Below are 70,743 nucleotides of genomic sequence, written 5' to 3' on the forward strand. Positions count from 1 at the left end.
TTTTAGATTACAACTTAATCTACGCATGTAAATATATATATCATATCTAAGAACCCGCTCTGATACCATTTATGGAAAAAATTTAGTGTAGGGGTAAAATGATAATTTTAAAACTTTTTCAAAATTATTATTTTACAGTAAAAATTATTAATTAATCTAATTAATTAATAAAAATTTATCCTACACTAGGATCTAAATATGATATATAGCATGCATGTATTTAAATTTAAAATTCAAATTTGAACAGTAAATACTTTACTATAATGTGTCAGAATACAATACCTTTGTGCGGATAGTAGATCATCGTAATTTGATCACCATCGAGAGAGTTTGATCATCATGATACAGCCACACAGCATGTTTGGCCTCTGCGGATCGTCCACACGAAGCTCCTGATCTAATCGACTCCTCACGAGTGCTAGCTCGTTGTAGAGCCCTTTCGATGGTCGATGCTGATCGAACTCCTTCGATTAATGTCTGCTGATTTTTTGGATACTCTGGATCATCAGCAGATGTGCTCGAGAGGATGTTGAAGATTTTTCTGAAATTTGATGGGCTCACGACACTCATAGCTTACCTTCTCACTTCCCGAACTCCAGGCTGAAACCCTAAAGAACTCACTGAAACCCTGCGTATATTTTTTCTTTCTTTTCTTTCTTTTTCTCTCGGAAGGATATTGACTTTCACCTTGCTCACAAAGATTCCTCATGCCCAGATTTTCTCTCCAAAATTTTTTTTTCACACACCCCACTCTTCTCCTCCTTTTAAAACAATGTCAAACATCTTATCCACGTGAGAGGATAAAGATGAGTAATTGCACATTTGAATTCAAATCAAATTTTGAATTCAAATGGAAATCAATTTATCTCTGTCTACTAAGGGTGTGAGAAGAGGAGGGCGTGGCTTAATTTGTGCATGAGTGATTTCATGAGAAATATTTTCTCGTGTAATAAATGGGGTGCTAAAAGAGGGTAAGGTCAAGGCGCTAAGATTGGTTGCTCATTCAAATTCAAATTTTGTTTTGAATTTGAATGGCCAACCAATCATCCTTATCTAGTCATTTGATGCATTAAAATAGGGCGTGAGGAGGGCTTTGCATGAGAAAAAATTCATGAGAACTTTCTTCTTGTGAATTCAAATGGGCGCAGTGGAAGTGAGGTGGCGCAGAGAGAATGGGTCAAGGTGGTTTCATTATTTAAACCAACCTAATTGAACCAAATAAGTTAGGCCCAATTAGACTAATTTAAACCTAACTTAATTAGGCTTAATTAGGCTCAATAAAATCTTAATCAAATCAAAAATTGATTAAGCCCAACCCATGATCAAATCAGAAAGCAAACCATCTCGACGATTAGGCCAACTCTTAACCTAATCGGGTCAAACCCAACTGAATCCAATTCAATTAGACTTGATCCAAAAATAATTATTTGATCAAATTAAGTTAATTAATGATTAAATTACTAATTAAATCTCTCATAAATATTGAGTCCAAATCCGATGGGTAATCGGACATCAGAATTCATCGATATGTAATCCTGATCGAAGAGTATTAAATCAGTGGGACTCTTGATCCCGGTATCCAAAATATGTGAAATTCATGATCAGAGAATCCTGATTCTCGATCACAGAATCTCAGACATGTAGGACTCATAGTCTATGAGCATTAGGACTCTTCATCAGCCATCAGATCAGATAGAACCTCTAATGTGTGTGACCTCGCAGGTTCGAACCTAAGTCGGTAGTACAGAAATCAATTCCTGTACTAATCGAAGTGACCATCTAGTAATGATACCCGATGACTGGATAGGTCGAATAGTCACAATCACAACACTCAGAACCTACGTAAATATGGTTACTGTATAATTCATCCTTTTGACCTTTGTGTTTAGGACGACTCAGGGTTAAACTGTCAACCCTGATTAGATCATCCGAATCGTGCTCAACTCAAACAGTCCTGTGACTACTCACAAAGATTATCCTGGTCAAAATTTTGCTAAATTAAAATATGACTGTACACTGCTCCTAAACTGGAGTGGTCAATCCCATCTTGACACACGCACCGACAAGTCAAGTACTTGACTACACCCAGCAGTCTTCCGTCACTGAATTAGAAATTCAGGTAGTCCAGTGTCTAAGTACAGTGAGTTGCTTGCAAGTCACCATGGCAGTCTCAGGTTGGAGGGATATTTATACCCATATTCCATTGGAGCAAATTTTGACAGCAGAAATAGCTATGGAGTCGGTCACGTTCAGTGCAGATGTACCCTTACATCTCACCTGTATGCCATACCAGTGTCTCCACACTCATTGGTTAAGAAGACAACCAATCTATATGACATACAATGACCTAAGCTTGATAAATGTTATCGTCCTTGGTAACAACGTATCATTTGGTCACGAACAGATTTAAGGACTCAACGATAAATCCTCCTTTGTCGAGTCTAAATAGTCCTAAGGACTTCACCACAACATAGGAGTTCATTAGAAGATGAAATATTTTATGATGAAAAATATCAAAATAATTTTTATTAATTCATAATTCATGTACATATACAAAAATGAGTACAACCGTCAACAGGCTGACGATTGGCTTTGGGACACTATTCCCAACAAGATCGTATCCAAGAAGGTAGAAAGCCAAGATCCAATATTCACCCCCCAAGCCTCACCACCAACCATCCCCCAGATCAAACACACATTCGGGTAATAAAATAGAGCATGCTCCATTGACTCATCCTCTAGCTCACAGATCGGACAGTCTATCGAAAGCGCCATACTTCTATCCCTGAGAAGAGTCCGAGTAGGCAGACCATCCCATGCAACTTTTCAGAAAAAAAATCTGACCCTAGGATGGACAGACACTCTCCAGATCATGGCAGCCTCAATCCTCCTCTCAAGTGTCGGCCTGCATATCTCAACAAGGTCTCTAGTAGAAACCTTAGGGCAGCACGATCGTTCCCATACTCTAAAGTCATGGCTCCGGTGGGCAAGGATAGGGATAGCAAGAATCCTTTCAGCAAGCTGACCATCAAAAAGATGAATAACATCCTGAGTCCTCCAACCCTTACCTTCGGCAGCGAACAAGTCACAAATACATCAACCTCTGAGCTGACATAGGTTGGCCAGTGGGAGAGGGGCAAGCTAGAGATGCATGCATCCTGATGCATGTCAACCAACCTCTTATCTCCAATCAGCCAACCAGCCTGGGCCAGTATAGCAGGGGTGTGGGTACAAATCTTCCTCCAAATGAAGGAGCATCCATGACTAGTCTGAATCTAGGATCCCTGACGCCATGTTCTATTGAAAATTGTATCCCAAGTCAATCATCAGTCTGTTGACTATTGTGCTCATGTATATAAATTGTATATGAATTATTAATTAATAAAATTTATTTAATTTTTTCATCACAAAATGTACATCTTTTTTTTGAACTCTTGTGTTATGATGAAGTCCTTAGGACTATTTTTATTGATAAAGGAGGATTAACTGTTTAGTTTTTAAATATATTTACAACCAAACGATATGCTATTACTAGAACGATAGCTATATCAAGTGTAGATCATTGTATGCCATATGGGTTGGTTGTCCTCTTGACCAAAGAGTGTGGAGATACTGGTATGGTATGTCGGTGAGATGTAAGAGTACATCTCACTGAACATGATCCAACTACGGAGCATTCTGCTGTCAAAAGTAGCTCGCGAAGGATATAGATATAAGTATCCTTCCGATCTAAAATTATCATGGTGACATACAAGCAACTAACTGTACTTTGGTGTTAGACTATCTGAATTTCTAGTTCAGTGATGAAAAATTTTTAGACACAAACAAGTACTTACGAAGTTGGTGTGTGAGTCAAGATGAGATTGACAATTCTTAGTTTCAGGAGTTAGTGCTATATTGTATTTCAATTCAGTAAAATCTTGATCAGGATAGTCTTTGTGAGGAGTCACAGGATTAATAAGACCGAGACACATTATGGATGTACTGATTGAGAGTTGACAGTTTAATTCTGAGTCATCCTAAGTACTAAGGGTCAAAGCAATGAATTATACGGTAACTATAGTCCAGGATTTTTGAATGTTGCTTTACAATCATTCGGCCTATCCGGACATCGGATACTATTGCTAGATGGTCACTTCGATTAGTACAGAAAATTATTTCTGTGCTATCAGCTTAGGTTCAAATCTATGAGGTCACACTCAAAAGAAGTTACTGTCTGATCAAATAGCTAATCAACGATTGAGAATCATTCAAGGATATAATTGTTAATTCGATTGATGATTAACCTTATGCAAAAATTATGATAAATTAATTCGCTAATAGTTAGTAAATTATAAAAAAATTAATTAATAATTAGATTAATGATTAACTCAATTTGATTAAGCAATATGATTTGGTTCAAGTCTAATTGAATTAAATTCAATTAGGTTTGATCCGATTAGGTTATTAGATGACCTAATCGCTAAGGATGTTTAATTTCTGATTTAATTAGAACTTGAACTTGATTAATTTTTAATTTGATTATGATTTAATTAAGATAATTTGTTATCTAATTGGATAAGATATTTGGATCTAACCAAATGATTTTGGTTTGAACCTAATTGAAACAATCTAGAGTCCAAAAGGCTTGGACTACTACCCATGCGACACCCTAAACCCACGTCCACTTGTTCTTCACGCAAACTTAGATTTTGCAAGAAGTTTTTGCAAGCAAATTAGAGGCTCCCATGCTTTCTCTCGCCCTTCATAGATAAGGATAAAATATGGTTCAAAGTTGAACTCAAATCTAATTTGAATTCGAGTTTGCAATAGGATGAGGATAAATCAAATTTTGAATTCAAGTGGTTTGAATTTGATTCAAACCAATCTTATCTTATCCACTCCACATGCCACCCTTAAGAAGGGGACATTTTGTACAAAAACCATGATCAGATTACCATAAGAAAATTTTGAGAGTGGGGCATGTGGATTAAGGGGTGGGTGGCCTTGCTTTGGCATGTGTGCTTGGAGAAAAACTGGTTCCTCTTGGGTGAGAGACCTAGATATTGACCTAGGGTTTCGGATGAAGGACAATCAAAGAGAGAAGTGAGTTCTCCTCCCTCTTTCCATCACTACATCCTCCTCCATGTTCCTTCTTTGATTTCAGAAGGGTCTGAGAGATTTAAAAAGAGGTGTAGATCAGCCATCAACAGGATCTTCACGTGAGCTAGCACTCTCAAGGAGATCGATTAGTATAGGACTTCGAGTGGATGATCCATAGAGGTCGGACATACAATGCAGCTGCGAGCAATTAGCAAGACCTCAAATCCATATTGTTCAGTCAAGGAGATCTGCTATCCGCACTCAAATGATGAGTTTTGAGCTCATACTTATCATAGATTAAATCTACGTCATGTTTGATATGATCATGTATGTAGATTTTTATTTTCAGATCTTATATATATATTATATCATGTTATAGATCCTAGGATAGGAATTTTTAGATCTGATCTAAAGCATGTTTATTAGATTAAATTATTTAATCTTGTGTATTCCATTAAATTTTTTTTTAAAAAGCATGCTTGTAATGTCTCCTGATTCCTTTCAGTGGTATCAGAGCCTAGGTTCATTATGACATGACATATATGCATGTATAGATTTGATTTCTTATTATTTAGATTAGATCTAAATAGTTTCTTATATTCAGATCTAATTTTGATTAGTCTCATGTGTGATATGGTTAGATTAGATGATCCAAGTAGTCAAGTACTCGGATTGGATTGATCACCAAGCCGTCCGGTCATAGGAGCAAGTAGGGTTTAAAGATCCTCTCTTCCCATTCGATGGGATACTCTTATAGTGTGTAGGGATACCAAGTGATTATATCCCATGAAGAAGAACACGAAATGAAGAAAACTTATTTTTTTGTAAAATTCTAGATCTGAAAATCTTAAGATTTGTTGTATGTGATACAAATTGTATAAAAAGTAATAACATCTAATCTTAGTGATTAAAATTATTTTAATCATGAAAAATAAAATATAAAATTATAAAAAATTTAAGTTAGATCTAAAAATTTATTTATGATTGATTTTATTTTAGTTTATGCAAAATTTTTCAAAACTTAAATTTTGTAAAAATTACTGGCATGCCTGTTGAGCCGACTCAATTTTGAACTGAGTCGAATTAGTCTTCTGATTTAGTCGACTCAATTTCCAACTAAGCCGATCCAATTACAGCAGGTGCATGAAACAGATTAGGTGAAATTTTTGAATTAGATCGGGCTACTTTGAAATCTGATAGTATTTTTCGTAGCAGTCCAAGGGGTTGGTTCACTTTTGGGCATGCTATGTTTGTTTTGTTTTTCTTTTTTGGACACATTTGGCATAGTGCTAGAACCTTGTTCAGAGATATTTTTGCTGGTATTGATCTAGATTTGGATGCTCAAGTAGAATTTGGAGCATTTCAAATCAAAAGCTCTGCCCTCTCCCTCTATCTATCCAAGGGATGGAAGGACAGAGGCTTTTGGTGTCCCTTCCAGTCAAGAATTGGGGTCTCACAATCACTAGCCAATATGCTTTTCTCTCATGCCTTTCTTCATTTAGGGTTCGATATTCTGGTGTCCTAGGCATAAAAGAACCACACCAATCTATCCCGAACTTGATGGTTAAACTTTACTGCGGTGACGATACTGTAGGGGAGATCCTGCAGAAAAAAGAAAGAGGATCGCCAAATCGCACTGTCAAAAAAAAAGGGAGGGAGAAACACATATATATGGGATATATCTATCCATATTGAATTGCGGATACATCAATGATAGAATCATTTCTAATTGAAACAAGATTTATCCAGTAAAAATAAACTGGTAAAGGATCGCCAAAAAAATCAAATAGTAGCATACCCTTTTTTGATATGGGAATCATTATCTATTTATATATAGTGAGTCGACGAAGTCGCAGACTTAATCGACCTACTATAGTGACCCAACTTAGTCCAGGGATAAGCTGACTAAGTTTCAGAATAAAATTTTTTTGTATAAAATAATATAAAATATTTACAAATTAAAATTGTTTCAAACCTAAACCTTAACCTATGTTGATTATATATTTAATTAAAAATTAAGGATTGAGTCATTTAGATTTAGAATGGTGAATTAAAGATCTAATAACATTTGCATAAAATATGGATCTATGGGTTAGCTTGATCAGGTCCTTTTAATTGAGTTAGACCTAAGGTTACAATCAAATAGACTAAATAACAAATTGATTAAATCTAATCAAAAGTTGAATTAGATTAAATCAGAATTTTTCTAGATCTAATATAATAGTTATAGTTGATCAAGTTCATCTCCTAGATTAGACCAAATGGATCTTGATTGTGACTCGATGGTCGAGCCCGAATCATTAGGCTAATCAAATTGAAACTAATTAATCAGTTAGTGTCTAAGATAAGTCCGACAGTTCTGATCGATGGTTTTTAATTGGTAGCGGCATATCTGATCATTTCGATAGTATTTAAGGCAAGCTTAACAGATTTTTCCATCGATCTCACTTATCTGATCAATATGATAAATTATATTTTGATTAAATCATTAAGTGATTCGAGTTGACCTATGCTAGTTAGAAAATCAGTACGATTGATTTAGGTGCCCCTAGAATGACTTATCTATAGTCCTCTTCATGACTTGATGAAGTTAGTGGGATGATTTATGACTTATCGATTTGACCAGCTTGTCTTTAATCTTCTTTGATCTAATTTGGTGAAGTCAGTGGGAGGATTATGATTAGCTGATCAATCTCTTCTTTTCTCTTAAAATATTAACTAAATTCTTTAAATTATTAGGCTCTTAAAATAAAATAATTATGATGATAACTAGATTATAGCCTCCTATTAAGTTGGATGATAATGGATCCATTAGTCTGATAATCATTGGAAGCCCAAAGGTTTGGTGCTTATCTGCTATTAGAATTATTATTCATAATATGATAACTCAGTCATATCTCTCTGATGGATGGTCAGGTTGGCCAACTAAAGTCGGACCTAATCATTCATTGGTTAGATGTGCTGAGTATGATTATGTTAATGGTTGAACCTAATTAGACCTTTCAGTGGAGGCCAAAGCCTACTGAAAAGGTATCTGGGGCAAAATTATTTACTAGAAGTTGTTTAAAAAAATAATTGATTAAGAACCTACCCATAGATGCACATGGATTGGCTGACCAATGTCGGACCCATGTGCAGTCTGTGTGGATTCTAGTATCTGCTAAAGAATTAAGATAATTTCTCGAATTGAAGGTAGAGGCTATCGATTTATATAAAATAGTGGGATAACTTTTAGGCTTAATAATTCATATACTAATTAGACTTTTGATTTTTCTTTTATGCAGTTATGGCTACCATCTGATCGCTCTAATTGCTATTGGATAGTGATAAGTTGATGGGATTCAATTTTGATAACTGGTATTGAAAATTAAAAATAATTTTGGAGCACGAGCGGATCTTGTATGTACTTACAGATCCGACATCGGAGGATCCTGCTCCAAATGCTCATGGTGCGGTCCGAGACACTTACTTGAAGTAGCTCAACGATTGTACTATGATGCATTGTATTATGCGGGCTACAATGAACGACAAGTTCAGTCGCAAGTTCAAGGATGCTCAGCCAGAAGAAATATTGCAAGTGTTGAACAAATCCTTCAGTACTTTGGACAATATTGAGCCGCACAAGACTAGTTGTGTCATCTTCAATGCTCGGATGAGGAAAGAGATGTCGGTCATCGATCATGTATTGTATATGATCGAACAGATCAAGCATCTGAGCAAGCTTGATTTTTTCTTGCACGAATAGTTTGGAAAAGATACGATTCTGAACTTCTTATCTAAATTCTATCTCCTATTTCTCAATCATTATAGCATGATGAAATCTGCAGTCAATTATGACAGTTTGTTGGGATTACTGCAGACTTTTGAGAAGGATTACCGACTCCATAAAGAGATGATGAATGTAGTGGGAGAATCTTCTTTGACGGGACGTCATCCCTTTAAGAAAGAAAAAAATAAAAATAAAAAGATGCAGCATGCTGGTGATCAGATCAAAAAGTCTAAGTCTGATCAGAGTCAGACAGAGTACTTTTACTATATGAAGTAGGATCACTGGAAGAAAAATTATCCTCAGTACATTATCTCTCTTGATCCAAACAGGTTGAATAACAAGAAAAAGCAAGCGATTATTGGGCAAAGTAATTATATGATAACACCTTACAACTTCTCTATTTGTGATACAATGATCTGGATATTAGATACTGGTAGTCCTATTAATATTTGTAATTCGTTGTAGGGACTTCAGGTCAGTAGGAGATTTAGAGACGGTGAGAAATTCTTGAATATTGGAGATGAAAGATCAGTTCCAGTTCTAGTTTTAGAAATTATCAAGTTCGTATTCAATTCTCGTATCATTGTTCTTTGTGATTATCATTTTTGTTCTAGTTTCTCATTGAATATAATTTCTGTAGGCCTTTTGGCCAAGAACAGCTATGAAATTTTAATAAAGAAAAATTTTTGTGATATCATTTTGAATGATGTTGCTATGATAAATGGATAATTAAACAATGGCATTTACATTGTATCATGGTCTAGTGTAATATACACGTCAAATAAATATTCTAAGATAGATAATATCTCGGTTGCCTATCTTTGGCATTGTAGGCTAGATCATATTAACAAGAATAGGATGAACAGATCGACTCAAGAGAAAATCTTCAAAGTCAATGATTGTGAATTATTACCAACTTGTGAGTCTTGTTTACTTGAAAAACTGATCAAGTCACATTTTACTAAAAAATGTAAATGAGCTAGCGAAGTTCTAAGTCTCGTATATCCTGATGCATGTGGACCCATAAACACTAGTGTCAGAGGTGGGTATTACTACTTCATTACGTTTATTGATGGTTTATTTAGGTATGGGTACATCTACTTGATGAAATACAAATCTCAAACGTTTGAAATTTTCAAATGATTCTGTAATAAGATAGAGAAACAGACTAGAAAGAATATTAAAACTTTTTGATCTGATCGAGAAGGTAAATACCTCTCCAGTAAGTTTCTGATATATCTACAAAAGAATAAAATTCTCTCACAACGGACCTCTCCTGAGACACTACAACATAATGGTGTGTTTGAAAAAAAGAATCGAACCCTGTTGGATATAGTTCGATCCATGATGGACTTTGCTAGTCTGTCGATCTTTTTTTGAGAATACACACTCGAATCGACTTGTTATGTACTTAATAGAGTTTCAAGTAAGTCTGTAAAAAAAATATCATATGAGATATAGATAGAGTATAAGCCAGTACTCTTACACCTTAGGTGCTGTTTGGTCGGGATGATATTTCACATCACCTCAGTGATATAAATTAGGTGATGTGATCACCTTATTTGATATTATAAAATTTCATCCAATGATGAAAGATCCAGTGATAAATTTGGTGATAGCATCACTACACAATGCAGTGATGTTATCACCACACATACCCCAGGTGATAGCACATCACCGAATACTGATGATGTACTGAAATTATTTTGAGGTAAAAATATCCCTAGTCAGTAAATTGAGAAGAAAATAAAAATCCTCCTCATCTTTTTCTATAGATATCTATCTACTAGATGTATTTTTTATTTTTATTGATTGGTTTAGTTAAATGATATGGATACCTTTTATTTATTTATTTATTAAATATTTATTTTATTTCTATACGTAGATATGATTAATTGGCATGGATGGATCATGCAAAATCTTTCATGCTTTTTTTTCTTAATTTATTTTGATGGGCTAAATCATTCCTAATGAGCAGCCTTGATATTGATGGTCAAAATTACTGAGTCTAGTCAAGTCTGATTATATATAATATTATCGTAATATCATTTTAATAGATTCATCTAAATAAATATCTATGATAATAAATAAATATTATTATTATTATTACTACTGCTACATATTTTTGTGAGGAGTTATAAAAGAAGAATGTTTAATCAAGTTATGGAGTAATTATTATGTACTAATATCTAAGATTATTTATGGTATTTTATATATTATCACTATCATTATTTGATGATATACCAAACACAGTGAAGTTTTATTTTCAGTAATATTTTAGTGATATACCAAACACGTTGGTTACATATTATCTCAGTATTTACACATTATCTTAGTATTCATATCATCCCAGTGATCACATCACTTCAGTGATTATATCACTGATGATATACCAAATAGCACCTAAGAGTTTGAGGGTGTCCGACTTATATCAAACGTCTAATAACATACAAGCTCAGACATAGATCTGACAAATATCTTTTCATTGGGTATTCGAAAGAAACTAAGGGGTATTATTTTTACCTTGCTGATGAACACAAGATATTTGTCAGTCTTAAGACAATCTTTTTCGAAAAAGAGTTTTATGAAGATGGAACTAATACCTCAAAGGTTGAACTTGATGAAGTTTGACAGGTAGAAGAACCGACATAATCTAGTGAACCTGCAGAACTAAAGTTGATTAGATCAAACTCTGTCCGTTGCAGATGCACCATTGAGAAGATCTGGTAGAATATCGTATCAGCCGGACAGATACTATGATTTCTTGATTCGAGATGGTGATCCTGTTGAACTTGATGAGAATAATGAGGATCCGATCACCTACATGGATGCAATGCAGAGATCTGACTCTGATAAGTAGCTTGAGGCCATAAAGTTCGAAATGGAGTCCATGAAGGTCAACGATATATGGACATTAGTTGATCCACTTGAAGGGATAAAATCTATAGGGTGTAAGTAGATTTTCAAAAGAAAAAAGATACAGACGAAAAGGTGGAGATCTATAAAGTCCATCTGGTTGCCAAGAGATATCGTCAACGTTATGGCATTGACTATAATAAGGCATTTTCTCTAGTGGTAATGCTCAAATCTATTTGGATTATGCCTGCGATAGCGGTACATCTGGACTATAAAATTTGATAAATAGATGTGAAAATCACTTGAAATCTGACAAATGGACGTAAAAATTATTTTTCTGAATAAAGAGCTGGAAGAAGAGGTGTATATGATATAACCTAAAGAGTTCACATCCATAGATGAGTCTAAAGTGTGCAAGCTCCAGAGATTCATTTATGGATTGAAACAGGCATCTAGGAGTTGGAACATGTATTTTGATAAAGTGATCAGAATGTATGGTTTCATTAGGAATGGAGAAAAATCTTGTATTTATAAGTGAAAAAATAATTTTATAGTTGTATTTCTTATTTTATATGTGAATGACATTCTCTTAATCGAGAAGGACATCTCTGCATTACAGAGAATAAAGATTTGACTGTCATCATAATTTTTCAGGAAAGATTTCGAAGAAGTATCCTACATCTTTGGGATGAAGATCTATAGAGATAAATCTAAAAGATTGCTTGCGTTGTTTCAATCTACATACATAGATACCGTGCTAAAATGGTTCAGTATGGAGAATTCTAAGAAAGGCTATCTTCCGATAGGCTATGAAATTTTTTTTTCGAAAAAAGATTGTCCGACAATCCCTCAAGAAAGAGAGTATATGAGTCGAATTTCATATGCTTCGACAGTGAAATCTATAATGTACATCATGATATGTACAAGATCGGATGTTGCCTACTCACTAGGGATAGTGAATAGGTATCAATTTGATCGGGATGAGAATCACTGAAAGATCATAAAAATCATCCATAAGTATTTGAAAAATACTAAGAATCAGTGGCTCATTTATGGAGAATCTAACTTAAAACTTATGAGATTTACAGATTTCAACTTTCAGTAAGATTATAATAGTAGCAAGAGCATGTCAGGATACATCTTTATCTTGAACGGTGGAGCGATCTGCTAGAAAAATTTCAAGAAGCACGTCATGGCCGACTTTGTTTGCAAGGTAGAGTATATAGCGGCATCTGATGCTGTGAAGAAAACTGTGTGATTGCGAAAATTTATCGACGAACTTGGAGTGGCACCCTCCATTGATGGTTCTGTCATGTTGTATTGCGACAGCACTGGAGCCATTGCTAAAACGAAAGAATCGAAGTTCCATCAGTGCACCAAGCATATTCTGCACCGCTACCATCTTGTCCAAAAGATCATGGATCAAGATGATGTTGAGCTTTAAAAGATTGACAGAAAGAAGAATCTAGCTGATCCATTTACTAAAGTCCTCAGTGTTAAGGAGTTCGATGATCACAAGTCGAAGATGGATATACGATACTATACTGACTGGCTTTAGTCCAAATGGGAGTAATTGAAAATTGTGTTCTGAAAACTATCATCAGTCTGTTGACGGTTGTACTCATGTATATGAATTATTTATTAATACAAATTATTTAACTTTTTTATCACAAAGATTACATCTTCTTTTTGAACTTTTGTGTTGTGATAAAGTCTTTAGGACTAATTTTATCGATAAAGAAAGATTTGTCATTTAGTCTTTAAACGTGTTCGCAACTAAACAATATGCTATTAATAGGACGATAGCTATATCAAGTGTAGGTTATTGTGTGCCATATGGGTTGGTTGTCTTCTTAATCAAAGAATATAGAGACACTGGTATAGCATGCAGGTGAGATGTAGGAGTACATCTCACTGAACGTGATTCAACTGTGGAGCACTCTACTGTCAAGAGTAGCTCATGAAAGATATGGATATGTGTTTCTCTGATCTGAGATCGTTACGGTGACTTGCAAGCAACTCACTATGCTTTGACGTCGAACTATCTGAATTTTTAATTCAGTGATGAAAGATTTCTGAACACAGTCAAGTACTTACGAAGTCGGTGTGTGAGTCAAGATGAGATTGACCGCTTTTGATTTCAGGAGTTTATATTACATTGTGTTTCAATTTAGCAAAACCTTGACAGGATAGTCCTTGTGAGGCATCACAGGATTTATGAGGTTGAGACATATTATGGATGTACTGATTAAGAGTTGACAGTTTAACTCTTAGTCATCCTATGCGCTGAGGGTCAAAGGGATGAATTATACGGTAATCATAGTCCAGGTTTTTTGAATGTTGCTTTACAATCATTCGGCCTATTTGGATGTCGGGTATCATTGCTAGATGATTACTTCGATTGGTACAGAAAATTATTCCTGTGCTATCAGCTTAGATTCAAACCTATGGGGTCATACTCAAAAGAAGTTACTATCTGATCAAGTGACTGATCAATGATTGAGAATCATTCAAGGGTATAATTATCAATTCGATTGATGATTGATCTTATGCAAAAGTTGTGATAAATTAATTCGCTAATGGTTAGTGAATTATAGAAAGATTAATTAGTAATTAGATTATTTATTAGCTCAATTTGATTGAACAATGCAGTTTGGTTCAAGTCTAATTGAATTAGATTCAATTAGATTTGATCCGATTAGGTTATTAGATGACCTAATCGCTAGGGGTGTTTCATTCCTGATTTGATTAGGACTTGAACTCGATTAATTTTTAATTTGATTGAGATTTAATTGAGATAATTTGTTATCTAATTAGATTAGGTATTTAGGTCTAACCAAATGATTTTGGTTTGAACCTAATTGGAACAATCTAGAGTTCAAAAGAATTGGACTACTACCCATGCGTCATCCTAAACCCACACCCACTTGTTCTTCATGCAAACTTGGATTTTGCATGAAGTTTTTGTAGGCAAATCAGAGGCTCTCATCCTCTCTCTTGCCCTCTTTAGATAAGAGATAAAATTTGGTTCAAAGTTGAATTCAAATTTGGTTTGAATTCGAGTTTGAAACAGAATGAAAATAAATCAAATTTTGAATTCAAGTAGTTTGAATTTGAGTCAAACCAATCTCATCCTATCCACTCCACACGCCACCCTTAAGAAGGGAACATTTTGTGCGACAACCATGATCAGGTTACCATGAGAAAAATCTGAGAGTGGGGTATGAGGATTAAGGGGTGGGTGGCCTTTCTTTGGCGTGTGTGCTTAGAAGAAAACCAGTTCCTCTTGGGTGAGAGACGTAAATATTGATCTAGGATTTTGGGTGAAGAGAAATCAAAGAGAGAAGTGAGTTCTCCTCCCTCCTTCAATCACCACATCCTCCTCCGTGTTTCTTCTTCGATTTCGGAAGAACCTGAGAGATCCAAAGAGAGGTATAGATCAGTCATCAACAGGATCTTTGCGTGAGCTAGCACTCTCGAAAAGATCGATCAGTGTAGGATTTCGAGTGGACGATCATAGAGGCCAGACATCCTATGCAGTTGCGAGCAACTAGCAAAACCTCAAACCATGTTGTTCAGTCATGAAGATTTGCTATCCATGCTTAGGTGATTAGTTTTGAACTCATACTTATTGTATATTAGATCTACGGCATCTTTGATATGATCATGCATGTAGATTTTTATTTTCAGATCTTATATATGCATTATATCATGTTATAGATCCTAGGATAGGTGTTTTTAGATCTGATCTAAAGCATGCTTATTAGATTAAATCATTTAATCTTGGGTATTTCGCTACAAAATTTTTTAAAAAGTATACTTGTAACACCTGCTAGTTCCTTTCATGCTCCATACCGTGCCCTCATTACTCTGCTCCACAAACAGTTAGGCTCGAGAATGAATCTGACATCATGTCTGACAATCATAGCCTCCCTCCTCACCAACAAGGACTGGATTCCCAACTCTCCATCATGCACTAGCTGGTAGACCACCTGTCAAGAGAGCAGATGAATTCCAGAACCTCCTTATCAGAGTCCTACAGAAAATTTTTAAATTGCTGCTCCAAACTCCCCTAAGACAAGATATTGGCACAATAGTATTCACTAGGAGGTAGACTGGAATGGAATTCAATACAGATCTCATGAGGGTGGTCCTTTTATCATGGATAGGGCATTAGCTTGTCAGTCTTTGAGACGATCTCGGACTTGCTACTCCAAGGATCTGCAGTCAGCTCTCTGCAATCTCTGCCCTATAATAGGAACCCCTAGGTAAGTCAGGGTCCCGGCCTGCTACAAAATCCCAAGCCTGTCTCGAATTGCCTGCTTCATCTGAACCTTCATTTTGGGGCTAAAGGTGACTGTGGATTTCTGCAGGTTCACTGTCTAGCCAAAGGCATGGCAGTAGGCCTCAATAATAGTCGCAAGACATCTCACATTCCAAACAATTGTCCAACCAATAAGCAAGCAATCATTTGCAAAAAGAAGATGCGAGAGTGATTGGGTCCCAGGGGTAGGCCAGTGGGGTTCCAGCACTGCCCCCTGAACCGCTGTTTGAAGAGTACGAAATAAAGCATCAGCACACCAGATAAATAGATAGAGAGAGAGGATACCCTTGACGAAGTCCGCCCGTTGAGTGAAAGAAGTCTGTCGGGGCACTATTGATCAGGATAGCAAATGACGAGGTCTCCACACAGTCCATAATCTAGTGAATCTATCTGTCCTGAAAGATGAACTCATAGAAAGTCCTATGCAGAAAAAGCCAACTCATCCGATCATAGGCCCGTTCCATGTCCAGCTTGATCGCCATTAGGCTCCGTCGAGCAGGGGCATGCCAAAGATCATGTATAAACTCTTGGATAAGCAAAACATTGTCAGTGATGCTGCGACCACTAACAAAATTTTTTTGCTCTGGATTGATCAGACGAGGAATAATCAACTTTAGACGGCCAACCAAGACTCTCGCACATGCTTTATAGAGTGGTACAAAGACTGATCGGCCTAAAATATCTCGAAATCGATGTATCAAGTCTCTTCAGAATGAGGGTGATCAGCATCCTCTTTCACTCATCAAGAATGCTTTTGGACTCGAGGGCCATCTGTACAGCTTCGATCACCTCTCCACCAATGATGGGCCAGTACTGATGGAAGAAGAAAGGGGAAACCCATCAGCTCTCGGGGTTTTATCTTCTCCGAGAGACCAGAGAACCCCTCACACCTCCTCAGTAGAAAGAGGATATGTCAAAGACTCATTCTCTACATTGGAGATACTACACACTGGCTAGGACCCCTGGAGGGGGGCATCCCCACCCAGAGGGGTAGTTCATCGTGATTTGAAGAACTAGAGTATCTGATCCCTAATCTCACCACTATCCTCCACCACAGTGCCATTGCTCTCCCTTAGCTGCCTAATATGGTTGGTAGATCTCCGAATCATCATAGAATGATGAAAAAAATCTGATGTTCCGGTCATCCTCCTTGATCCACTGCACTCTGAACTTTTACTTCCACAGCGTCTCCTGCTGTCACAACAGAGCATGATGCTCAGAGAGCTTATGTTGTAGCTCTCTCGGATTAGACTTCTGGAGACCTCTCTCCTGATCCTCTCTCCTATGAAACTCCACGATCTCTACCTCTACCTCCTCGAGCCGTCTGAAGATGTTGCCAACGTCAAATCAGTTTCATCGGATGAACCTGCGCCTCGCCAGCTCAAGCCTCCTAGTCATTCGGTACCTTATATCTCCATGGATTGGCATCCTCCAAACATCTCTAATCATGTTCACCAACCAATCCATTGCTCTATTAACTTTATGGAACTGTACTAACTTAGGACATGTTTGAGAAATCTAGTATGAATAGAGTGGATTTTATGTTAGTTTCATAGAGTAAATACTCTTTTCGGGTAAGATGTATATCAATGCGATACCCCAGCCCTCTCCCTCCTGCAAATCCTGCAGACAAGAAGTCCACAAATATGATTTAGGCTAAGCCTAGGATAGATCTTTAGAAAGATATGCATGAGCTACGCAAGCTGACAAGTCTGATCTCCTACTAGATTTTTCAAACAGGACCTTTATGTAATCAGTAGCCAATATCATAAATTTGAAACCTTCTGACAATAAAGTTCTTTCCTTCAAAACCTCAACATTGGTTTTTTCTGCTGCTCTTGATCCCTCCCCTTCTTCTTACCTCTCTTCTCTTCCACTATTTTCCTTGGTCACTTAAAACAATATTGTTTGTTGCCATTGTTATCATCATCCTTAATGAGTGGAGGGGAGTGCAAGGTTGCAATAAGCAACAAAAGGGAAGAAGTCTTTTTTTTTTTTTTTTTTGTTTGCCTCCAAATTTTTTTAATACAATAAGATTAGAAATAAACAATATGTTGGTATTAGGACTATCAAAAGAATTCAAATTGGGTTTTAATTTTGTTATCTTGGAGAAGCATCGGCGAGGGGAGAAGGGAAGGTTTTTGTAAGTGAGACGGAGCAACTTGCAGGAGATGATCGGAGAGAAAGGTGCGCTAGCACCGATAGAGAAATAGATTGATTCACCAACTGGATCAAGTTATTAGTGGACAAATGCCATGCTAAAGAAGTGGCCAAAAAAAATTCTGAAAAAGAACTCTAGACCAAGATCAAACTAGATCAATCTCCAAGGGTCAAGGTTGAACCCATGGTGGATGGCCTAGAGCTGACCCACCGATAGCCCTACACGTGCCTGAGGTGTATACAAACAAGTTAGTTCAAGCTTAGCTTATTTTGCAATCGAACAAAACTTGAGCTAGCTCATTTAGGTATAAGTTAAACTCAAACCGCTTACAAATAGCTCATTTAGGAGATATGGTGACAGCATAATTTTTTTTTAAAGATATTTTTTTATAAAATTCAAACCAATAAGCTAGATCACATTTATCTTATTTGGATTGATAGAATTCAAGACAAAAGAAGAAAAATTGAGTAAGAACTCCATGTTTGATTCGGGAACATGAGAAAATAGAAATCCATCATTAACACTTGTCTCACCTTATTTCTATTTACATGTTAATTAACACTGTATAATTATCCACTAATATTAAAAGGATAATTTTGTCCAATTTTGAAAAAAAAAAAAAAAAAAAAAAAAAAAAAAAAAAAAAAAAAAAAAACAAACAAACAAACAAACCAACCTCTTCTATCCTCACCAGCATCCGAATGATATTTTCTCTGTCCCAATATATCATTCAAACAAAATAATACCATAAGTACGATAGTTATTTGAAATAAGGGCATTTAATCTAGAAAAAGTAATGCTTATCCTATTACTGTTCTCCAATGCAAAACCCTATTTTAACCCCAAAATCTCTATCCTTTCAAATTAGTCCTTAGTCCTCAATTTTTAGTAGGCCGCTTATCCAGAAGTAGAGAATGAGTACAACTGCCACATCAGCAACATATTTGAGAAAGGAATGCAAATTTTAAATTATGGATTGAAGATGCACAATTTCAATATAACAACTCCAAAACTATGTTCCAAATGCACCAAATCCAACTTAGGAATATGATTAAAAAATATATATTTACATAATTTTATAATTGTAAATACATATCATATAATGAAATAAAAAGGATTTTCGAAATTAACAGTGAAATATCGAATAATCCAAATAAAGACCCATTTATACGACTAAAAATATCAAGAAATCAAAAATTATATGATTTACGCTACTAAAAATATCCAAAAGCTTCGTTATACAGGCAGAAATAAAAATAAATATTTAAATTTAAATACTTTATGAATCCATAGATTTTAATACTTCAAATATACTCACACATTACAACCACAATTTGATACACCTATTTAACGTATATATCAAAAACTATCGAAATTCTGATTTCTATATATTTTTAGTGATATAGATCATGTCAATAATCTTCAAGTCAGATGCCCAAGCTTATTGATGTTAAAATTAATTTTGCCAAGAACAAACATAACATCATATATCCTTCACTAAAACCCTCAACTGAAAACATAATAATCTAAACATTGAAGTAACCATTGCAATCGCCTCAACAACCTGAGCCTTTACCAGGTTATCGGCTCCATCACTTCTATTATTCCAATAAAATGAATAATGGTATCAAACATTCGGTTTTAAAGGAAAACAAGCTCTACCAGCAGGCACATCACTCCTTCAATGAGCAAATTACCTTAAATTTTGTCGACAACGAAATCATCTACATACAATACACCTCAAGGGCAACAATCTATACAAATTATAGAACCATAATGACGACCGCATGTCCTCCCAAACATCAGAAGATACATAGTAGGAGATGGAACTGAAAATGTATTCCAAGGTATCACCATGCCAAGAGTCTGACACATCAACACCATGTTTCTTCTCTCAAATGCCGACAGGATGGGATCGAACCTCATAAACACAGCAATTATTTCTTGCATGAATGTTATCACTTGAATTCAACCAAAACAATTGAATTAGCATACTTGGATTATATTGTTGCAAGCAATTGAAACTATAATACCATTATAGTGCCTCAATAAACTACTAATAAACTCGAACATATTCCTCACTAACATACCTTCTCCTATCTTGTTAGAGAATTGAAAAAAAGCAACTCAGAATGCCACAGATCTAAGAAGAAAGATTACTGAAAGGATAAATCGAATTCAAACTAGCTAATTTTCCCATCAAAACAAATTCAAAAATAGCATATAATTTGTCGGTCATTTAGATATACATATTTATATAAAGTGCATCCCTGACAACCTCTAATATAAAAGAATATTTTAAAAAAATTGTGGTGCGGTTGTTTAACTCCAATAGCATTTGATGATAGAAGAAACTGACGACAACACAGTGTCCAAGTTCCTCAGACTAATGTAAACCGGTAATAGTAGAATACCGTAGAAAAGAACAGGACAACAAAAAAGGAAGAAAAAGATGAGGATCCTCCCAGCTCAAGGTTTAGAGAAGTCCAGATCCAAATCTTGCACCATCCTTGTCAACCATCCTGTAATTGAGTAGCTAATCATCCATGGATTTATGAACAGGTGGCCCTTGCTCGATCACAGGCCATTCCACAATATAGTAGAGTTCAACTCCACCTTGGAGAGGATGATCCAGGCTCATAATTTGGGATTGCAAAGAATTCTTTCTTTAATGTCTTTTAGAAAAAATCATTTGCTGGAGGTGACATCCATCATATGCAAACCACACTGAATACTCCTAAAAGCTAAAGAAATTGGTAGAGACTCAAATTCATCATTGGGACCCAAAAAGTCAACTTAGGCATGCCTTCTTCTGTTCAAAGTATATTCATCTTCCATGCCCAAGAGAGACGTAAACCATGATACCTTATACTTAAACAGAGAAAATAAACTCAAATGGTAAAAGACAAGCCTTAGCGCCTCAGAAGTATCTGTTGATGTCACGTAAGGTGCTGCTTCCCCAAGTAGGTTCTCCCTGCAAGCAGGGACTTGGTTCCACAACATATCCATTTTGCAGACAAATCATCATCGGCAGTGGCAAAAGAATTCAATATAAGAATAGTCATCTAAATAAAACGCCAAGAGTGTGCTTGGTATTTTTTTGATCAAGAATTACCATTACTAGCTTGCATTACTGTGTGCCAACAAGGAGATGCGGGATCTGACATGGGAAGGATAAAAATTGTCTTTCACACATAGCTCGGCAATCAAGAACCAGACTTTATGTACAAAATATGTACTTATGTAATACAATGAATGTTAAAACAAACAATAAAACCTTTATAAAGATATATCTTGAACAAATAAAAGAGATATGAACTTAGAAAACAACTAGAATCCATTTGTCAATTGGCTATACCTCATACATATCAGGTAACATCATGATCAATAAAGAGCTAATGCCTCAGAAAAGTCCACTGAAGTCATTTGAATGTAGCAGCTCCAAGCAGGTTCCCCCTGTAAAACAGGGACTTGGAGCTATCCACACCTCATAAACTTGGAGATATCATCACAGGCGGAATGAAAAGAAACAGCCATTTTAGTTATCAGATGCTATCAAAGTTAATTCAAACAAGAGAAAAATCAAAAAGTCATGCATGGAAAACTAGAAAATTCAGTGATAACTTTTAATATAGAAAGGCTCAACTTTCTAAAAGCTTCCTCTATCATGAATTTTCTGAAGCAGAACTGGCATTTTTGAAGCTGTATAGATTCTCATCACAGCCAAGATAACTCACTGAATCCACAATACACAAAACATGAAAACATCTAACTGCCTAAGCATTCAAAAATTAATTTTATAATAGTAAGAAAGTTCTAAAAAAGTATGATATTAATTCTTAATGTCAGCTCATATCAAGAAATTCAACCATTTTATACCATATGCTTCATGTATAATTATCAGAAGCGCGGGTAGGTTATAATCATCGCCAACAAAAGAGTGTTTCAAGGAAAATCAGATCAACCATAAATTAAAACAAAAAACAACCAATCTGATTTTTTTTTAAAAATTTTGCCCTAGTAACCTAAAAGGATAAGGTAATCCCGAAACCAAAGATAACAAAAAGAAAACCACTCAAAAGACCAAATTTTGATTACTTTGTGAGCTAGACTTTAAAAGCAAAACTATGAGGATTAAATCCCACGTTAGCCCCGACGTCTTCGCCATATGCCTCCATGACTACGCTATTTGGGCGGCGAAACCACAAAAAACTTATGGGTGCGGAGAGACAAAAGGAAGAAAATATGATCAAAAGAATCGCAATCTAGTTATTATGTAGACCCAGATCAGTCGTTTGAATGAACTGCAACACAGAACGGCGAATAAATCTAGCATTGAGGCTTTGATGTCACCAAAGGTCTCAGAAAAGCACGGGGTCCAACATGGGATACTTCCACGAAAATTAAAACCCTAAAATCTCTCAAATCCAAACATTACGCATTAGTTCCTGGCAAAATCCAATACCTTCTACGACAAACAAGTTTAAAGATCGAAACTTTTCTTGAATCAACCACGGAACAAAAGGCAACGATCGAAAATTTTCTCAAACCAGAAAGACAAGGAAACTTGGGTATTTTCGACAATGAAGAAGGCCTGAACTTACGCAAAAAACCCAAAACACAACGAACCCTACTACAACTTCACAGCTAGCTGATTAGGGTTTCAGGCTTTCAGGCATTCGAGTGCAAAGAAGCAAGCAACGAAAAGGCAGCGCCTTTCGACGCCTACCATCACCCGATGGCCGCCATGCAAACACCACAATTAGAAGCACAAACCCAAAATCCAAGACAAAGAAAGCCAATAGCCTTCCCACTACTTTATAGAAGAACTGAAGAAACCCTAACCCTACATCACCGTACAATTCCATATCGAACGGCTGAAATTCTGTCCTGAGGAAATCAGGTGTTACACAACCGGTGCGCGCGGGCCGAGCCTTTGACCCAGAGTTCAGGTCGTCTTCACGGCGGTTCTTTGAACCGGCCAAGCCCAGGATCGAGCCGAAGCAAACCGGCGACCCCTTGGAAGTATTGGTGCGGGGAGGAGAGAAAGGGGTGAGTTCCTTATATAGAAGTTCCCGCCACCGTTCCGTGGGATCGAGCTCGAATCGATTCAAAAATCCAATCCACCCTCTTCCCCTTCCTCAGGTAAGGAAAGTTAGTGATCGATTTCTATACGTAGTTCATCGGCTTTTTCTTTCGATTTCTTCTCCAGGTTCGGATCCTTCTTTTGCCGGATTTTATCGTGTTCTTCGAGTTCGGTCCATGTTTCCAAGGTCTGATATTTTGTCCTAAATTTTGTCTTTTAACTTCCTCTCTTTTGCATGAAACCAACTCCATGGTGTAAGAGCTCCGATTAATGTAGTCTTTTGATAGGAATATTTGACTTAGGTTTTATGAGGGTCTGGGAGAGGGTGGAGGAGGGCTGGCAGATGAAATAACAGCGGTATGATGGCATTTGGTGTAGATAATTTGATCGTTTACTTTTTGGTTTTTGATCGCATTATGGTTGATATTAGAAGAAGCAGAGAAGGGTTTTAAAATTGTTACAAAACTGAGAGTTTTATTTACTCTGAGGGATGCTATGGTGTGGCAACAAGAACTTAATGGCAAGGTTTCAACAACATACATAGATGAAACATCATGTACTATGTTTATTGCTTGTATTTTCAAGGTACTTGTTATGTCAGTGAGGCCTTGAGATGGCTGCATTTTATAAAATATCGCATTGTATTCAGCAACCCTTTAAACTGTATTTATATGTGCCCCCCTTTTATTTTTTTATTTATTTTTGGTATATGTATCCCTCCTTTATTGAAAGTTAAAGTATTCACAGATAGCTGATCCTGGAACTGGTGTTCATACAGGATATGATGAAGGTGTAAGTGCTGCCCAGACATGGGAGATTCATCAATGTAAGACTTGCTTTTCCAATATCTTCCAATAGAGTAAACAAAAGGGACATGGATTCTTCTTCCATTTGCAAGATATGCCATATATGTACTTATGCATGAAATTGGTACTAGAATTATCATTTTTGTATATTTGATGAAACTGAGCTATTTGTTTGCATTGTAATGTTTGTTCTATTTTGATTTTTTTTTTTTTTAATTGGCTGCTCTATATAATAGTTATTTAACAAACATTTCAGGGAGGACACCAGCAGTACACTCCGAGTGCTCATAGCAACTGACTGTCATTTGGGTTATATGGAGAAAGATGAGATTCGCAGGTTTGATTCATTTCAGGCATTTGAGGAGATTTGCTCAATAGCTGAGCAAAAGCAGGTAAATTAACTTCTCATTTTTAAGTTCTATAATATTAGCTATGAGCTTCAGCATAGGAATACTCCATAAAGTTACTGATGCTATGTATTCTTGTTCCACTAACCTTGTTATTCTATTTTGTGTATGTATGTGTTCCTTATATTTTGCATCTTCTATTTGTTTTTTTCCTCCTGCTCTACATTTGCTTCCTTGTTTTTTGTGCTTCAGCTAATGCCACTATTTATTATTGTATGTAGCTAATGTAACCTGCTTAATTTCTTCATGCTAGACTTGATTAGGTGTCATAGGATTTGATGATATTGCCCTCTTGACTCAAGAGAAAGACCTTAAAGGAATTATTTTGACTGCAGGTAGATTTCTTGCTTCTTGGTGGTGACCTGTTCCATGAGAATAAGCCTTCAAGATCGACCTTAGTGAAGACTATTGAGATCCTAAGGCGCTATTGCCTCAATGACAATCCGGTGCAGTTCCAAGTTGTCAGTGATCAGACAATGAACTTCCAAAACATGTATGATGAACTTGTTTTCTCTGTATTATATTCATGGCATTAAAGATGCTTGCTGTGTACATTGGGTTTTTAAACTTGAGATTCTGGTCTCCAAATGACCTAGTTGCTTCCTAATTGGGCTTGACATAATATGGTTAATTTAGGATTCTTTTGAGTTGTGTGCTTGGTCATGGTTGTGAAGGCTTGATGGTGGCAATTGGTAAAATAACTCAATGCCTCTAACAAGTCAATTTTGATGTTCACCTTTCTTATGTTCTGTCAAATTTTTACCTTCCTCCCATGCAATGCTTTAAAATTTGACCATAAAACTGGACTTGTAACTTAATTTTATAATATATCTTATTTGTTACAAGGCTATTGACAAGATAAAGTTGCATTGATCCGAGGAATAACACTTGGAAAACAAAAGAAAACTTTTCATGGGCTTCTAATGTTGAATGCAATGCTCTATCTTGGTTGAAAATTGCTTTACTGATGATACCAATATAATGGCAAGCTAGAACTTATAAAAAGACAACACATTAGTGCATGTGACTGAATCTGAGCTTTTATTGTGTTTTGTTTCTCAGATTTGGTCATGTAAACTATGAAGACCCACACTTCAATGTTGGCTTACCTGTTTTCACTATTCACGGGAATCATGATGATCCTGCTGGAGTGGTATGATGGGAAATACCAACTGTAGTTTCAATTTTTTTATCATTCATTGCAGTTCCATTGCTTCATGCTTTTGTTTTGCTAAAGCTTTAATAATTTTAATTCTTACTTGAAGGGAGATACACAGGAAAGTTTACATCCCAAAAGTTTGATGGTATTTTAGGAGTTATATAAGCAATACATAATGCCTTTTATTGGATGAGAAATTATAGCAATCCACACTAATTTTCAGATGTGCTGCATGTGCCAAATGCTAGTCCTTGTTAATCTGTTTAAACTCCATCTACTCCAAACAACACATGCAACCTCTTTCTTACAGCTATTATAAGCTTTAGCTTGCTTGCAACTCTAACTATTATGCCGCTGATCTACAAATATGAAATATTGACTTGACTAATTATATAGTGTCCTTGGCATACATATGTAAAACCTTATATGCCTTAAATGATTATTATTGTTATTATAACTTTTGCATACAATCAGAAGTTCAGAACCATCATAAATTGTCCCAATTACTGGAAATTGGCTTGATATATCCTGCCTCATTATTCATTATTTAAATTTACTAATAAGTAATAACTATTCTATATAATATCTAGATTTATTTTTTTTAAAGAATGTATTATTTTTTTGTATTCTTGTATTATCATGTGAAAATTAAATTTAGGCAGTTAGTGTGGATACTGTGCATCTAAGCTGTCAAGTGGTAACCTAGATTGTTATTGAAAGTTAAGGCAGTCACCTAAACATTCACTAGCTTAGGTGGCTACTGACTAGGTGTTGGACAGTTCCAGAACACCAAGGCTGATGCCTGTGACAGCATTCCTTCTACAAAATCTTAAAAAAGCTGATAAAAAAAGCTCAATCATGGGTATTTTTCAAACTTTTATTTGTGTACTTCTTGACTCAGATTGTTGTTTAGAACAGTAATTGAACAGATATTTTTCAAATTTACTTGTTAATTCTTTATCTACTAGGTGCCATGATCACCAAAACTTTGTTAGGATCTATACTCTGTAATAGTGTAATTGCTGTTAAACATCTCTAAAGTAATTTAAGAATCACTATTTGGTATTTCCTTTTGCTAAATATCCATTTTTGATCCTTCTCAATTCCTGTACTTTATATATCATCTGCCAGTTAAATGCCTCATGCCCTGTCATTGATTATGTTGTACAGGATAATCTTTCTGCCATTGACATTCTCTCTACATGTAACCTTGTGAACTATTTTGGTAAAATGGTGCTTGGCGGTTCTGGTGTTGGTCAAATAACACTGTATCCTATACTTATTAGAAAGGTGAGTTTATTTGGGTAGAGACAGTACTTTCACCATATTGAAAAACTAATAATATTGCATTTCAGGGTACAACTTCGTTGGCTTTATATGGTCTTGGAAACATTAGAGATGAACGGCTTAACAGAATGTTTCAGGTGCATCATAAACTTGTTTCCATTGGATGTCTTGATAATGTTTTGGAGGATTCTGTTTCTATCATTGGACTTAACCATTTGATTCCTCAGACACCACATGCAGTACAGTGGATGCGACCTCAGGCCCAAGAAGGATGTCCAGTATCAGATTGGTTCAACATTCTGGTTCTTCATCAGAACAGGTTATGTATTTTGTGTTGGAAAAGTTAATTGATTCTTTTGGCTCGGTGGATTTTCCTTATATCTCAATAACATGTCTGTTTGGATCATGACGTGTTCTATGCTTGTGTAATTGATAGAATCAAGACAAATCCCAAAAATGCAATAAATGAACATTTCTTACCACGGTTCCTAGACTTCATAGTTTGGGGGCACGAACATGAATGCCTTATTGATCCACAGGTATTACTTTAGATATGTCTCTGTTTACAGTATGTCTCTCTCTTTTTGTTTTCCTTTTTTCCATATTTTCCGGGTATGCATGTGTCTGTGTGTGGCTTCCTGCTGAAATTGGTACTTACAGGAGGTTCCTGGGATGGGCTTTCATATTACTCAGCCAGGCTCTTCCGTTGCAACATCACTGATTGATGGAGAAGCAAAGCCTAAGCATGTACTGCTTTTGGAAATTAAGGTTGCTTCTTTTTCTTGTTTTTATTTATTTCTTTTCATCATCTTTATGTAGACATTCTTAAATCACATTGCTTATGTGTTTTGTATATAGGGCAGTCAGTACAGACCTACAAAAATACCTTTAAAGTCGGTGAGGCCTTTCGAGTATGCTGAGGTAAGGAACTAAACTTGAAATTTGTTTCTCCATATTCCTCATTGTATGCATCTCTTTTTCTGTAGGTTGTGTTAAAGGATGAACCTGATATTGATCCTAATGATCAAGCATCTGTTCTTGAACATTTGGACAAAATTGTAAGGAGATATCTTGTTTTGAAGAAGTTATTTTTAACTTCACATGCCTGATACTTGGTAGCCACACTTTATTATGTGTATTCTCTTAATCTCAATTGGCTCAATTACTTTAGGTTAGAAATCTGATCGAGAAAAGTAGGAAAGCATCTGTCAGCAGGTCAGAGCTTAAACTCCCATTAGTCAGAATAAAGGTAAAGCTTCTTAAGTAGTCCTGTCAGTGATGAACTTTTGTATGCTTTATGGTGAACATGCAGTATTTTACCCGAGGACATGTTCAAAGTTGTTTCCATGTGATTAGGTTGATTCTTTTTTCTTCCTCGGTACTTATATTGAATTTCTCACTTACACTCATCTCTTTCCCCCCTGTCTGTGCTTGCACGAGTGCAAGGCTGCTGTCCATCTGTCTTCCTGTTGCAGATTAATTTTCCATTTTGTTGTCACTACTTAGTCGTTGGAAATTTTGGTCTGATTATGTTTCATGTTTTGATTGTCAACAATTAACCTGTAGGTTGATTATTCTGGGTTTTCAACAATCAACCCTCAGAGGTTTGGCCAGAAGTATGTGGGGAAGGTAGTGTGACTGGAATATAATGTTTTCTACTAACCTTGATATATATTCAGCTACTACCTTGCTCCAATCTGCAGGTTGCTAATCCACAAGACATTCTCATTTTCACAAAGGCTGCAAAGAAACGCCAATCTGTTGAAGGTACTAAAGGTTTATGCATGGTGTTAGTGTCTGTCTATGAGAGTGTGCTTGTGTGTGTTTGGAGTCTGTAGCATTTTCTTGAGTCTCGTGTACATTTCCTTGAAAATACTGATTTATTGAGTTGATAATTCTTGTTATATTGTAGACAAGATTGATGATTCTGAAAGGCTTCGTCCAGAGGAACTGAATCAACAAAACATTGAGGCTCTGGTCGCTGAAAATAACTTGGTATTCCACTTTACTGTCTCCAATTTTTAGGGTGTGACTGTGAAGTAGTTTTTTCTTTTCTTATACTTGAGATGCAATGGTTTAGCAAAAAAAATGGTAAAGCATAATGGTAAAGCATAAACAACGCCAACCATATGCTTAAAAAAGATCCTAGCTTTTCAGGTTGTGTTTACTTTATGATGCCAAGTCCTTCGAGATGGAACTTGGCTTTAATCCAATGTTTTTTAGATGCTAGATATGAGCAACAAGAGAGCAGATGTTCAGTATAGTCCAACTTGATTGCCTCTTGCTTGACTGCTATCAAGAAAATTGATGTGGCCATCCATGTACTTTATGATTCAAGGATTGAATGATGTGCTGGCCATGCTGGCTGGCATGGGCTGTAGCATGCATGGCATGCTGATCTGTACTGGCCATGCCATGCTGTGCCTTGCCAAGTGCATGCCGAATTGCCGGCATATACCATGTGTCACCATGTGCACATGATGAGGCATGTACCATGCCACTAGGTGACTGTTATGGGCATCGGCACTGGATCAGTAATCTTTGATATGAATGTACATATCCAGAAACATCTACACAGTTAATGGTCAATTTAAGAAAAATATATACATTGCATCGAGTGAGGTATGAACATTCAGATCCTCTCTTTGTTTCAGCCGGGCCAAATGAATTTTTGTTTCAGCAATTACAGTGTGGTTATTTTGGCTGGAATGTAAGAGTCCAAATATATAAATGAGTTGGATATATAAAAAAAAAACATAAAAGAAGTCAGAGAAATAATTTGACACCAACTATGATAGGGACCTTTTAGTGAATTTGGTCTGATGCAATTAGAATTTTTAAATTTTTAAACGATGTAAACTTAAAAGAAATCATGTTTTGCATTATTTTAGAATTTAATTTATTATTTTGTTGTTTGATGACAATATAAAACATGAGATTTTATGTTTCTTTGAGATATGAGCTTCATCCCTTTTTTTTAAAAAAAAATAGTTTTTGGGGCACTGTTGAAAGCTCATCAAGTTTGAGTTTAATCTTGAAAATGAATAATAAATGATAAAAATAAGCACAAATATCTCATATAAAATATGCTCGATCACATAAGTCCTTTTATTTGTTACTCTGAAACTGGCCATTTTCTACTTAAATTGGTTTTTGAATTGGTTCTGTTTTAAAATTTAATTAGATACGGAGGACTTCAAAGCAGTGTCCCCACCTTCCCTGGAAGTGCTAAGGGCTGACTTAGAACATGATCTAATTGTGACTATGGCAACTTCCAAGAATATCTCATTTATTTGATGTGGAATGCCCAGGTGATCTGCCATTGTGCCGCAGATACCCTAGGTTCTTTGGACATGTTCATGATGAATTTTGTTCCTCCTATGTATTTTTTCAAGCTAATTTTGATGTTTCTTCACATTGTTTGTTAACATCTTATAAAATCATTGTCCCTAAGGACTGAACTGTTGTAATGACAAATAGAAACAATGAAACTAGGAAGCACAGATATGATACGGGATATGGGTACGGTATGTTATGGATATGGAGATATGATAAATTCTTAAAAATATAGGATACAATATGGCTGGGATACGATATATTAAAAAATATAAAATTAATATAATATTAATGTAAAAGCATAAATACTCAAGATAAATTTAACATATAAATACAAATTATAACTCAAGAGCACCTATGTTTGAAAAGTAAGCATCACTAATGCATAGTCATTACAAGCAAAAATCCTAAAAGATTAACATAAAAGCACCAATATTTCAGTATCCAGCAATATCACGGCCGTACCCAGCCATATCCTAGCAGTATCCAACCGTATCCGACGTCGGAAAAATCAGAAAAGAGAGGAAAAATAGAGGGACATGTGGTGGGTACGTATCGCACCGTGTCCCCAGTGTTTCCATATTGGAAACGTGTTTGACACTGGTACAGCAGCCATTTTGCCGTATCCGTGCTTCCTAGCAATGAACTATCCATTAGTTCTTTGCTTCTACAAATGTAACAGAAATTCCTAAGCCTTGTGTTATTACCAGAATTTATTCCAAAACATGAGGATCATCGAAACAAGATCAGCTAAGATTACAAAAAATAAAAAAAATAAAAAAGTGATGCCCAGCTACATGCCTTGGATGTACTCGAGGTTATGCCTCTGAAAAGGCAGCTGACTTGGTTTATCAGAAAATTGAAGACTAGACCAGATCTACTTGTCTAAATTACTTCTAGCAGAAAGAACAGTGGAATATGATTTATATTGTATAATCATGCTGTTTTTTTTTTTTTTGAAGGACCCTAAACCCTGCACATGATGTCTAATACACTAGTTTGAATCCATCATTGAACAGGAGAACGATGCAGTTGGGTTCATTTAACTTGGACGTTTGATGATGACTCTATGAGACAACCCAAGCTTCCTTAAATAATGTTTGATGGTATCAGAGTGGTGCACTTTGCTTTCTAAGAATATAATAGTATTAAGGATTGGGAAGCTGTATGAATGTGAAAAATCTTGTTGGATAAATTTCATAGTTTTTGAATTGTTTTATGATGCCTAGGAAAATATAATATTACTTCATAGCATGATTTATAACCTTTCTTAAACAAATTAGACATTTGCTCTTCTAGCTATCTTTTGCTTATGATCAATGAGGGTTTTGCCAAATAAGCAATGTCCAGGTTTGTAAACCTTTCTGCTTGGCTTACAGAAAATGGAGATCCTTCCGGTTAATGATTTGGATATTGCCTTACACGACTTTGTGAACAAAGATGACAAAATGGCTTTCTACTCTTGCTTGCAGTACAATCTTGATGAAACACGAGTAAGTCTCTCTTACTTAAAGTTTCTCATTAAGAACTTCCTTTGTTTATGCACTGTCAACATGAGCAAACTCTGTGTACAAAAGAATATGGTGGCACTCTCTTGTACAAACGAATATGGTGACTCTTTCGTACAAAAGAATATTGTGACACTCTCTTGTACAGTATCATTTAACCTGACCCTTGATTTCTTTTATGACCCACAGAATAAATTGAGCAGTGAAGCAGATAAACTGAAGATTGAAGAAGAAGATATAATACTTAAAGTAGGCAAGTGCATTGAGGTATGGAGCTAATTATATCGACTCATAGATGCCAGATCAAAATCAAGGGCAGTAATGGATATCATGCATGTGTGACACTTTGTCTTCTGCAGGAACGTGTAAAAGAAAGGTCATTACGTTCTAAGGAAAACATGAGAATAACCTCCAGCTCACAAAACTTACAGGTTTATATATTTATTTAATGAAAGCATGAAAGATCCTAAAGCATGTACCAAGGATTCAGGTGCCGGTGCAAGGATGTGCAGATTTGTGCCGTGTTGAAACAAATAAAAGACTAAAGGAAAAAAGTTTTGCCTGGTACTTAGTGGTACCAAAAGCTGCATTAAACTGTGCCGGTTCTGCATGAATCAATGTGGGCTAAAATGGCCTGCCATACACTGGGTATCTTAGCACATATGCATGCCGAATGTCAGCACCCTGTGAGCACGGAATGGCAGTGTTGGCACTTGAATCATTTGTGTGGTGGAATTCCATTTTATTCGCATTGACCTTGGGTCCTTGACCATTCCTTTAAGCAGGATAATAGAGGCAGAATTACAAGTGGTTCTACTAGCGTGAATTCGTTCAGTGATGAAGAGGATACAAGGCAGATGCTTTCAATTTCAAAAGCTGCTGGCCGAGGAAGGAAAGTATTATCTGGAGCTTCTAGGGCCTCCCATGATGCTTCTGACCCTGGCAAAAGTGGATCTTCAAGGAGAGGCAGGGGAAGAGACTCTAGCAGTCTAAAGCAGATGACGCTTGATGCAACAATGAAAATCCGCCAGTCAGAGAGGTTATTATGCAGTGCATTACTTGTACCATATCCCTGTTGAAGGATTGTCAAACACTTGACAGCTGGAATTTTCTTTAATTGTTTGGGTCTTGTACCATATCTAAGAATATAGATGTGCATGCATCCACAAAATTTTTGGTCTAGTAACAACTCACCTAGGATGGCCTCAAGGAATGTGAAATTGGGATTATTGTGTCATATACTTTGTAATTCTTGGTGATACTTTAACTTTGATACTGATATTGAGAATCTTTGTTTTATTATTTTATTTTATTTTTAAAGTTCTGTTGCAGATCAGCATCAGCCTCTGCATCAGCTGCAGTTCGAAGTATTGTGGCGGAAGAGGTGGAATTTCCTTCAAGTGAAGAGACAGAAAGATATGAAATAAATGAAGTTGCTGATAGTTCTGTAAGTTCAACATTTTCCAATTTTTATATGCATCATTATTTTTCAGCTTATTCATCTCAATCGAGGATTAATCCCTCTGCTGTATTGTGCTGTAAAAATCTGATTTTCTTTGCACTTTTTTCCCCTTCTATTGTCAAGGAGCCTGAGGCAACTTTTAAAGATAAGGGGCGAAAAAGAGCTGCACCTAGGGGTAGGGGAAGAGGTTCTACATCATCTGCAAAGAGGGGACGGAAGTCAGATGTTTCTTCCATCCATAGCATGCTTATGAATAGGGATGACGACGATGATGATGATGACATGCCGAACAGATTAAAGAAAGCTCAACCTCGGGTACATGAAGTGCCTTGGAGATTTAGTATTTTTTTCTCTTTTCAATCATCTGCACATCAGATTATGCCTCAACTATCATGAAACAAGTTGTTTAGGAGGAATTTTTTTGTGGACTTGAATATACATAACCCGTGCATTCTCTTTTAGACTTTGCTTCTTTATCCTGGTTTTTGGGTATTATTAAATAATTCAAGACTTAATTATACTAATATATAGAAGATAATTTCACATAGCGCACATTATGCAGTTTAGCTATTGCCATATCCAGAGTTCTTGACTTCTTATTGACATTTGCTCCTGCCACCTTTTCCCTGTTATATTTTGAAAGTGGGGAACTTTAGTGCAATATATGGATATAAAAGCTTTTTCATGTGCATTCCATTTGGTTAAAACTGGCCAGCTTGTAGAATATTGTTTCCCAGGTTAGCAGTGTTTGTGAGCATTTTTTGTTTTGCTTAACTGATAAACAATTGTTTGTCATGGTGTTATGGCTTTGAACTTCTATCTATTTCGATGCCTGTATTATAGTTTTGCATTGCTAACCTGGTCTTTATATTCACAGGTAACTAGAAATTATGGAGCCATCCGAAAGCGGCCATAAGGGTGATCTTCTAAAGTACAGTGATAGCTCATGTTTTTTGAAGAACATCATTATACTAAAATCAACCCTTGTATATGGCATGTAAACGTTGTTTCAGTATTACTGGCTTTTGTTGGAAGTCATAATGAGTTCTATATATTATCTTGTAATTTGTAATACTAGCAGTGGCTTTGTTTGTTGTCTTTGAAATCTGGCTTCATCTGCTCTTTTGAGGTTTCCCATTTCCCTGTTGAGCAAGAATGTTTTCTTCACTGTGGGTAAAGTTGTCTTGTGACGAACAACCTCTTCATCTTTATAAGCATCTGAACATTCCTTTCTTTGGGAGGCTGCTTAAACTGTTGGTGAAAATGTGGTTGGTACAAACTTACTGAAACCCTCTGATACCTCTGATTTTCAATTATGCAATTGGCATGTCTGCGGCTGCGATCACAGGAAGCTTTGGTTTGCAATACATAGGTTGGCATTGCTGGACATACTGTGACCTCAGAATGCATTCAAAAAAGGGTTGAAATCTTGGTTTTTTTGGTGCTTTGCAGGGATTTGGAGTCATTTTTTGAGCCTAGATGCGTATTTCCCAAAAACCTGTGTAACTTTGCCAGATGCTTTTGGGGTACTCGATATTTTCTAACATGACTTTTGAAATATTATTATTACATGGAAAGAAAGTTTCTGTTACGGCTGAAAATTGATTATTAACATATCCATGTTCGCTTCGAATCTTATTTTGGCCAGCATATCATTACAGATTAATTGGAGCTAAACTTTGTATCATCATTGTTTTCTAAATAAATATGGATACAAACCGGATATTAACAATATAAATATAAGTACAGATATGAGTCTAATAACATATATTAGGCGGATAGATTATTATTACGCTTTATATTTTACTAATTCAAACTAAGCATGCAATCCCTCTCACTTTCTTTTATTTGTAAAACTAAAAAAATATAAAAGATAACACTGAAATAATTGCATTCACTCGATCATGATTTTTTTAATAGTTGATCTGTATAGCTAAGATTATGGATGTTGGTTGATTTTTATAAATCGAAACAATTAGGACTGGACATTTGCTGATCCATTTTCACCCCATTTTCCACTTACTATTTTTTATATTGATATGGTACTTATCTAGATGCAATAACCAACCTATCTTTACCTATCTTGCAATTGCCTTCTAAGGCAATTTATTCTTCTCTGGTGTCCCTTTCTTCAACTCTTGTGTGAGAGCACATGAGAGGGACTAATTTGTTGAACTGAATTTGCCCCCTTAGAAACAAATTCTAATGACTCGTTTGGTTCATGGAAAGTGAAGGAGAGATAGACAAGATAATTCCTGAAAAGTAAAGAAAAATCTTCTTGTTTGGTTGAAATTTTAAGAGGAAAGATAATAAAAAAAACTCTTCGAATGAAAAAAGATTTCTCATATTTTATAAAAAATAAAAATTTATAGAAAAGATAGGTACTGGGACTTCCTATAGAATGAAAACCAATGATTTTTTTTCCTTCTAAAAATATCCTTTCAAGATCTATGACTGATTCTATAAAATATTAATATAGTATTTATATTAATATAATATTATGTATATATATTAGTATTATATTAATATAATAAATTATTATGATCTAATTTTATATTATAATATATTAATATTTATATAAATATAATATTATTATTTATATAAAGTTTAGGAGCAACAAGTTAAGATTTTATATTTATTAATGGTATAATAAGAATTTTATATAATTTTTTTTAAAAAATAAATATTTAACTAAACATAAATCATTCTGAAAAAAATTATTTTTTCATAATCAATCAAATATATTAAAAACATATTCTCAAAAATAAATTTTTCAGAAAATTACTTCTTAAGAAGAAAACTTCTTCCGATGAATCAAATGAGTACTAAATCAGATTGAATTACTAATTAGATTTAGTGAAGATAAAATTTATTATATTAATTGATAATAATGTGCACCATACCATATCAGTATCAAACTAGTATACGATGTGATGCACCGATACTCCATGCATCAAATCGATTTCCATACTAGCTTTAAGATGAGGTAATTTTTGGAAGATATATTTTTATAATATCAAGGAAATGGAGAATGGGAAGCTACTTAGTGTTTATACGGTTTAACCACGATCCAAAGAGGCAAGCATCAGCTTGAGACTTGGCTAACTTTTTTTAGTTGAAAGGAAAAAGATAAAAATGGAAAAAAAGAAAGAGTGGCGGAAAAATTGGAGTCTTGGAGAGAATATAATAATGTATAAATCTTTCATTATTTTTTGAGACGATTATTAACGTTCCAACATTACTTGCTTGTACAGACAATAATATAGTTACTCAATAGTCATATTTGACAACTGTCATCTCGTTGGATGCAACTGTGATCTTGAAAGAAATTAAATAATTAAAAAATAAAATGATCGAGACCTTTTTTTTTAATATTTTTTCATATATATATTTTTTTGACATGGAGCTAGAACATGTGGTCCTAAGCTCTCAGGTCACGGGTGTTTTTTCTTTTTTTTGACGAAGCCGTTTCCCGTTTCCCTCTAGAAAACAAGGAGGAGAACTGGCAACGTTGGACTCCGTTGTAATGTCATTTAGAAATAATTAAAAATAATTAAAAAAAAGTGAGAGACACGGCATCACCGCCGACTTCAGTAGAAACCAGGGATCGTCGCGAGCGTGCTTCCATGGAGGTCCGAGCCTTCTCTTAACAACAATAAGAAGAAGAAGAGACGCCGATCGGATCCCAAAACCCTAACCGTCGCGGAGATTCGATCTAGAAATACCTCTTTCTCCCCAAATCTCCCGGGGGTTTCCATCCCATTGCTGTCGGTGCTTAATTCCGTCTTCCTTCCGTGGTCTTGTTGGCCAGCGGGTGGCGGGATTTAGGGTTCTTCTCGGGACTGGAGATGCGCTCCGGTGGAGCAGGCGTTGCCTCTGATCGGATCGGCTGTCGGTGGCTCTGAGGGATGAGGAGGAGGCCCTTTGATCTCCGGCGGCCGGCGCGAAGGCGGTGGTCCTCGAAGGGGTGGGCATGGATGGTGGTGGCCGGACTGGGAGTTCTCTTGTTCCTTATTGTGCTCAGCCGCGAGAAGCAGCCGAGATCCGTGCCCTCGATCCTCCAGGTCAGATCTTTTACCTCTGATCTTGATCTCAACGCGTCATCCACCGAAAAGTAGATTCCTTTTGAGTTCTTCTAATGTTTTGATCAGTCTGATGTTGGAATTCTGAGGAAATTTGCACTTCTTCTGATCTGTTTTTAGTTATTTCTGTGTGGAATATTCAAAGTTTTCGATTTTTCGAGCATGCAACGTGGGTGCTTTGTTTTCTTTTAAATAAATGTTGCCTGAAACTGATTAGGATCCAGTTTGATTTAGGTTCTTGGGAATGCTTTTATTTTCCTGATCTTTCTGGAATCTTAGATGCACTACATATATGATGCAGTGAGAAAGATGAAGGGCGAGTTGCTCGCCAAGAACAAACTTCGTAGATCAACATACAAATTGAAGCAAACTGGATAGAACCCCTCTTTTGGTGAAGGAAATTCTCTCCGAAAAGATTTATTAGTATATCTAAAGGCTGCCTTATTAGAAGTATATAGGACCTGACCCCTAAGCCTAATAGGCATCAAACCAGGTACAAAATCATATAAGGAAACGTGCTGGAATTGTTCAATACAAATATAGAAACATCAATTGCTGGCTGCACCTTGTGCTGATCAATGTATTCATGATATTTAGACTAACAAGTCATGTCTTTGCCAAAATCAATATCTAGATGCTTTATAAGTATGTCGATGGTCTTCCCTTGATTGTCTTTACTTGGGTTAACAGCGAGCATATTGAGATAATTTATTTTATTTTCAGTATGAACTCCAAGGATTCATAAAAATGCAGTCTTGTAGTCTTAGGGATAATTTATGACCTTGTATTATTGTCCAATACCAATACCAATACCTCTATCTAGCTAGCATAGCTTCTTCCCTGTCTTAAGTTGTGCAAATAAAAAGAATTTTTTGTTATTTAAAATGTTAAATGAATAGAATTTTTTTGAGGTTAAGTAGAAATATCCATATTTCATGGCTGCTTCCTTGGATCCTTTTGAGTTGTGAAATGTGATGGTAAACTTCAGTTTTCTTATTTATATCTTGATAAGCTATTCAAAAGACCACAAAATTTATCTTTTTTGCGGGATAGAAAGAAGCTTACAAAGTTTGAGTTCTTTATTATCCTTCATTTACTGTTGCAGAAGCTTGAAACATGGGAATGGGCGATATTAGGTAGTAAGATTAAGCTATTGAAGCACTCAGGATAGTAGTATCACCTCATGCTTTAAGGTGGAGTAATAATATGGAAGATTTACATCTATGTTCTTTTCTTTTTCCTCTCCTTCGTTGGTAATTAGGGATGCCAGACCTCATCAATAACCCCTGAAGAAACAACAAAGCAGCTATCAATTTTCACATGATCAATGAACGGGGTTGCATGAACATTACCCAGCTAGCATGGTTAGATCTGGAGGCCTCCTGGCCAGCTAACCAGACCGGTTAGTTGCCTCATGGGAAGCTTGGGTAGTTTCAATAGCATTGATGAGTTCTCAAATGTCTAACTGCATGCTGAATGCTTGATGAGCACCACTATTCCATGTTGTGATAGTTAGCTAATTACCCTACAGTCTTGGAATTAGTTCCAAGAAACTAACACTTCCTCCCATGCAACTTGAACTCTGATTTAGAGATGGAGGAGTTAAGCTCCTGATGCAGAGAATTCTGCTGTGGAAATCTTGAAGATAAAATAGGTAACACATACCCATTGGCACGTATAGCACCATCAAAGTTTAAAACAGGGACGGGCATTAGGTGGGGGAAAAACTTCCAGGAGGTTAGAGAGAGACCAGCTGTGGCTTCCCAATTGTAATGGAAATTGAGTCTAACCCTCCTTTATTATGGTGCAAAGAGAATCTGAAGCTGGTGAATTCTCACAATGGGTCAGTTGAGCTGCTATAGTGGTCTGATGTTGAAAAACCCATTGATTTTTTTGACTATCCATGCTATCCACCCTATGTAATGTGGAACACCGTGAAGGTGATTGGTAAGACCGGTTTGCTAGCAGCTCAAGAAGGTTGTCAGGGGAGTTTGAAGTTCCATGCGGATTTGGTCTGATGAGCAATAATGGTCCAAGATACCTTTGCTGGGCTGTGTTTAAATAACATGTGGTCAATGTTGCATTTAGTATGCTAAGGGGGGATGTCTCAACTTGGCCAAGAAGGATTTCCATGGAAGTTGGCACTGTTGTAGCTTCCACAAAAATATCTAACTTGTGGGGTGGCTGTGTTCTTTTGGATCAACTTAAATTGCCTGCCTTCATTGGATCTTGGAGTCGTGGTAGCAGGTGGACATCCTTGATAATAGCCTTGGAATGTATCCTAGTTTCAAAAACATAAATTAAGCTAATGAAGCAATAACCTTGAAGAATTTCAATGTCTTCTATCATCTTTGCCTTTTACTGATGTTCATTTCTTGCATGCCATAGTGGCACCTTTTGTAAGCATTATGAATGTTATAGAACATTGATACTAGTGGACCATATCAAGCTTGATTCAGATAGAGTTTTGTATCAAGTCTGCTCAATGGCAAGAGTTAGTAAGGGAACTAGAAAAGATTCAAGAAAGGGATAATTTTAAAATCTGAGGTGAAGGATGTAACCCTATATCAATTATTCATGCTGCTAGATTGTAGATTGATAATTTTCTGCTAATAGGGAAGAGATGTCAGGTATGCCTATAGTAACCTATATTCTTGAAAAGGGTACGAAAGTGTTTGAGCTTTTTAATTTTCATTTTTTTTGATTGGGTATTTAATTGGAAACTGCAAAATGATGGTCTGTCCATATTGCTAGTGAGAAAGATGGCTATGTGTGCTATAGTGTCTCAACCAAGATTCGTAATCTAGGTGCTGAACCCCATGCAGGTACCATGTTGGTACAGTTTCAGTATGTTTTGTAGGAGGTTGGTTCAGTATATTGACACTCAATACGCCCTACCAAGTGCTGATTCGACATAAGCATGGTATGATACACTTGAATTAACTTAAACTTCTCTTATGGATCAATTACATTAATGTAAGTGCTTAAATGGTTTCTTGAGCAGCGAAGCAAGCTTAACGTTTAGCAGCTGTTTGGTCAGCTTAGCCATTTAAATAGCTCCTTAGGTTCTTAAGTGGTCATTTAATCTGCTTAGCTTCTTAAATGATCAATAGCACATGTTATGAAAAAAAATTACATTCATGGTGTTTAGCATATTTGTTTTTGGTTTATCATCTAGAATTATAGTCTGTTCATCTCATTTAAGGTTTTTACTTATCTAAAACATGTCTTGTTATCTAGACCTAACTGTGCTAGGATGATAGAAAAGTGATATTTTGCTTCAGTTGCACCCTGCTTTGGTATTTATTCTAATAATAAGGAAGCTGCTTCAGTACCCCATCTGTGAAGGAAGGTAATTTGCCCTTCCTCTCTCTGTTTCTCAATCTCTTTTAATTTTTTCACCTTTTATGCCTCTACAAGCTTTCTCCACTATCACTTTATTTTCTTCCTGGTTTCACTACTGAAACTAAAAGCATGGTTACCCCATTTCGATTAATGAATAGGTTTGAAACTACTTTAGTCACTGTATTTATAGTTTGTTATATTTCACTATAACCCTTTTTGAACAATATGTTGCATTAAAACAATTTATAAAATGTTGAACCACTTATCTCTTTGATAGTCTGTTAAACACATAAAAGTGTTTAAGCACTCTAGGATTGGAGAGGCCTTGAAAGCTGTTAGACCCTTATGACCACCTCATTTATTGACTTAGATTGGATTGGTTATTACAGACCTAGTTGAGCATTCTGATAAAGTATGAAAGAAGGATGATCTACAGCAAAATTATGAAGATACTAAGAATCATTCAAAAAGGCCATATGATATCTGAGTGATTTGCAACAATTTAGGGAACTTATAAGGATCTTTAAAGTAGTTTAAATTTACATTTGCATGGTTTATTTAACTTGTCAATTGGAGATCTCACTTTCTGTTCAGTTGGAGGGTGGGAAGGGGGAAGGGAAGGGGAGATTTCTGGTCAGTTGATGAATGCTTAGCATTTCCTTTAGATGGTTGAGTGGTGAATTAACTTCTTTCTTTTAAGGAACTAATATGGTGATTAGGTCATGTTGATGGATTGTAAGTTCACACTACTTGCGATATGGGTAGGCTTGATAAAATCTATATAATTTAACGTGGATGATAAAATCAAGTTTGATGTCTAATGTAATACTTCAACTTAAAATTTATGTCCGTTCATATGCTTTGGATTTTGGTTCTACATTAATCAAATTTGTGTTCTGTTGAATTCAGAGGCCTTGATTTGCAAGGTTTAAACTTGATTGTGGCTCTAGGGCATGCACCATGGATTGACATCAGGCTATTTTGCTTTGAGAGGGAGAGTTGGGCAGGGGGCATTAGGCTACTTTGTTTTCCATTATCTAAAATAGATTAGCTGCAGATATTCTGGAAGCTTGCTGGTATCCCAATTGCAGTTCTGTTGTTAATCAAACAAGTGAGAACAAGGTAAATGCCAAATCAGAAATTCAGAGGACATTTGATCAGTAGTCTAAAATCTAATATGTGAATGCAAATTTACTCATCTTAGGTGCGAAGGCTTTAGTTAACATTGATGGATATGAAATGAACATGAGAAGCATGGCTCAGATAAACAGAATAACTGGAGTTAGATAAGACTTTTCTAGTAGGAGACATGTGGGATTGATGAAGCTAAAATTTGCATTAGCACATTGCTCAGTCATTGCATTTTATAGTTGAAATTTAAAAGACAACACTGAAAATATGTTGATACATTTTGATAGTTGGAAACCGAAGAGTAATAGACGACATATGTGAGATGATACTAATGTAGACGTGGACACTAAAGTGAACCTGCAATCTTAGTCAGGCTATCTTCTTATGTCCAACACATAAGTCTGAGATTTAGGTATTGCATGTTTACTTTTTTAAAAAAACATTCCAAAACTGACAAAGCATTTAATAGAAAAAGAAATTTAGTGAAACATTAATAGAAGACAAGATGAGAAGGTTATATTTATGTGGAGGGAACCTTTATTCTTCTCAACCTAAAGCATCCTCTATGCAGATATAGCTGAGAGGAATTATTTCATTTCCTTGCCAGTGAAGAATGATATTTTCCTTTCCTTTCAGGCAAGAACATTAATAGAATTGGGAGTGGGAATGCTTGCAAGAATGGTTTACATCATTACAATAGGCATGGGTGGTTGACATGAAAGACAATCCATCTCCACTTGGCTAAAAGCTGAAGCATTTGACATATTGTTGGTCCAGCTGAATTACATAATTAACTCTGTCCCTTTTTAATGGCCAGCTGAAAGGTAAACTAGTTGATGAATTTTCCTAGTTCCCATCATACCTCAGCTAATCATCCCTGTGCATTGGTATGGCCTGTTCTTCCACTTAAATTTGGGTAGCTCTCCAGAGTGGGCATGCTAAAATCTGGTGCAGAGGTTATGCATCAGATGTACTATACAGACATGTATTCTCATGGATAGGGACTTCTGTGGACTGTAAGCTGTGCTGGTAAATAGTTCTCATCATATATGATTCTGGTTGCTGCATATTTCCAAATTGGAATAGTCATGTCAAGGTTGAAATTCTACATCTTCTCTATGGCAATTTCTATAGCATATTATATTCATATACTAATTCATATTCTAAACATTCTATTCTAGCAGATGTATCTGTTCCACTTGATACTCATCGTATCATTTGAGCTTACTCTTGCAACTCCTTGAGTGTCTTGCAGAAATCTTATCGCTCTAGCCTTACTGAAGGTCTTAACATCACTGATGAGATGCTGAGTGCTCATTCGTTCACAAGGCAACTGGTTGACCAAATCTCTCTTGCAAAGGCTTTTGTTGTCATCTCTAAAGAATGCAACAATCTCCAGTTTGCAGCAGAACTTAGTGCCCAGATACGCCTCTCACAAGTTCTCCTATCCAGGGCTGCCACCAGAGGGGCCTTATTAACTGCAGAAGAAGTAGAGATAGCAATACATGACATGGCTCTTCTGCTCTACCAAGCCCAACAATTCCATTATGACAGTGCTACCATGATCATGAAGATGAAAGGTCAAATCCAGGCCCTTGAAGAGAGAATGAAATCTGAGACCGAGAAGAGTACAAAATACGGACAGATAGCTGCTGAAGAACTCCCGAAAAGCCTGTATTGTCTTGGTGTCAGTCTAACCATGGAATGGTTTGAAAACTCAAATCTGCATAGAAAACTCTCAGAAGGAAAGCACACTCTGGAGAAGCTAAGAGATAACAGTCTCTACCACTATTGTATTTTCTCTGACAACATTCTTGCTGCATCGGTTGTCGTCAATTCAACTGCCATGAATTCCAGGCATCCAGATCAAATTGTGTTCCACCTGGTCACCGATGAGGTGAACTATACACCAATGAAGGCTTGGTTCTCAATGAGCAGTTTCCGAGGTGCAACTGTGGAGGTACAGAAGTTTGAGGATTTCAGCTGGCTTAATGCATCATACGTCCCAGTTCTAAAGCAGCTTCAGGACTCTGACACCCAGAACTTCTACTTTTCTGGAGGTGGGGATGGTAAAACACCAATTAAATTCAGGAATCCAAAGTACTTATCGATGCTAAACCACCTTAGGTTCTACATCCCAGAAGTCTTCCCAGCATTACAGAAGGTAGTATTTCTTGATGATGATGTCGTAGTCCAGAAGGATTTGACAGACTTGTTCACAATCAACCTGAATGGGAATGTGATGGGAGCTGTGGAGACTTGCATGGAGACATTCCACAGGTTCCACAAGTATTTGAACTATTCGCACCCACTGATCCGTGCTCATTTTGATCCTGATGCTTGTGGTTGGGCATTTGGAATGAATGTGATTGATCTGAGGGAGTGGCGGAAGAAAAATGTGACCGGCATATATCACTATTGGCAGGAGCGTAATGCTGACCACACCCTTTGGAAGCTCGGGTCACTACCACCTGGGCTGCTGGCCTTTTATGGGCTGATTGAGACATTGGATCCCAAGTGGCATGTGTTGGGGTTGGGTTATACAAGTGTGGACCCTTCAGCAATCAAGAATGGCGCGGTGTTGCACTACAATGGGAACATGAAGCCATGGCTGAAGATTGGGATGGAAAAGTACAAGGGGTTGTGGGATAAATATGTGGACTACTCACACCCTTTGTTGCATCGCTGCTTCATGCATTAGATGATCCTCATGATGATAGGTGACGTTCATGCAGGGTAGAGCCCTTTAATTGCCAAAGCCTGGCAGTTATGAGTAATTTTCTTTCGAGCGGAATGGTAGAGTAAATTATTCTTTTTCTCAAGAAATTCTCCCATTCATCTATCTAGATTCTCTTTCATGTTGCAGCATCACTAATTTTTGATGGTTGAGGCCCGCCTTATGAACTGTGGGGGTGGAGCAGCAAATCCATCTGATTGGAATATCTCAAGCACATATTTGTGCCAGCCATTCTTAGCAGATGAATTAGTAGGGCATATAATTTATACAGGAACAAGTTGAAAGATTAAATATGCTGCAGAATTTGTTTTTGGGGGACATTCTGCAGAAGTCTTTTGAGCAACATATGATCTTTCCTAGAAAGTTTGTGCACATTGGTTGGTTGGTGTCAAACAGAGGACATTCAAATTTCTGAAACCGTTGGCAGTGCAAGTACTCCATAAGGCCCATTAAGGTAATTTTTTCATGGCTTCGATATGACCAAGCTCCTTATGTGTGGTCAATTTTGTTGATGGATAGGCTTGTAATTTGCAAACACGGTGGACCGCTTTTCAATTAGTTATGTTGGACGCTGTCACAGTTCGAGGAATACGGGGTATCCTTCATTTATAAAGCAAACAGTGCTATACATTGGCTTGCTTGGTGAAGGTTAGAAGATAGGTGATTGCAGGATAATCTGCCCTTGAAATTTATGTATTTTATTAACAGAGACCGGACACAGTTGTCTTGTAAGAGACAACTGATATAATCTGTCCTAGTTGTCAATTTTTCCCCAAATTATTATAAAGATGATACCTGCAGAATTTCTCTGACCCAGTGTCTGAATTCTCACTGCTGTTCTTTTAATCATTACTGCAGCAGGATGGTCTTTGTACACTATGGTGGGCTTCCTTCCCTGCTACATAGAGTTAGCACCGCAATATGATTATCCATCATTATTGTTTCCACCTTTGTCAAATGTTCTGAAGTTATGATAACACGTGTGCTGTCAAAAAACATACGTTCATGGAAGTTTACCATGCAAACGGAATACCTGCACATTTGGAGATCATATCTTCATTTTTGTTCATCATTCCCACTGTCCCTCCTTGAATTAGATTACGAGACGTGGATGTATCTCAGCAAGTTGCATCGTCTCAACTCCAGAGCTTCTAACGGTGGGAAGCTGGACAATAGTCTCCTTGCTATACCGTCGGTGAGTTCAACTTGGAGAACTTCAGAGGACTAAAGCTTTGGAAGCTGAACTGTGGACCGCAATCTGCACCATCTCAGGCTTATGACCACCACCACGGGGTCACTGTCATTTTCACGTTGGAAATCATGTTCAAAGAGTGGGAATCTTCTGGTGATCAAAAAGCAGTCATCTTGCCAGAAACAATTGTCCTGGGTACCTTAGCAAGACTCATGCTTGATCCAACTTGTTTTAGACTCTATGGAGGTGGTCTCCTGTGAACAAGGAGGGGTGAAAGGAGTCGACCCTCCTGCTGCAGCCCCGTAGTAAGACTGATTGATCTGTACACCAACTTCATCGGGTTCTAAACAACCAGAATGCTGTTCACTAAAGTATAAAGTGATGGGCCCCCGGGGTGCTGGACCTTATGGAAGATGGTCACGGGAGGGGAAAGGATATGGAGGCAAACAGTATCCGGTAATTTGCGGACCCTCTGTTTGGGGTGCTTCTTCCCTGGTTCTGAATTATCAGGTAAACAGAAACAGAAAGATGGAATTTGCTGCCGAAAAAAAGAGACGCAGTCTTTAAATGTTTCAAAATGGATCCCCTGAAGTCAGGTTTTTTTTGTTTTTGGTAAATCACATGATTTAAATTAAACAAGAATGGATACTCAATGAGAATCAGAAAATAAAATATTATAAAGCATGATAGAAAGTTCAGCCAAAGATGTCAATAAAATAGATCTCATGTAGTTCACTATATTCAATGCCATCCAATTGGTAGCACTGATTGCTTATTTGCTTCTCTACATATATGTCAGATCTCAAAAAATTGCAGTGGTCGCAATAATCTCCATCAATCCTGCAAAAAGGAATGAAGTCTATGCTCTCAATGTGAACCAGAAAGCCATGAGATAATCATCATAGAATCATCCTCTAAATAAATCTATAAAATCCATAATGTATGTACATTATAGCATAATTAAGTCCCTTACATACCATCCGTAATTCAGTCCTCGGATTCGTGGTGTCAGCTCGTAACATTCTCTACGCTATAAAAGTGCCATTGTCACAATTATGCTTTGACATAATTAAAGTCAGATATCTATAACATGGATAAGGCAGCGCAGGTTATGTGCTACATATTGTAATAAGGAATGTAACTACCCGGTCAATCAATATTTAGAACATAAAAGACCTTTCCTACAACTTCCACAATTATATGCTTCTTATTGAAGATCTACAATATTTATATTATCCATGGATTAGAAAAACCTGTGCACCAATTCAAACCATAAATACTTATCTCAAATAGACCTTTTTCAACTTGCTAGCAAAACTAAAAGAACTTTCACATTTTTAACTACATATCAACATACCATCTGAAAGTATTTTTGGAGGCCTAGAACATGCTTCCTAGCTCCATAAAAGATTTTGTTGCCACAAAACTCCGAAGAAGTACGGATGTGGCTGGAATAGAATGACGGTCGAGATCCATGATGTTGGAGGATATCTGCAAGGAAAGTCCACATTCATCGAGAATGTTCCAGTGGAGGATCCTCCGATACTTAAGTTAGGCGAAACTTTGAGAATAGTAAAAAGAAAAAATCATATGAGTCGAGAGAGCAAAGAGAGAGCTCTTAAGTGTTTTTGTACTCTTGCTTGCTTGCTTATCTTGGAGGTCCTCTTCATACCTCTATTATTTGAAGGTTGAATTCGTAGATTGCTAGTCGAAATATATGAGTTTGTTACATTTAGCTCTATAGATCGTAAGGCTATATTTTAGTTTTTTATCGTGAGAAAAATATTTTTCTCTTTCTCTAAATTTAGGTTTGTTAGTCGTGGATATCAGGCACAAAATTCACCCGTGTGGCTGGCTGAATTGGTGGTCCCAAGGTTCACAGTTGGTGTGATCTCGCTACATCATCTTAGGTGCACTTTAATAGAGGATTGGTCTCGGTCAGTGAGTTTCTTCTATAACATATTTACTAAACAAGGCCTTAAACTCATACGAGTGCTTGGAAGTTTCCTTCAACATCCATTTGGGTTGCATTTGGTAGCTGGCAATCTATCCAGATTGCTAGCAATTTAAAATGGACCCACTGTATTGTTGTATTTGCTATGCTTTTTGAATGATAATCCAAATTATCTTGGCAATCTACATAGCCTTTGATAGCGGTGGCTATCCAGATTATCACTTCTTTGACAATATTACAATAAAAATTTTGAACAAAATTATCCCTAAAAAAAATCACACAAAATCCTCCCCCCTTTCCCCCGGCACCACTTGCGGCTCCTCCACTCTTGTCCCCCACCATCCCCCTCGCAGCTTCAGTTCCTGGATCTCAGCAAGAATGTGCTCTCCGATGAGATCTCGACGAGTCTCGGAAAGATCCTGGGCCTGGAGATTGCCCTGAACTTGAGCCGGAACAATCTCTCTGGCAAGATCCCCATTGAGTTCTCCAACCCGAACCGGCTCAGTGTGCTCAATCTCTCCCACAACCGCCTCTCTGACAATCTATAGCCCCTAGTCGAGCTTCAGAACCTTATCGCACTCAACATATCCTTCAACAATTTCTCGGGTTGCCTCCCTAACAACCCATTCTTCTTCAAGCTCCCCATCGGTGATCTCGAAGGCAACCTCATTCTTTGTCTTGCCCGCTTCTCTGGCAGGGAGGGTGACAAAACCCGGTGCGGTGCCCGAATGGCCGCCCCATGTGGCCATCGTGGTACTCCTTTCCATCACGGTGCTGCTCGCGGTAGTGGCAATGCTCTTTTTACTCAATCGGAGGTGGGAGCATAGTGATGGGTGCAAAGACGAGGAGAAGGATGGAGACATGTCATCGACATGGTGAGAAGCTTGACCACAGCGAACGTCATTGAGTGGGAGTGGTCTAGGGTGGTGTATCGGGCCAAGATCCCGTCCATGGAGGTGCTGACCACCGTCAAGAGATTTTGGACATGTGATGAGGCAGCAGTGGCGGTGTTCACATGCGAGATTGTGGCTCTGGACCACATCCGCCATTGGAACATCGTCCAGCTCCTCGGTTGGGCGGCGAATCATCGGACACGACTGCTCTTCTACGACTACCTACCTAATAGGATCTTGGGGGACCTCCTCCATGGAGGCGGAGGGCCGGTGGTGGAGTGGGAAGTGAGGTTAGATATCGCCATTGGGGTGACGGAGGGCCTCACCTATTTGCATTATGACTGCATCCCTCCGATCCTCCATCACGACATCAAGGCTGACAACATCCTCCTCGGGGAGAGGTATGAGGCCTACCTCATGGATTTTGGCCTTGCCAATGTCGTCGATGACAGCACTGCCGTCGGAAGAGGCAACTTTATCCTAAAGAGAAACAGAGCATTTGGATAAAATTATTGAGGATATTTTGAGAATTTGATTTCATATGATCGATAATCTGATTGTTATACCAAATATATCAATCAAGATTTTCAATAATTTTACTATAATATTATCTGTATAAATTAAATATAATAATTAATATTATTAATAATTTAATAATAATAATCTATTTCAAAAAATAATTTATTATTTTTTCAATCATGTAGCCAAGGATAGTTTTGCTTTGTAGCTCAGTCTGAAAGCTTACACTGTTGAGGGGGATGACCGGTCTAAACTACAAGGTATGCGACCGCTAATGATGAGTAAGCATCTCCTGTATTTGTCAATATGGGATTATAACGGAGGATATATTCGTAATATATATAAAATTAAAAAATCAACAGCGATATTATCAAGATGATAGCTGTGCCGGTATTAATTGTGGTTCTATGCCCCTTCAAGTGACACGTCAAAGATTGAAGCCATAATGGGAGTCGATTAAATGAATGGGTGACGTACAAGTACTTGCTCCAACCTCCAAATATCAATAAAAAAAATAGCAGGAGGACTTTGCAAATCCAATTGCCATGCGTTTGTAATAACCGACGTTAGCTTCAGATCTAGCGGTGGACAGGCTTTAGGGTTATTTTCCTATCTCCCATGTGTTTTTAAGGCCTTTCAGGCGCTCGAGCGGCCCAACCCTAGCCACTTCTTCCCCCTCACGGTTCTCCTCGATCTGCCTCCGGGCCGGCGGTCGGCGCTGCTCGGGAAGTCTCCCCGTGGCTCAAACGCGTGGGGACTCAGCGGTATGCTCTCTCTCTCTCTCTCTCTCTTAGAACAGTGAGATCGAGACATTGAGGCTTTGAGCATTTCATATGAAAAAGAGATCGAAAGATTTCGAAGCTAAGATCTCAACATGTTTGTTTTCTCTCAAATCTTTCGGTTCGAAATCCTTTTTTTCTCCAGGTTTTGTATAATTTTCACTTAAACAATTTTGAGACTTCCTTAGTTTAGAATCTAATTTCGTAGTCGATTAGTTTTTCATAAGAATTATACTTAGAAATTGCAATTGAACGACCTAAATTTGTCCTTTTTTGGACCTTTTTTATGGGATGTTGTAAACTAGCGACTATTTCTTAATATATCGACACTTCTGACTGATTCATTGATACTTGGGGTTTTCAGATGGCTTCCGTGGAACCTACCTCTCTGGGTGGTGGGACAGCGAACGAGGTTGCTGATGGATTGAGTGAGAAAGAAAAGCCTATCTTTAGAGACATCAGGCGCTATTATTGTGAATATTGCGGTATTTGCAGGTCGAAGAAATCGCTGATAAGATCTCACATCCTTTCCGACCACGAGGTATAGCTTATACACATCGTTATAATCATAAGTCACCATAAGGTCGTGGATTAAAGTGATAGCATAAGAATAGAGGTAATGGATACATTGTCTGACTTTGACTAGAAAATTAGGTTAAAAAAATTGAATACCTGACTTGAGTTTTACATTGGCTTGTGAATTATTTAAATAAAGCTAAGAAGATTTATGTGAAGCTTTTAGGTTAGAGGCAGAATGTATTTGTACGATGAAGCAAAATGATTACTCTACGAGAAAGAAACTGGGAAAGTTAAAATAATGTTTCTATAGAAGTTACTAGTAGTAGATTACAAGGGAGGAACCAATGAAAGGTAGTGAGGCTTCAAAATGGTCTATTGGTGCTATGCAGCAGAAAAGAGGAATTGATTGTGAAAGGTTGAATCTAATAATCCAGTTGTTGGATTTAGGGATTCTATCATGTTTTTAACCTCTTTAATTTGGGTCTAATGGGAGTATATGATAATTGACCTTATACCTATGAACTCATTGTTTGTTTAAATATTGAAAACTTTGTAGGATGAATTGAAAGATGCACAGACTGATCAAGGCAATGAAGAAACGGAGGTTAACAATCAACTGCGACATACTTGCCAGGAGTGCGGTGCGAGTTTCCGGAAACCAGCTTATCTGAAGCAGCATATGCAAAGCCACTCTCTTGAGGTTGCAGCTTCCCCTGCCATAGATTTAATTTCTTATATACCATTTTTCCTTCTAAATTTTATTGTAGCATTTACAGAAACAACTTGACAGTAGTATTTGCTTGGCTGATAGTCAGCTGGTTCACATTTCTTTGTTAACCATGCCTGTCCTGGATTTGGCACTCACCTAATTTCATCAATAACCGTTGTATGGGAGTATGTTTTAGAAATGATTTACTTTCATGGGTTGGTACAGTGGGGATGCATTCACTGATATGAGAGGGATGATCCCAATTTTATTAATAGATTCAGCTTTAATCTTTTCAGATACTGTGGTTAATTCATTCCCTTAACAGAGAACATGAAAACTATTTTCTAGGGTACAGATATGAATGCATACTTTTGTGAGTTTGTGTATAAGTGTGTCTACTTATTTATGTTTCCTTGTCCTACATTAATAATGGAGAACTTAGGCATTTTCAGATGTTTGTTTTTAGATGACCTAATAAATGCATCAGTTGAGAAGCACATATTATTCTCATCTGTTTTGTGAAAAATACTATTAGTGTTATTTAAAAAGGTATTGTTTATTGTTTGTCATATATAATTTAAGGTGTCTGTATTGTTTGATGTTTATAATTTAAGCAGAATTAAAAACTAATATGGTATCTTCATGGTAACACAGAATTATTAATACAAAATGTAGAAAACTTGATTATCACTTGGAAATTTTTGGGATTCTTGAATTTGGTTAAAAGCTGACAATGGATATATAAGTGTCATTCATTGACAAGTAATAAATATTTGTTAATATTTGCTATACCCATAGCTGAAGGTATTGATTTTGCAGGTTTGAATATCGTATGTTAAAATCCTGGATAAATTGCGTGAAGCATTGGATCCCATGAATTCCAAAATGCAAAGAGGCAGCATTTAATCTTGTATGGACCAGTATCAGGATGGGGGGACCTCCTGTGAAGCTCCATCAAGAAAGCCTCAATCACGCATTTCCCATGAGGTTTGCCCTTAACTGTTCTACTAAGACATCATGTCATGTTATTGCTATGTCAATTTTTAATTTGGAATATTTGAGTTATGAGGTTACCATGGTTTACTTTTTGTTCTTTCATCCTTTCACAATCTGTTCAATGACCATGGTTATGGGGAGCTTGTGATGCCGCTAAATTGTCTCATGTTAAAGATAGGTGGCGTGTGATACTATAGTCTTGCCATGACATTTGATTTATTGGTCATTTGCAGGAAGTGGTTAATCTTCGTGAATTGTTCTTTTGTTCCATTGTTATAAAATGAGTTGTTTCATCTTTTGTGTGTGAACATGCGAAATGTACCTTCACTAATTTCTGAACTCTTGATTCATTCGTACCGTTATTTATGCTTCATAATTGAGTTGATGACTCATCAGGGGCATGTGGTCAATTTGAAGATGAAACAAGGAACTAGCCTTCTTGTATTCTATTTATTACTGAAATAGATTTGCTGTTGTAGCCTGTGCTTGTATTGTTATCAAGGTTGTTATCATTTCAGTTTGATATTTAGTAGCACCCTTGTTTTATACAGTGCATGTTAGTTTCTTACTTTTAATCTTTTTCCTTCTTGCAGAGGCCCTTTTCATGCCCACTGGATGATTGTCATTTGAGCTACAGAAGGAAGGATCATTTGACTCGCCATTTACTTCAGCACCAAGGAAAACTTTTTACTTGTCCAGTGGAGAATTGTGACCGCAGGTTTGCAATTAAGGGTAACATGAGTAGGCATGTGAAAGAATTTCATGAAGATGGGTGCCCTTGTGAAGGTGAAAAGCAGTACATTTGCCAGGAACCAGGGTGTGGGAAGGCATTCAAGTATGCATCAAAGCTGAGAAAGCATGAGGATACACATGGTAGGTTTCTTTACTGAACCATGTCGTTGGTTTTCACTTTTTCTGAGACTCTGTTCATAAGAGTTAAATAGTCAAGGAGCATAGGGATTGTATTTTCCCAATGTATCTTTGGCATCAAAAGTTCTATTCCTATTGTTTTTACAATGTCAGAGGCTGAACTTCTTTGCTACAGCTAAATTGGATTTTGTGGAGGTCATCTGCTGTGAACCTGGATGTATGAAAACTTTTACAAATACCGAATGTCTTAAAGCTCATACCCAATCATGCCACCAATATGTTCAGTGTGAGGTCTGTGGCACTCAACAGCTGAAGAAAAACTTAAAGCGGCACCAACGCATGCATGAAGGGGGTGGTGTGACAGAGAGAATAAAATGTTGCTTCAAAGGTTGCCAATACACATTTTCAAATGTAAGGTTCAGAAATTTATTCTATGGTTTTGTTGTTTCTTTTGATTTTCTAGAAATGCTTAAACCATGTTATAATTCATATGTTTTTGTTTCATATGGTCAGGAGTAGAGATTTGAAACTCATCTTTGGAGACCAAAAAATAGTGAACCAAAATCTAACTTATATGTAGGCAAACATTAAGCAAAATTGAAAAAAAAAAGATCACAAAGCAAACTAGAAAATTCTTTCCTGGTTTTCATATTCATAAATATGATAAACATATACTTAAATAAATGAAGTGTATTTGTGTACAGGAGAAGAGGAGATGCAGATCATAAGTAATCTATTAATTTTTGCATAGTTTTGTAAATAGTAATCAAAGGTGAGATTAATGATGACTTTCACATCTCATGGTAGTTATTTTTAACATGGAACAGAGGTGTGCTACACTAGTGAAAGGGAAAAACAATACTCAGGTCTTTCTTATTAGGGGTGATTGATTTAAAGTTGAAAGAATTTCCCGTTGATTTTGACATCTCTCTTTTTTTTTTTTTTAATATGGCCAACATTTTCAGCTTTAGGGTTGGCTCACAAGATGTATTCTGTAATAACTATCAGATATTTAGGCTGATTTTCTGCTAATGTCACCCTGGCATCATTGTATGGTTCATCAAGCTAGCAGCATGATCAGTTTGCGCTCAGCACTGGATAACTTTGTATTTTCAATTGCTCTATTTCGAGGGCTTGAGTATGCCAGCAAGCCTTCTCAGCATGCTGCACACATGGTTTCTTGAAGTGTTGATGCTGGTTATTTATCAACTGTATCTTTTTAGTAATTTCGTTTGTGTTGTTTTCATTTGCAGAGATCAAATCTTAATCTGCATATAAAGGCTGTGCATCAAGAACTTCGCCCATTTGCATGTCGAATATCTGGATGTGGGAAGAGGTTCCCTTACAAGCATGTGAGGGATAACCATGAGAAATCTGGTGTTCATGTTTATGTTCAAGTAAGTTATCGGGTAACTTTTCCTTTCCCTTTTGTTTTTTTTCTTTCCATTATCTTCATTGCATGCATGGAGGTGAAATATGATGAGGGTACATTATCTCATGGATTGCTTGGCCTTCAAAACCAACAGCAAAGTGGAACCTGTTTGAGCGAGCCTTCTGTGGTATATGAGGATGAGGTTTCTTGTATAATGTTCTTTGAATGGTGAAATCATTATGGATCAGTCTGGATATTTTCAACAACAATTTGCTACTTTTTGACTGTTATGAGTATGATCTGAGTCTATCCTTTCAGTGCCTTGTTACTTCACCTTTTGGTGAAGATAAGTATCTAAAACTTTTGCAAGCCTCTCTTTAACTTTGATCATGATAGTTGTCCAAAGTTTTCCACTCCTTTCACTTCATGCTTCCATGAATAGTTAATTGCAGAATTTGGCAGTTATCAGGCATTTGTAAACCAAAATATGGCTTATTCTTCTAGATATTGACATCATTATTGGAGTTAATCTGATGTGTCTCTGATTGCAGGGTGACTTTCTCGAAACTGATGAGCATCTGCGCTCCCGGCCAAGAGGTGGGCGTAAGAGGAAATATTTGTCTGTCGAGACTTTGCAGCGGAAAAGGGTAGTTCCCCCTGGACAAGTTTCTTCTCTGGATGATGGAACATCTTATATGAGATGGTTACTGTCTGATGATCAGCACTGAGTGGTTTACGGGCAGATATGTATGTATATATTTGACTGCAAACTTGGTTGCATTTTATAAAGTTTCTCGTGGTTCTGAAATATGACCATCATATTCATAGGGGTATCAATATTGTATGATTTTGGTCTATCACACAGTTAAAATTGGAAACTGCTACCATATTATGATTTTGTAGATGAATGATTTTGGTCTTTCACAAGTGAGTTTTTTTTTTTTTGTTCCAACTTTATAAGGAGTAAACAATAAAGTTTCCCGCGTTGTCCAAGTATCATCAAAGATCAGGGAGTCGGGAGAGGAATCATGTTAAAGACTTGTTATTCTGGCCAATTTGGAAGTCCTGATTTTGTCTTGAGACGTGTGAGATCCTTGATTCCTTTCTTAGGGATACGAGTAGCAAATATCGTGTTCGATGTCTTGGCATTCGATAAATTTTATTAGATCACATGATTTCTTCATGTACGCTATGTTCTACATGGTTAAAGGTTTCACGTAAGTGAATAATAAAAAGATCAGTCTAAGGGAACGCACTCAAATGCGCACTGGAAAACTCTGCTTTAGCTCTCTTGTACCGTATGGCAACCGCCGACCGGGCTCCCATTAGCATTTCCCATCCTTTGGCTTAATCGCGCGCGTGTATAAAATAATATTTTGTAAAAAAATATTAAAATATCGTCAATTCAGTTTTTCAGATAAATTTTATTATATTATTTTAAAAAAATATTTTTTCATATTAAATTATATTATTAATATATGATATTATTATATTTTTATAATTAAAACTTATTTATATAGATAGTTGGAAATATAAAGTGTTCTTAAAAAATTGAACGAATATTATTTTATTATTTATATATATATATATTTAATTTAATTAAATTTAAAAAAAAAATATTTTCGTACATCCGATACGCAATGCATGGGTCTCCGACTAATTTATTTAAAATTTGAATTTGCTGGTATATCATCATAATTATCTGGAAGGTCTTTTCATTAAGCAGCTGGAAGAACATGTTTGGGAAAGCACTCTGCAATTTATTTGTCTTTTTTTTTGGGGGGTAACATTAGGATGGAGCATGGGTCGGATTTGATCGGATTAAGATAAGAATTTTATCTGATCAAATTCATTTGGGTTGAAGAAAATTTAATCTGTCGTCGACTGTTTATTATGTATAAACCGTTTGAAACTAAATTGAATGGCTATCGCGGGTTAGGATAAGTTGTGTCTGTTTGGATTTTAATATTGATCCAATATTAATTTTAAATTTAATATTGATTTATTTAAATTTTTTTATTTTTTTATCAATTTAATGCAAAAATATTTTAAATTTTATAAGTTATAAATTTTGAACTTATTTTTGAATCTATACAAAATAAAATAGAAAGATGAAAGATTTACTCATTTGAAAGCAACTACATCTTAAAGCTTTCAATTTACAATTATCTCAAATTAATGTGCTTCTATTAATAATTTAATATTAATATTTTCATGAATCCAAATAGATGATCGGATATTTTTTAGAATGAAGTATTGAAATCTAAATAATGCTATCCTAAAAATAAAAATGAGTTTGTGAAATACTATATCAGTTGGATTTCGTTTCATAAGAGTTAAAAATATATAAATCGAATCCGACCGTAAATAATCAATTTTTTACAAACTCTATCTTGATTCCATCCGATTTATACCTTTCAATTGATCGAAACCGATGTTTATTAGGTCGGATTGGATGGATTTCTTCAGGTTTCAGTTATTTGCTCAGCCCTAGATAATACACTTTGCAGTTTGTTGGTTCGACGTTTGGCAAAGCAGAATGTAAAAATATTTATTTTTTTTATTTGATGTTTGCATAATTGTAACTATTTTTAGTTGATTTGGATTCAACTTAGTCGAGCTTTGAATTGGAATTGTTTTTTTTTTTTTTTTTTTGTGTGATCCCAGCACAAGGGCAGGTGATAATAGGTGGCGTACATTTTCTTTTTTCAAATGAAACAATAATATTTTTGTTTGCTATAAAGTCGCTCCCGTCGTTGTAGTATAGTGGTGAGTATTCCCGCCTGTCACGCGGGTGACCCGGGTTCGATCCCCGGCAACGGCGTTTTTAGTTCTTTTTACCTTTTGTCGTTTCCAGAATTTATTGTTTTAGTTTCACTCCTTTTTCTTCCCTTTGCGTGTTTGGTAGGTCTTTTTACCTTTTGTCGTTTCCAGAGTTTATTGTTTTAGTTTCACTCCTTTTTCTTCCCTTTACGTGTTTGGTAGGTTGCAAGTATTTTACTCATTTTAGTTTCATTCCTTTACTTTTCTTTTTTTCCCCCTTAACTGTTTGGGTCAGTAAATCAGCGAATGCAAATACCTTGTTCATATATGGTTATCTGATGTGATCGAGTGACATAGCAAGCTGTTTAAGAAGCAACCGAACAAGGAAGACAAATAGAAAAATTTAGAGTCTGGCCCCTCAATTTGCAAGGAGTCTTTTTTTCAACCAAGCCTAATCTGAATGACTTTGGTTGGAGGAGCAAATTATTTCAGGTTAGTTTCAGCAGGTCGATTAACCAAACTTTGATCCCCGTAGAGGATCTCAGATAATGGAATTTTTTTTACATATTATTTTTTTAATATTTATTTTTAAATCTACCTCTTTTTCCATCTTATTTTCGAAAATACCGCATTTGGATAGAGTTGGCATGGAGGTGATGAAACCGCATATTGAACATGCGATTTCAGACTTGAAACCACATATTCAACATACAATTTCAAATGACGTGGCCTACCACAATAAAAAATTTTAAATTTAAATTTAATTTTAAATTTAAAATTGAAATCATATGTTGAACATGCGGTTTCAGTTTTTATTCGAAATAAAATCATATCTTCAAGATGTGGTTTTATTCCAGTTTTTCTTCTGTTTTTAGGATGTATCTCTTTTTTTTTTCATTGCCGGCTTCATACCGAGGGATAATTGGAGGGCACGGGTGGAGACTTCGTCGAGTCCAGAGGGCGCAAGAGCCGGGGGAGGACGAAGGGGGTTGGAGGATGGTTTTGTATTTGTGAGGAGCGGCAAGCGACACGGGCTTCACCCGAGCCGGAGGGGGGGTGGGGGTGCCAGGCGACAATCGTGCACCGAAATGGGGCTGAAGAGTTGGTAACCTTAGATCATCCGTGACGAGGAACGTGGGGTGCGGGTGTAGGGGCTGTGGGGGGTGCCGCAAGGGGTGTGGGGGGCCACGGACGAATGACAGGCCGGGGGGGGGGGGCACGGCGGGTGCGGCATCGATGGCAACGGCCCGGGCTTTGCGAGGGGAGAGGGAGGAGGCCATGGCGGCAGATAGAAACGGGCACGGAGCCCAGGAGGGATGGCGCGAAAGAGCTATGACTGAGTAGAAGTGCCACGGGTGGCGTACCGATAGGGTGGGTGCGGGTTGGTCATCGGTAGACGCAGGCGGAGGATCGCCCAGGAGGGTGGAAGGGAAGGTAGAAATGAATATATATATATATATATATATATATATATATATATATATATATATATATATATATATATATATTCGTTTCTACCTTCCCTTCCACCCTCCTGGGCGATCCTCCGACGAATATATATATATATATATATATATATATATATATATATAATTAATAATAAAATATTATTATTTGATTAATAATAAAATATTATATTTGAAGGCAGAGGGAAACGAAGGTAGAGGATGCTGCTCCTCCACGCCATCCGCTCGAGCCCCATGCCTGTTTCTTCCCGCCGCCATGGTCGCCTCTCTCTCTCCTCGTGAGGCCCAAGCCGTTGCTGTCCGTACTGCACTTGCCGCAACCCTCTGCCTGTTGTTCGTTCTCAGCCCCCTATGCCCTCCTGTGGCTCCCCCATGCCGCACCCCCCCTCGGCCCCTACGCCCGCACCCTACGGCCCCCGCCGCCTAATACCCCTACCTCCCGATTCTAGTGAAGACCACGCCCGCGCGCCCTACTGCTCTCCACGAACACAAAACCACCTCCCCAACCCCATTCACCCATCTCTAGCCCCTACACCCGCACCCCATGCCCCCACCCCACACCCTCTCTGCATGCCACTGCCCCCGCCCAACCCCAGCCGCCCGATGACCCCCGCCCCCTGCCTCCTTGGTCTTGGTGAAGTCCCCACCCGCGCCTCCTAGTTGTTGGCATGAAGTCGGGAATGGAAAAAAAAAAAGAAGAAGATCTATTCTAAGAATGGAAAAAAAAAAAAAAGAGAGAATGAAACCGCAACTTGAAGATGCGATTTTATTTCGAATAAAAATTAAAACCGCATATTCAATATGTGATTTTAATTTTAAAATTAAAATTAAAATTTATATTTTATATTATTTTAGGCTACGCCATTTAAAATTGCACGATGAACATGCGGTTTCAAGTTTGAAATCGCATGTTCAACATGCAGTTTCGTCACGTCCGTGCCAACTCAGTCCAAATATCATATTTTCGAAAATAAGATGGAAAGAAGGATAGATTTGAAAATATATATTAAAAAATATTAAATATTTTTTAAAAAAAATCTCTGATAATGAAATGGTGCTGGGGATGCTTGACATGAAAAATAACTGCACATAGAGTACTTGTGCAAAGGTAAACCATTAGGTTGCATTCTAGCTACGGTTGCTAAGCATCAAGAAAATCAATACTACATACTTCGTAGCCTCCAGACATGCACCAAATAGCGCATGCAACATGGTGAATAACCGACAATGAAAGAAACTTAGTAGAGATGGAACAAAAACAACATCGGTTGCTAATCTAGGTAACATTTAAACGATAAGGTTTTTGCTGCAGCTACTAGATGCATCTATCCTCACTGCTGATCTCTGAAGCTTCATAACTACGAGGCATTTGTTCTTTCCAAAGCAAGAGGAACACTCTAAAATGCTTCATATATTTGGAATTACTAGTTACAGAATGTAGTCAAGAAAGAAGAGAAGATTAGGATAAGAAAATCCGGCTAATTGGTGCATAGGATCTAAATCACCCAATTGCATCAAAGACGACATGAGCAGGAGTGCTGGCGGTGGAAATAGTGGATCTAAGCTTGAAAGGAGAGTAGTTAGCCAGTGGCCATGGCCAGTGTCCTGCAGAGGTGAGACAGTTTGGAAGAGCTATGTGAGAATGATTGGACTGGTCACAGGAAATCTACTCCATCCTGCTAACGCCTGTGGTGGAATCATCTCCTAACCTCTAGGGTGAAAACAGGTCTTCTCAACTCACAACGGCAAGGACTTAAATAACGCATTATTCAACTATAACCAAGTACATAGCTTAATGCCTGCTAAGTAACTTCGGCATGGAGATCATCTTCCTTCTACTTTGTATTTATGTCCGTATGTTCAATTAGTGATATTTAGAAATGCCAGTTTTCCATGTGTTCTCAGCGAGCGTTCCCATTAGGTGAAAGATATGAAATAATACTGCCAGTCCTGACGGTTAAAAAAATGGTCAAATTATTGCTTTTTGGTATCATAGAAAGCCTAATGCAATATAAACAAGGATTAATAGCTTATAAAAAACCTTCAGGTTTAAAATCTTTCTGCTACCATGGTTTGTTTCTTTCTCAAAAGATTTCATCTTTCCTGCTAATCCTGCTAACCATGAACGAGCCTAACATTTCCATTCTACTTTGTGAGAGCATAGATTCCAGAAACTGAATCACAGTCACGGGACTTGAACCATATCAGTTACCCATCAGCCTTGGCATCACTGAAGCTATAAAAAATACTGAAAACAATATGGAATTTGTTGTGAAACTCCCTATCATGCGTAACAGAAGATTTTCCTTAAGGAATTTCTCAGGATCGCGTGTGGTAATAGTTAAGCTGGATGGACTGTAATTCACTCCTTTTATAAGCCAACTGCTTATAGAAAACATGAACATAAGGGTAAATAATCCACAGTTACATCTAACTGATACCAGTATCTGGTTGAATGCATGAAATATGGTAATAAAACTAATATTGATGATTTCATATTAACATTCATCTAGTTATTTGCAGACGTTGGACAGTTCAGCACCCATTCTAGACATACTGACATGCAGACTTTTGAAAGCTTAGGAGGACTCCACACCTTGCTGTAAGTGCAATGAGCTTCATCACAATCTGTTAACATAATGACCACCGCCCGCCACTCCCCACCCCACCCCACCTCAAAATTCGCAAGATTCTTTTACAAGACAGTGGAGATAAACTTTCATTGTTTGAGAATTTTAAGGGCCTCAAAACTCAAAATGGAAATATGGAAGTTCATCAGATATAAAGTATGAAAGAAAAAGTGTCCGCGCCTCTATAATTAATTCTTGGCCCTGAGAGCATTATTTTCTTTAATCCTTGCCCGGTTATCGAGTTTAACAAAACGTTTCAGGTCATCAAAAGAAAGAGTTTCTGTGTCCTTTCTCCTCAGTTCACTCAATGGAGGACGCTTGTCCAGCAAGTGCCATAGCCAGTCAGGGTAGTCAGAGTCCGGCATTATCTTGGGATCAGCTCCATCCTTTAGAATATTGGCTCCAAACACCGTGGTGCTCTTCAGCTCTTTAGTTAGCACAGAAGCTGTGGGAGTATCACCACTACCACCACCCTTTGAGCCCTTCTTTGTCTTGCCACCAGCTACTGCATACCCTCTGATGCCCATCACCTGAGCTGCCTCATTTGTGATGCTGATGCGCCTCAGCAATCTTGTGCAACTCATCACCATCCTTGACAACAATTTTACTGCATTTGCAATTTAAGAGGACAAAACAAAATGATTTGCATCAATAAGAGAACAGTACAAATTGAAGGCATAGTATCCATCTATCATTGCATAGAAACCACAAGGCCATTAAAGGTGACAGACAATTAACACTACATCAAAGAATATGCCAAATGGAACATGGTTACATAGTATATAATTTTAGTGATACATTACTTTCCAAAGTTTTTTTACAAGTCAAAAGCACAGGTCCCTTCGGCATGCCTCGGAAAATTTCAAGATACGGGCATAAAAAGTAAATATGAGAAAGATATGAACAAGATCAAATGCAAACTAGACTGGTTTGTCTTGAATCTTAAACATCCATTTAGTATTCTATGTTGATGATCCACCTCACCTCATTTTGTTGGCCTCCAAAGCAACAAACCCTGAACTTTTGGCTAAGCATAACCACTGGAAAAGAAAAAGATTCATACATTCCAAGAAAGGACTCAAAATGATAAGCCCACTAATTCATCACCAGCCTAGAATGCTATATTCTTATATCACAAAGACAACAGAGGATGACTCATTAAACTAATTGCGGCACTATTTGGATGCCAGAATCCATTATCCAGCAATAAGATCTTTTTCGCATGAAAGGAACTGAAGAAAGCAAGCAAGTTCATGGAGCTTTTGCAGATATCATGAGCGTCACAGTTTCCATTTTCCCAAAATTTCAGTAATAAGGTACATCACCTTATTAACAGAATCAATCTTCCAAGGTTACTAGAATCAGGAGCATCCTGAACCACCCATGATCCCTTTAATCCTTCTCTCACAACACCACTTATTGCTTGAAATCCAAAATGAGTTGGGACCTTATCTTTGATAGTGGATTCCACCATCCAAATAGGCCTAAAATGATTTGATATGACCCTATTAAGCATAACAGTGTTGAAGTTGAATACCTCTACTTAGGTTTTTCGGCTCTAAACCTAGCATCCTTAAAGTCATCAACAATCATCTGTTATATTCGTGTGTTATTTTCTGTGGAATAAAAACTACAAATTATCACTTACCTTTCCCAAGCCAAAAAAAAGGCACCAGAATCAACCAAACCTAATACAGGTCAGAAAGCAGAGAATGGCATTTTGAAGAAAGGTTTGTACTTTCTATCAGTACCATTAATTCTCTGAATTTCATCACAAATATAGTTGGCTATAAAGGTCTGCTTTAGTAGTAAAAATGATTTGTTCCGTAGTTTCATAGAATGAGATATGCTCTGCACTTTCATGTGGTGCATATTAGTCAGTGCTGTATCATAGTATGTTAAATACAAAGCATCTTACACATGGGGGACAAAGTAACCATGCTCAAAGAAAATGAAATAATGATGCATTTTGAATTAGATTCCTTGGCTAAGAAATTGTTCCTTGGGAATGAACTCAGCTTCTTGGTCAAATTTTGCCTTCTTCTCTGTTTGTCTACACTATTTCCAAGTATGTAGGAACCTTGCAGAATTGCTCTCCATTTGCATGAACTTAAACGGTGGAAGCAGCAAGGCATGTCTCCCAACTGGCAAACATTCCAGTAGGTTCTCTATTTATAAGTGAATATAGTTCATGATCAAATCTTCATGTCAGAAAAACCCTAATACTATAGTAAATTGGCTAGAAACCTCATAGCTAAAAAACTGTTTTTCTATATCAAGTAATTGAACTTTAAACAACTGCAAGATCCAAATAAGTGTTCAACACTTTCACATTAAGGTCTAAACTGCATAAGACTTTTACTCATCTAAAATTCCCATTCCCGACTGAGTGCAAAATAATGAGTATATATATTAAAAACAAAGAAATAGTGCATGACTACTAGTAGGCTTTTACCTATTACTTTTTCCAATTAAACTTGGGCAGCCATGAACCCATTAAGGCCTTTCTAACAGTCCGTGCCCAATTAAGGTTGATACCAACCAAAATCTCAATGTGTTCTATTGGCATACATATATACTGCATGATCTCCTTTGACTTTAAAAAAATTTGTCTGACAAATTACCAATCCACATAAGAGTAAAGAGATAAAGAGTGATAAAGGGTAAGCATAGCAACACATCAAGGCAAGATAAAGCAATGCAACAGGGACTAAAACATATAAAACAAAATTATTACTTCTGTACACACTCTAGGAGCAGGAGCTCAAATTATTGGAATCATCTTCATCAGGCAATCCGAAATACCAATCGCTTGCTGTTTCACATGCTTAACAATGATAAATGCTTGAGAAAATCAATGGATCACAATCCTAATCTGATAAGTATGGAAGTTTGAACTTGAATTAAATCGAACAAAGATAGTGAGATATGAATTCAGATGCAAACTTGAAAAGAATTTCAAACCCCAATCTATCATGTATTATACAGAAGCAAGGCTTGCCCTATCAGTCGGTACTGGTGCATACCGACTGTACCATACTATACCGATACCGAATCAATATGCAGTACAAAGAGTGTACCAGTACTTGGTACGCCGAACCAGGTATTGTAGCGAGCATACTGACACTATAATAAGACAGTACAGGACTGGTTTCGGTACTAAGATGGCGAACTTTGTATAGAAGTTTCAAGAAACTCCATCAACTATCGTTAATTCAATTCTCTAAAAGGATTAAGCCCATAAAATGAATGGATGTGCCTTATTTTATTAGTATTATAGATGAAAAAGGAGATGAATCATTTATGATGAGATGTATTGCATGGATCCAAAATCATTGCTGGCTATCTAGCAATACAAAGCTCTCTGCCTTGACAGTTTATGCGAATCTCAACCTTTTCCAGTTTAATAAACATCTTAATTCAGAGTTTTATCACCTTGCTTGACTCATGTCAAAGAAATCAGAAATCCTGGTATTGCAGATCTTCTTTTCTTTTTTTTTTTTTTCTTTTTTTGAGAAGGAGCAGATCTTCAAACTGAAGTACTTTAGGTGTTAAAAATACCAAATTTCATTTCAAATACAAATGATTGTCAAAATAGCCAAGAAGCTACAAGACTCATCATAAAGGAAAATTTTGACACAAGCCATTCACCAATAGAAGAGATCAAGCCAATATATCCACATTGGATTAAATAGTACAACAAATGAAAGAAACCAAAAGGATCACGCATTGTCACAAAAGATATAATGATAGTCCAATCTTTCTCTACTAATATGATTGCAGAGCATCAAGTGAAAACCGAGGAAGATGTTTTATTGTTTACAAGGGCTTTGCCACTCTCCAAGCAAAGGGCCAACCATTATTAGTTCCATCATATCTAACAAAATTCGAACTCATATGCTGGGATTATTCAGAAATTTTGACACTTCAATGACCTAAGCCACTTTCTTTTATTGTGTTAATCATCACTTGTAACAGTGACTAAAATAGTTGGTTATTTTCTAGTTGTACTTTCTTTACTGGTTAACAAACATACAGGACATCTTTAATAAATTATGTTAATAGAAAATTAATCAAGTATAGGAGATTCTGTTAGATTTAAATAATATTATCAAATTGAAGTTCTACCATTGGAGAAGCGTAACCCCTTGATTGCCATTACATCTTTTATAGGTATAATGGGAAAGGAGGAGGATGGCAAGTTAGGTGCAGCTTAGCTAAACAAATTCCAGAAATTGAAGTTAAAAAAACAAGTTCCATTAATATACTTATGAGATTTGGATGCAAGTATGAAGTATTCAAAAATTATAAGAAAAAGCATACGACATCTGCCCATCAATCACAATAGTACAACTGTACAAAACAAATGATCACAAACATGCACACATACTAAGGGGTCTGGTCAATTTGCATGATCACAATTTTGAAGCTGCTTGCTCAACTACCTAGACCACATAACCCAAGAATCAAAAGCATGTATACATCAAGATCTAAACTCCAGTGATGTTATTGATGATATCACTTAACAAATTGTAAATGTGGTCATCTAGAAGTCTCAATATGAAGCATAATTTCAGCAGCCTGTATGTTTGAAGATCGAGCTTATATGACAAATATTTCACCTCCTTCCACACATTTAAAGCATTTTACTTGTGGCAATGGTGAGCAAAAATTGAGATATTATGGTAAAGTTGAGAGATTATGTGTGGTCCCATTCTCTTGCGTATCTACCTCAAAGATGTGAGAGGCCACATATAGTCGACCTGCTCTTCCTAGAATGTTGAACAAAGAGTTGTACCAAAAGTATATCAGTTTTAGAACCAGATGACTTCATTATCTTCACAATACCCAGTGCTTCTTCAAGCTCTCTTGAGTTAGCAAGTGAATTCATAATAGTGGTGTAAGTGACAACATTTGGAATGCAAACCTTGGCGACCATTCTATCAAGAAGGTCATAAACCTTCTGAAATTATGTTGGTTATAATAAGCTTGGAGAATAGTTGAGTCTGTAATTACTGAAGTTTTAAATCCCCAAACTTTCATCTCCTGAACTCTCCATTGTCTCATCAATCCCATGTGCACTGCACCATCCGTGGACAAAAATGTTAAATGTGAGAGCATCAGGGGAATGTAAGACTTGAGGACTAAAATGCTGCACGAGCAACCTCAACTCTCTTTGCAAACAGTGTCAAGCAAACTATTCATGGATCTAGTGTCCTTATCAAAGCCCATAGTTTCTAAATCACGAAGCAACTTCACAGCATCATTCCATCTCCCAGTACCTGCAAGTCTTCTCATGAACTTGCCAATTGTTTCTAGCGTAACAAAGCCCTCACTATGCTACTTGTGTAGTAAAATCCCACATATGGTCCACCTGTTTCATCCTCCCCAATAAATCCACCATCTGATCACATGCATATTGAGTATCTTTGTGGCCTGACTGGAAACCCATTCAAAGAAACCCAAATCAGACTTTCAATCATCTCACTATGAACTAAACAATCAAGAAGATTCAATGTGACTTGGATAATATAGCTAGACTGATCGCTCTGGAGAAATTGAACAACATCCTCAACTGTCCCATTACAAACTTCTAAAATCACTTTCCTGAATTGTTGGGCATAAATTTCTTCCTCCGACTCGAGAAGACTCCATTCTCAGGTATTTTACGAGCAACTGCATATGAGAGGATGAAGAATTACACAGAGCGACACGCTCTCTCTATAGAAAACGTGTTGTACAATGAGCTTCAGAAAGACCACAAACAAAGGGACGAGTTATCAAACAAACATGAAAACGATAGACACTTATGACCCATGTTCCTCTTTGCAAAGGTCATCAAATGGAGAGAGTGCGAAGAACGCCAAACATACCTTCTTCAGCTGAGAATATGACCCAATTACTCATTCTTAAAGGTGGAAACTAAAAGAAACACATTTGTTCCAATAATTCCTAATTCGCCTTCAAGATGGTCATACAAGCAGTAACTTGCTCGTCAATCATGCATTCAAGTCAATGAAACAATCAAATCAACAAAACAATTAAAAAAGAGCATCCATCATCCACGAGGCCCATGAATCAGTACTCCAATTTACTCTACTATCAGCAATTGCGATTAGAAAAATCAATTCCACCTAACGAGACACGGAGAGAGAGAGAGAGAGAGAGAGAGTCCAAAAATGAGCAGGAAATCAAGCAGCCACTGATTCATCACAACAAAAATGTCATATAATCGAATGAAGGGAATATAGAATTGCACAATGGAAGAAGCAAATTAGATATGCAAGAGAAAAAGAGAGAAAGGGATCGAGGTCAGATGCATCATACCGTGCTGGGAATTCTCACGAGAATGGGCGGGAAGATGGGAGCTAGGGTTCTGCTAGGGTTTTCTGACCCGCGTGGGCAGTGCATCGGGTTCTATACGAACCCGCGTGGGAACTGCGATCCGAACCTGTTAGTAGCTTAGCCACGTGCCCCGGCTTCCCGCATCCCCCAACAAAAGTGGAAAACCGGAACGAAATCTGATTCACTCGGAGGACTTCGAAAAAAAAAAGGTGACAAAGTTCATGCAAATATGATTTCTATATCTATTAGATAAACTGTTGCTTAAAACTCAACATTACCTTGTACAAAGTTCATGCATGAAAAAGCTAAATATCAAATTAGAAGAAAGATAACAAAAGATATTTGGGTAGAATGTCAAGAAGAAAATGTAAGAGGGTGCAGGTTTATAGATAAAGAAATCAAAAATTCAAAAAATTAATTGTAAAATTTGTTAGAGATACCGACACCTCACCGTATGTACAAGTATCCACATAAGCAATGACAGAGCATAAGAGACATCAAAGGAGCCACTACTCCCCTCAAAAAATATTAAAATATTTATATATTTATATATATGGTGGCCCCTCAATATTTTAATCTTATACACGTTACGAGTTCACCAATTAAAAAAAATATCATATAATTAATTTATATATTATTTTTTATTAAAAATAATAATTTTTTTTAAAAAATAATTATTTATTTATTCTTTAACCCTTTATTTATTCTTCAATCTTTAATGTGGTAGAAATTATTAAAATTTTTACACAATAAAAATCATTCTGCAGATGGCATAAGATAATATTTTTTATTTATCTTTATTTATACATAAAATTAAATATTTATTGATATTTTTATAATATTTTAATTATATATATCTTTTTATTTTATTATTTATTATAAAATATTTTATTTAAAAAATTATTAATAAATTATTATTTTGCCCTTCCAACATTTGATATCAGGCTCTCTGCCACTACATATAAGCAATTCTTGGTATGAATTCATTCAAAAATCTCTTTTTTTTGCTATTCTAAATTATTCCTAAACTAATTTTCATTTAATGCCTGGTGTTCACATAACATCCTTCTTCTTCTTCTTCATTTTTTTTTTTGCATACAATTAAGCAAGACGCTAGACCGGCCTTCTCTTGTAATGCATGACCTCAGTCGTACTCTCATGACACTCCAAATATATGATTTTTTTGACGAAATGGTGGCTACCAAGAGTCACAAAGTCACCGCAAAAACTATTAAGCAGTGACAAATGGTGTCATCCTATCTGCAGAAAAAGCGTTGGTGCCAATGGGCTATTTGGATGCCAGAAGATCTTGTCAATCTAGTAAGATCTTCCAGGTGCAGGAATCTTACTTCTATTCTTGAGAAAACATGTAGATGAAGCATGTTTGAAAAAGGTGACTTCATTCTTCAATAATAATCCTCTCATCTTATAATCTTCAGACATCTAAATGGGTAATGTTTACAGAATTTACACAACGTAACGAACTATCATACTGATAAGTTAGGATTGTTCATTTAGTTTCTTTGAAATCGCATGGCTCCTCAAATTCATTGGCCTTTTGCCATAATCTCACTAAATCATCAAGTCTCCTTAGTCAAAGTCCTTTTTACCTTCTCTAAAACCTTATGATTGCAACTAGCATACTACCAAGACTGCAACTTGTAGATCAAGCAAAAAATCAGAGTAGATCACCCAAAAACTCCGAGTAAGTATCCACTATTCTATTAGCAACTTAACTTTGGAAGCTTAATGATATATCACATGGTACCATGGAAGGAAGCCAAGAAGGGCAGGGAAACAAAAGAAAGTTTGAAGAGTTGGGCTGGACCAATTTCAGCCAGAACTCACCTATAAAACGTGAGGTCGATCTTGGTCATGCAGTCTCGAGATTTGGACACTTTCTTGGACACCTGCATTGTTTAATTAAAGTAGCCAGATAAAAGGAAAGGCAACATATTTAAGTATTTTTACCAATTACTTGCTATCTGTATTCCAGCTTATTCTCCATTGTTTCAGATCACTTCCCACGTGTTAGCTTTCGTTTTTGGATAAATTTCACTGCTTTCAAAACGTAGCTCTCACAGGGTTAACCCAAAAAAAAAACCTCTTATATGCCAACATGGTTTTAGTGACTGCTCGAGATATTATTGTTTCTTTAGTCTCAGCCACGTGTCATTTACTTGTTGGTTGCATTGGTAACCCTTTAATGCAATTAGGAAGTGGTTAGAATTTTTCCAACCAGGCTTAAGCTCAGCTGGTCAGCATCCCTCTCCACTTGGAAGAGCTCCAGGATTAAAAAGCAAAGGAAGGAACCCCCACTATATTTCTTCAAAAGATATGTCAATCTGATACATGCGTGCCCATGATAAAAAAAGTTCATTCTTGGAAGAATTTCTTAAGTATAGAGATATTGGTTGCAATGGAACTCCAAAGCCTTCAGCTACATGTGCAGCTATGTTAATCTGAGTTCCAAACAAGACGAGGGTAAAATATCATACTTTACAACAACAGAGACCTCAGCATAATTGGCCCATCTTTATTGATCCAAGGCACTCTTCTTTCATTCTTGAGACTTCAAATAAGTATACAATGCCGCTAATGCTATTGACAACACTATGCAGGAGAACCACGACTGCCATGTATTTATATGAATATTTCTTTCCATGTAGATTGTAATGGCACCATGGAAGACCATCATAATATGCTGTGCCACCTGCCTTTTTCTTGCTCAGTGTTTTGAGAACATCCCTTGAGTCAACGATGAGAAATCATAATCACTGAATGATTGGTTGGGAGTGGTAGAAGGGGAAGAAGATGTAGAATTTCTCCTCGCTCCACCTGTGGTTGCTCCATTAACAGGTGCAGATAATCCAGCAGCATACATGCTGAAAAGGAGCATCTTTAGATGAGTACAAGTACAATCTCATGCTAGCTCTTCTTTGGTACAAAAGAATATAATTGATTTTGATGTTGTTGTCCAGATACTTGAATTTTCAAAGAGTTTCCGCATGCCAACACTCGTGGACGTCTGTGATAAGCTTGGTTGCATTGTCTTTTCAGATGCATAACATGAAAGTTCATTTTTAGCTGGTCCAGACATGAGTCAGCTTAAGGGTGAATTAGTTTGGTCCTCACAACTTGCTGGCGACGAATTAATTTAAGCTTCATTGTCATCTCTCAGAAATTAATATGAAGTAT

General features: G+C 36.8%; 6 protein-coding genes, 1 long non-coding RNA gene, 5 other non-coding genes and 1 pseudogene across 24 annotated transcripts in view; 5 read left to right on the plus strand and 8 right to left on the minus strand.

The window, feature by feature from the left end:
* Positions 1–19,731: 19,731 nt before the first annotated feature.
* On the minus strand, positions 19,732–22,989 carry LOC140851950 (uncharacterized). The gene is made up of 2 exons (XR_012134778.1): positions 22,797–22,989; positions 19,732–21,928 (listed from the first exon to the last, which is right to left on the minus strand). It is a non-coding gene; the product is annotated as an uncharacterized lncRNA (long non-coding RNA).
* Positions 21,110–21,224, minus strand: LOC114914600 (small nucleolar RNA Z278). Its single transcript, XR_003802082.1, has one exon. It is a non-coding gene; the product is annotated as a small nucleolar RNA Z278 (small nucleolar RNA).
* On the minus strand, positions 21,593–21,708 carry LOC114914598 (small nucleolar RNA Z278). Its single transcript, XR_003802080.1, has one exon. It is a non-coding gene; the product is annotated as a small nucleolar RNA Z278 (small nucleolar RNA).
* Positions 21,827–21,921, minus strand: LOC114914596 (small nucleolar RNA Z223). The gene has a single exon (XR_003802078.1). It is a non-coding gene; the product is annotated as a small nucleolar RNA Z223 (small nucleolar RNA).
* Positions 22,039–22,124, minus strand: LOC114914607 (small nucleolar RNA U36a). The gene has a single exon (XR_003802089.1). It is a non-coding gene; the product is annotated as a small nucleolar RNA U36a (small nucleolar RNA).
* Positions 22,989–34,378, plus strand: LOC105052694 (double-strand break repair protein MRE11). Of its 6 annotated transcripts, XM_019853107.3 has the most exons (24): positions 23,380–23,465; positions 23,566–23,635; positions 24,057–24,104; positions 24,341–24,476; positions 24,827–24,984; positions 25,554–25,644; positions 26,821–26,940; positions 27,006–27,074; positions 27,165–27,256; positions 27,374–27,476; positions 27,598–27,705; positions 27,796–27,858; positions 27,924–27,995; positions 28,109–28,186; positions 28,504–28,566; positions 28,641–28,704; positions 28,850–28,932; positions 31,653–31,766; positions 31,971–32,048; positions 32,141–32,212; positions 32,567–32,820; positions 33,114–33,228; positions 33,367–33,558; positions 34,121–34,378. In XM_019853107.3, exons 3-24 carry the CDS (start codon positions 24,088–24,090, stop codon positions 34,157–34,159), a joined length of 2,181 nt encoding a protein of 726 aa, XP_019708666.1. In that variant the 5' UTR covers positions 23,380–23,465; positions 23,566–23,635; positions 24,057–24,087; the 3' UTR covers positions 34,160–34,378. The 6 variants fall into 6 exon arrangements, with proteins under 6 accessions (XP_019708665.1, XP_010931906.1, XP_073100458.1 ...); XM_019853106.3 differs by lacking the exons at positions 23,380–23,465; positions 23,566–23,635 and adding an exon at positions 22,989–23,337 and having other exon boundaries at positions 24,026–24,104; XM_010933604.4 differs by lacking the exons at positions 23,380–23,465; positions 23,566–23,635 and adding an exon at positions 22,989–23,337.
* A 2,415-nt stretch (positions 34,379–36,793) lies between these two features.
* LOC105052695 (probable galacturonosyltransferase 10) lies at positions 36,794–45,350 on the plus strand. 2 transcript variants are annotated; one of them, XM_073244179.1, is made up of 3 exons: positions 36,794–37,307; positions 42,438–42,897; positions 43,057–45,350. In XM_073244179.1, exon 3 carries the CDS (start codon positions 43,105–43,107, stop codon positions 44,500–44,502), a length of 1,398 nt encoding a protein of 465 aa, XP_073100280.1. In that variant the 5' UTR covers positions 36,794–37,307; positions 42,438–42,897; positions 43,057–43,104; the 3' UTR covers positions 44,503–45,350. The 2 variants fall into 2 exon arrangements, with proteins under 2 accessions (XP_073100280.1, XP_010931908.1); XM_010933606.4 differs by lacking the exon at positions 42,438–42,897 and having other exon boundaries at positions 36,795–37,307.
* A 3,206-nt stretch (positions 45,351–48,556) lies between these two features.
* On the plus strand, positions 48,557–49,084 carry LOC109506333 (leucine-rich repeat receptor-like serine/threonine-protein kinase RGI4). Its single transcript, XM_019853222.1, has one exon. The coding sequence runs from the start codon at positions 48,557–48,559 to the stop codon at positions 49,082–49,084; it is 528 nt and encodes a 175-aa protein (XP_019708781.1).
* A 584-nt stretch (positions 49,085–49,668) lies between these two features.
* Positions 49,669–55,243, plus strand: LOC105052697 (transcription factor IIIA). 2 transcript variants are annotated; one of them, XM_010933607.3, is made up of 7 exons: positions 49,669–49,860; positions 50,240–50,416; positions 50,951–51,094; positions 52,693–52,972; positions 53,145–53,380; positions 54,223–54,366; positions 54,893–55,243. In XM_010933607.3, the coding sequence occupies exons 2-7, from the start codon at positions 50,240–50,242 to the stop codon at positions 55,067–55,069; spliced, it is 1,158 nt and encodes a 385-aa protein (XP_010931909.1). In that variant the 5' UTR covers positions 49,669–49,860; the 3' UTR covers positions 55,070–55,243. The 2 variants fall into 2 exon arrangements, with proteins under 2 accessions (XP_010931909.1, XP_073100513.1); XM_073244412.1 differs by lacking the exons at positions 49,669–49,860; positions 50,240–50,416 and adding an exon at positions 51,923–52,090 and having other exon boundaries at positions 50,957–51,094.
* A 1,850-nt stretch (positions 55,244–57,093) lies between these two features.
* Positions 57,094–57,165, plus strand: TRNAD-GUC (transfer RNA aspartic acid (anticodon GUC)). Its single transcript has one exon. It is a non-coding gene; the product is annotated as a tRNA-Asp (tRNA).
* A 3,872-nt stretch (positions 57,166–61,037) lies between these two features.
* Positions 61,038–67,763, minus strand: LOC105052698 (large ribosomal subunit protein mL54). Of its 2 annotated transcripts, none has more exons than XM_010933608.4 (2): positions 67,528–67,763; positions 61,038–61,807 (listed from the first exon to the last, which is right to left on the minus strand). In XM_010933608.4, the coding sequence occupies exon 2, from the start codon at positions 61,788–61,790 to the stop codon at positions 61,389–61,391; it is 402 nt and encodes a 133-aa protein (XP_010931910.1). In that variant the 5' UTR covers positions 61,791–61,807; positions 67,528–67,763; the 3' UTR covers positions 61,038–61,388. The 2 variants fall into 2 exon arrangements, with proteins under 2 accessions (XP_010931910.1, XP_073101095.1); XM_073244994.1 differs by lacking the exon at positions 67,528–67,763 and adding an exon at positions 63,938–64,053.
* LOC105052788 (pentatricopeptide repeat-containing protein At3g04130, mitochondrial-like) lies at positions 64,207–67,517 on the minus strand (annotated as a pseudogene).
* A 2,074-nt stretch (positions 67,764–69,837) lies between the features above and the next one.
* LOC105052699 (ADP-ribosylation factor GTPase-activating protein AGD5) overlaps positions 69,838–70,743 on the minus strand; it is an 18,303-nt gene continuing 17,397 nt past the window's right edge. For all 5 annotated transcript variants that reach the window (XM_073244253.1, XM_073244251.1, XM_073244252.1 and 2 more), the window contains one exon: positions 69,838–70,430. In XM_073244253.1, coding sequence (XP_073100354.1) covers positions 70,274–70,430 — 157 coding nt within the window. In that variant the 3' untranslated portion in view covers positions 69,838–70,273. The remainder of the gene's footprint in view (positions 70,431–70,743) is intronic.

The sequence above is a fragment of the Elaeis guineensis genome, chromosome 10 (genome assembly GCF_000442705.2).
Source record: "Elaeis guineensis isolate ETL-2024a chromosome 10, EG11, whole genome shotgun sequence".
NCBI classification, from domain to species: Eukaryota; Viridiplantae; Streptophyta; class Magnoliopsida; order Arecales; family Arecaceae; genus Elaeis; species Elaeis guineensis.

Excerpts from the sequence above, each read along its gene's own strand:
- LOC105052694 (XM_019853106.3), top strand. Across the intron at positions 28,187-28,503 it reads TCCCATTAGTCAGAATAAAG|GTTGATTATTCTGGGTTTTC; the intron begins GTAAAGCTTCTT and ends ATTAACCTGTAG. Across the intron at positions 28,567-28,640 it reads GCCAGAAGTATGTGGGGAAG|GTTGCTAATCCACAAGACAT; the intron begins GTAGTGTGACTG and ends TCCAATCTGCAG.
- LOC105052695 (XM_010933606.4), top strand. The coding sequence starts at position 37,152 with ATGAGGAGGAGGCCCTTTGATCTCCGGCGGCCGGCGCGAAGGCGGTGG. Across the intron at positions 37,308-43,056 it reads CCGTGCCCTCGATCCTCCAG|AAATCTTATCGCTCTAGCCT; the intron begins GTCAGATCTTTT and ends AGTGTCTTGCAG.
- LOC109506333 (XM_019853222.1), top strand. The coding sequence starts at position 48,557 with ATGGTGAGAAGCTTGACCACAGCGAACGTCATTGAGTGGGAGTGGTCT.
- LOC105052697 (XM_010933607.3), top strand. The coding sequence starts at position 50,240 with ATGGCTTCCGTGGAACCTACCTCTCTGGGTGGTGGGACAGCGAACGAG. Across the intron at positions 51,095-52,692 it reads TGCAAAGCCACTCTCTTGAG|AGGCCCTTTTCATGCCCACT; the intron begins GTTGCAGCTTCC and ends TCCTTCTTGCAG. Across the intron at positions 53,381-54,222 it reads GCCAATACACATTTTCAAAT|AGATCAAATCTTAATCTGCA; the intron begins GTAAGGTTCAGA and ends TTTCATTTGCAG.
- LOC105052698 (XM_010933608.4), bottom strand. The coding sequence starts at position 61,790 with ATGGTGATGAGTTGCACAAGATTGCTGAGGCGCATCAGCATCACAAAT.